Source organism: Camellia sinensis, chromosome 4 (genome assembly GCF_055761805.1).
Source record: "Camellia sinensis isolate YWXY chromosome 4, ASM5576180v1, whole genome shotgun sequence".
NCBI lineage: Eukaryota > Viridiplantae > Streptophyta > Magnoliopsida > Ericales > Theaceae > Camellia > Camellia sinensis.
In genome coordinates this window covers 46,559,529-46,631,617 of record NC_138964.1, presented here as the reverse complement: position 1 = coordinate 46,631,617, position 72,089 = coordinate 46,559,529, and the positions used below count along the sequence as shown (strand labels likewise).

General features: G+C 36.2%; 2 protein-coding genes across 2 annotated transcripts; both read right to left on the bottom strand.

Moving 5' to 3' along the window:
* Positions 1 to 14,680: 14,680 nt before the first annotated feature.
* LOC114291022 (uncharacterized) lies at positions 14,681 to 32,027 on the bottom strand. The gene is made up of 10 exons (XM_028235012.2): positions 31,820 to 32,027; positions 30,321 to 31,317; positions 23,994 to 24,078; positions 23,742 to 23,837; positions 23,458 to 23,610; positions 23,260 to 23,367; positions 22,992 to 23,111; positions 22,614 to 22,739; positions 15,071 to 15,154; positions 14,681 to 14,965 (listed from the first exon to the last, which is right to left on the bottom strand). Exons 2-10 carry the CDS (start codon positions 31,289 to 31,291, stop codon positions 14,840 to 14,842), a joined length of 1,869 nt encoding a protein of 622 aa, XP_028090813.2. The 5' UTR covers positions 31,292 to 31,317; positions 31,820 to 32,027; the 3' UTR covers positions 14,681 to 14,839.
* Positions 32,028 to 38,997: 6,970 nt separating this feature from the next.
* LOC114291024 (uncharacterized) lies at positions 38,998 to 69,242 on the bottom strand. The gene is made up of 3 exons (XM_028235013.2): positions 69,030 to 69,242; positions 68,338 to 68,759; positions 38,998 to 40,110 (listed from the first exon to the last, which is right to left on the bottom strand). Exons 1-3 carry the CDS (start codon positions 69,124 to 69,126, stop codon positions 39,346 to 39,348), a joined length of 1,284 nt encoding a protein of 427 aa, XP_028090814.2. The 5' UTR covers positions 69,127 to 69,242; the 3' UTR covers positions 38,998 to 39,345.
* Between the last annotated feature and the right edge of the window lie 2,847 nt (positions 69,243 to 72,089).

Sequence of the window (72,089 nt, the reverse complement as noted above, 5' to 3'; positions counted from 1 at the left end):
CCGCATCACCGCCATTCCGTATGACGAGGGCGCAATATTAGGCTCTTTTGGATAATCAAGCCGCCCTTCAGCAATCTATGGTTGATTTCTGGACCGACTACCAGGCTTACCGAGATTATTCACAGGCGACATTTGATGCAAACTAACTTCTTTGCATACCGGGATTCGAGTGGGCAGCGATTTGATCAGTTTAATCAGCAGTTCATTTAACATGGCACTAGGGTTCATGATGAGGCGTTCGAGACTTGGACACTGATGCATGCCCTATTTGAGCGGCATTTCCCACCACCACCGCCAGATCCACATCAGTGATTTCTGTATATTTCCTTTATTTTCTTTCCTTATTCATTTTGTTTTGTTTTATTTTCTTTTCCTTTCTCTTTTATACTGTATCGAAAAAAATAAATAAATAAATAAATAAATTTCCAAGAGTGTGTTTGGGTGTCCTTGCCTCGCTGGATGTGAATCCATGCTGTCTGGTAAGATCCTCTCTCTCATTTTACTATCTAATGTCTACTTGCTTACATTGAGGACAATGATATATTCCAGTTGGGGGGTGAGGGTATTTGTAATAACTATTCATGTTTGTACTTGCTGCACTTGATTGCACCACTTCACTTAATGTTTACTTTGTGGTATTTGTAATAACTATTCATGTTTGTACTTGCTACACTTGATTGCACCATTTTACTTAATGTTTACTTTGTGCCAGTATGGTAATGATATGAGCATATGTTAATTGGGGAACATAGTGGGCTTGTATAAAAAAGGGTTTATTGGGTAAATACTCACATGTAATGTTTGCACTAGGATAGTTGTTTGTGTTTGTGGTATTAGTACACTTGTCATGAATATGCCTTAATTCACATGAACACACTATCATAGCAGTGACCTCTTTATTATAATCCCTGGTGTACATCATTGATAATGGTTGAGGTTGCAGAAAAGAATAAATGAGTAGCCAAGATTCTTGTTAAAAAAAAAAAAAAACTGACTTGTTTGGGTCCGTAGCCTCTTTAACTCGAGTTACTAAGCCTGTAGGGGTGTCTCTACACCTAGTGCCCTAAAACTGTCTGGTTTGGGAGTCATTGGCCCAATACTTGCTACATGGGTTAATTAGAAAGCTTAAGGGATCTAGACATTGCACAGTTAAGGAAAAATAAGAATGACTTGTTCGGATTCGTAGCCTTTTCAGCTCGAGTAATTAAGCCCGTAGGGGTGTCTCTACACCTAGTGCCCTAAAACCGTCTGGTTTGGGAGTCATTGGCCCAATGCTTGTTATAAGGGTTGACTAGAAAGCTTAATGGATCAGTACATTGCACAGCCTTTCAGTTAAGGGAAAAAAAAAATTGAGAATCTTAGTTTCAACAGTTTAGTTTTTCTATATATGTTCAGTGTTATTATGAGTTATACTGGGCTATTATAGTGGACAGTTAACTAATATGGAGATTGCACTTTACACCGAGGGTACTAATGATGTGTCTACTAGCATTCACAAGTACATAGGACTTTACTTTTGTATAAACTGAAGTGTGGTTTTGGCTCAATAAATTCCTTCATACTTGTCCACTGTGTCTCTAATGACTCATCGTGTCTTAATATCATACTGTAGTGGCACATAAGTTGATTGTTGTGTGGAGTAATGTGGTTAATTGTTGTTGAGCGGATATGAATATGTTGATGTTTGTGGGTATCACATCTGAAAGCCCTCACGAGACTATACTCGTCCACTTGGGATAACCTTGTGGTTTAAAGGCTTGTTGCATATGCTAAATGTAATCGTGATCCCTACGAAAGTGGCTGAGAGTATTTTACTTTTCTTATTTCTTTTGTTTTGCTTGAGGACTAGCAAAATGTAAGTTGGGGGTGTGATGTTGGCCGAAAGGTACTACATTGAGGCCACTTAAGTTACAGTTGTAGTCTTTCAATTTTTTTTTTTTTTTGGTGGAGATGATGTGTTTTGTGCACTTGTACAGATTTGGTAGGAAATATGAAACTTCAATAAAAAAAAAAGGGCGCGAAAGCAGATTCTCCGTGTGAGAAGTGAAGAATCCGAGCCAGTTAGACTACCGCACGTGCGGCCAAGCTTCACCGCACGTGCGGTCCACCACCGCTCGAGCGGCCCACATGGGCGCACGAGCGGCCCACCTAGGGACGCATGCACGAAATTTTTGGTATGTTTTGCTGCGAATAAAAGAGAGAAAAATAGCCAAACTTAGGGTTCGAAAAATTAATTTAGAATAGAGGGAGGCTAGGGTTTCAAAGAGGTGATATTCTACCAAAGCTCCAAGGACACTTCCATGGGGGTTTCTTCCTCATCTTCTTCCTCTTTCCACTCCTCCATGAGTGGCTAGTCGTCTTTTCTAGGGTTTTAATGAAACCCTAGCCATGTAATAGAATTTTTCATGAGCTTTAATTGTGAATTGATTTAAATGAATGTATGGATGGTTTAGAAGTTTTTAATAATTGTTTCGTTCATCTCCTCAGGCATTTTACTCTCTATGATTGTTTAATGATTTCCATACATTAGTATTCTTTGTGTTTGTATTCAAAGTACGGGACGAGTCATGCTTTGAGAGACGGGTCGTTTTGCTAACATAGTTTAGAGCAAACGACTCGTACCACTCGAGATGATTCGTGCTGGTACGTTGAATGCGACAACTCTCTTGATTAATATTTCAAACTTGTAGTTGTGAAATATTGGGTAGTTCAAACTGGATTGCGATTGATGGCTGATATTAAGTCTCATTCATGTGGTTAGTGGTGAATTCTCTACCCTAGGATTTTTCCTGAAAATTAATATCTCCAACCCTAATTTTAATTGTCAATTTAATTCTTCAATTTTATTTAATTGTTGTTTAGTTATAAAATCAATCTTATCTTTTTAATCAAAATTAATTTAAGAATTTTGCGATTGAATTAATTTAATTTCTCATTTGTCCCTGTGAATCGATACATTTGTAGAAAAATGATGTTATTTGCAGCATGAGTCTCTATTGTGATGATATGAAATTTTCATCTTCCAAGCCCTTAAATGTAGACCATTCATTTTTAATTGCATATACCATGTAATTATGATAAGCAGATCAATCTAATTTTTTATTCCTATAAATTATCTACACATCAATTGAATGGCTCAAATCATTCGAGCGAGACACATGGGGAGTCTCCCTGCTCACATACCACCCTCTACTCTTACCAATAAATAAATAAATAAATAAAATTAGAGTTTTAACTCTCGTAACAAAATAAATTTCTAGTTTTTAATTTTAGCAATTTAAATCCAAATCTTTTTTTTTTTTTTTTTTGAATCTAAACTAATGTAAAAATTTGCTCGCACCTTTGAATAATAATTTGTTATTTTATGATAAAAAAAATTTGTCACGTGATAGAAGGAGAAACCACCGAACACTTCGACACCAAGTCTAATGCTCACATATATAATAGTATAGATGATATTTCTTATTCAAAAAAAGTTTGTTGTTTTTGTTTCCTTAATTCCAAGCCTGAATAATAAGACTTATGTGTTATTAGCTTCCAACCCAAAAAATTTCATCCAATCCTTTATGAATATGAATATGTAAAAGCATGAGGTAGAGCATTCGCAGAGATCATTTGAAAATTAAATATTTTAATTAATTAGGGTATGGTATCGCACCGGCGCTGGGTAGGTATAGTGAAAGAGAGGCTAGTGCAATTTCTTGAACGACTAAAGAAAGAAGCTCAGGATTGTCGGTTTAGATTAATAACTTGAAATGTAGGAATATTAACAGATAAAACTATGAAGTTAGTGGGTAACTTATAATTGAAATAAATTATGACATGATTATAAGAAAACTGTAGGAGATGAGAAAACAAATGAAATGGAATAGGGTTTGAATTCTCTCAAGTTGATCTTTTCAATTTTATTGTGTTTAAGTAGTTAATCCATTTTGAGACTTAGTGATCCAAATTTTTCACTTTTTAATATAAAAAAATCCTATAAAAAAGCGGATTAATGTATAACAAAAAAAATTGAAGTCGTCATTGGCAATTTGGCATATTATCATGGACAAATCAATAGTACAAAAAACAAAAACAACAATATTTGTGAATTAAATAAGAGCTCGTGTTTACTTTTTGAGATTTTTTAAAAAGAAGTTAATTAATGCTTTTGAAAAGTTACTAAAAATTAACTTTTTATCAGTGAACAAATTAAATTGATGTTTAACTTTTCTTTCATATCCCCAAGTCACTTGAGCTCGTATTTAACTGATTAAAACATCATTTAAGATCAACTTGTTACGTAAAAAATCAAATTCAAATATATTTCAAAACTAGTAAAGTTTTGAAGTCGACTTTGAACTACCTACTAATTCAGTTATATATACTATAAAAAATCTTGCCACACAAGTTTGGCTCAATTAAAATCTCCTTCAATTAGGGTATAAATAAATAAAAAATTTAAAAAAAAAAAAAAAAAAAAAAAACCAAACCTTAAACAAATTTTGAAATTCATCAAGTTTGAACATCCTACTACTCAATCTTTCGCTTTATTTTTTTTTCCTTCTTTTTCTCATTTTCCATATTAGCCGGGATCAAATTCATCTACCATAGCTGCTATTTTGCAGAGAGAGAGAGAGAGAGATCAACAAATGAAACAAGTCTGAGAAGTTACTGCAACAAGCAACTAATAATTCACCTCCAAAATCGAAGTAATGAGATCACATGGGAACAGTACATAGATTGTAGCGTAGACACACAGGTTCAAAATAGACTTAAAGATGGCATGCAGAAGTAACTGAAAGGCGGCGAGACCGGCACTCAATACTCTCACTTAAGGAGTGTCTTGACAATGGACTTGACATTGAGCTTCTTGAGGTCGGTATACGACTGTACTGATATGTGATATGAGACGAAGATGATGATCTTGAGTGACTTCTGTTTCGTGTTTCTCTCTGTGGTTCATAGTTTAGTTTATGCAATATCTCATTCTTTCATGGTATCAAAGCCTGAAAGAACAATGATTAAAACCAGATCTACTAATATTCGTCAGAATCCATTATTTTTACTTTCAAATATAACAAACTAAGTTCTAATCAAGCATTCATCAAATATTATTCTGTGGAAGTAAACTGCAATTCTTCGTGCATATGATCTTCTAGGCTTTGTGTGGATCAAATCAATGTTCTGCAAGATTTCTTAAAGACAATCAATGATGGAAGGTTAACAGACATTGAAAATCAAGAAGTTCATTGATGGAACATTACAGATCAGGTGTTGACCACATTGATCAATTCTACACTTGCTATGGTGCTTCGCCAAACTACATCTCCAGGGGTGGAATGCACTTGAGAGTAGGTTCACTTCACTTTCTAGAACACATACATAATTTGAATCTCAAACAGAGCTTCACAATATCAAGAAAGGCACTGATACAATTGATTCATACTCGCAATGTATCAAATCTGTTTGAGGTATTCAGCAATCAGAACTTGAAATGAGCAGCTCTCATTTGAAGATCATGATGTGTTACTTCACTCATAGGAGTTTTCTCACAAGGAAACTTCAGATTATGTCCAATGTGTTAGGATCAAAGACACCCAGAAACTTATCTCACACACACAGAGAACACAATATTTACGTGGTTCGGCCCAATGCCTACATCCACGGACAGAAATGAGAATTATCACTAAAATGGAGCAAAAATACAAATACAGAGGAGGAGATGAAACTCACTCAACGCACAGCTCTCACTCTCTAATTTCTGATCTCTATCACAAACCCTCCCCTCAGCCTCCATTTATACACTAACAGAATAGAGATGGAGGGGCTGGCCAGCACATGGCCAGCTTGTGCCAACTCTCTTGTGTGTTGGCTTCACATGGCCAAAGGTTTCCTAACATGGCCAGCTCTTGTGTTGGCTTTGCACATTGTCAACTCCTTCTTCACATGGAGAATCATCCCTCACATGGGTGATGATATCCCACAAATCACCCCCTCAGCCCATGTGAGGTGATCCACAACAAAACCTGCTGCCAAGGTATCAAGCACCCCCTGATTGGATGCCCTATACCCCCTGCTCGGGATACCCTTGCATTACCGTGCAACTCCTTGCATGATGAACACGGGAGCAACTAGAAAACTTCAGAGTTTGACACATCAACATCCTCAATTTTCCTTGCTCGGAGCTTATTTCTGAACTTTCAGCCTTTGCCCTCTGCACTTCTGAACAACCTCCTGGCGTTTCCACATACGCTTGTTATCTGTGCTGCAATCCCTGATGTTCGGTTCTGTCTCACTTGTACGTCCGTACTGATGTTTGACAGTTAGCCCTTCTGCCAAGACAACTTCCACCGGTCTGTACAAGTTACCACTATGCAACTCCGTGCATAGTGCTTGCACCCCCTTATTGGAGTGCATTGCAAAGTTTACTTTGCGACTCGAGATTGCATCCCTCCCTTCTATGCATCTTTTGAGAGGTTGCAAAATGTCTCCAACACGGAAGCAAAAGAAACTCTCTTTTTCACTGGCATAGTCTCTACAGATTTGGTTTCTTTGCTCTGAACTTTCTTCAAGATTGGCTTCACTGGCTCAGATCTGTGCATCTTTGAACTACCTCCTTGCGTTCCCGTGCACCATTTTCGCCATTCCTGATGAAAGCCTTGCTTAATCATACGCATTGGTTGCGTATGTTCTCTCTTTGTACCCTTCGACTGGCATTTGACAACACTCATCTTTGTCAAAACTTCTCCTTCCAGTCTATACAGTTTGTTGCACAATTTGCCTTGCAACATTTCTCTATCACCTCTGTGTACATGAAGAACCCCGCCACTAGATGAGAAACAATTTCCTTTTAGATCTAGCATACTCAGGGAGATTAGATTCCTCCGTACTCCTGGCACATGTCGGACCTCAGATAAAATTACTTTTCTTCCAGCCTTAGTAAGGAACCGCACTGTCCCTATGCCGACAACTCTGTTCACTGTGTTGTTGGCCATCCGGATAGTGCTACCACTGACTCTTCGATAAGTGGAGAAAAGCTTCTTATCCGCACATATGTGGAACGTACACCCTGAATCCAAAATCCAGTCGGGTGTCTCCAACTCTGACGAGATTGTAAGCATCACCTCTTCATCGTCAGAGGAATGCACTGCAACTGCTGTAGTTGAGGGACCTCCGTGTCCCTTAGCCTTCTCTTTGGCTTGTCTGTCCGCCTTTTTCTCTGGGCAATCTCTTATTACGTGATCCTCTTGATCACAGTAAAAACACCTCCTCGTGTTGTCCTGTCTGGACTGTGAACGCCCTCTGCTTTTACTTCTTCCTCTACCTCTGCTCCTTTCTCTATCTCTGCCTCTACTTTCTGTGACAAGGGCATGGGACTGCTCTCCTTCTATCTCTTTCTTCCTTGCCTCCTCGTTGAATAAGGCGTCTGTGACCATCCCCATGGTCAGCTTCCCTTCGGGTGCAGAATTACTGAGAGAAACCACCAACGTCTCCCAGCTGTCTGGTAAGGAACTGAGTAATAATAATGCTTGCATCTCATCCTCCAACTCCATTTTGATTGATGCAAGCTGGTTCACAAGGCTGTGGAATTCACTGGTGTGTTCAGCAACAGACACACCATTCTTCAGCTTCAGGTTTATAAGCCTTCTCATTATCAAGGCTTTGTTTCGTGCGGTCTTGGACTGGTACATGCCCTCTAATTTCATCCATAGGGCATAGGCGTCTGTCTCTTGGGCAACATGGTGGAACACACTGTGGTCAATCCACTGTCTGATTTGACCGACAGTCTTCCGGTTGGTTTTTATCCAGTCCCCATCCTTGTCTCCATCTGGTTTGACCCCCTTTAGCGCTATAGGGTCAAACAAATCTCTACAATACAGGACGTCCTCCATCCGCGGCTTCCATATCGCATAATTAGAAGCGTTCAACCGAATCATCGGCCCTGAAACTGATGTGGATTCCTCCATCATCCAGAAAGTAATCTCTGTTTGAAAAACAGGCTTTGCTGTGAAGTCCGGACTGCACAAATTAGCCGGAAAAGTACTTCGGATTGCCAAAATAAAAACTGCAAATTTTTGAAAACTTATTTGCAAAATCTGACCGCACGGATGTGTCCGGAATACTCCAAATAGTCGGAAACCACTATTGGATCACCAAAACCGGACTCCAAATGGCTTCGATCAAGCCAAAACAATTTTAACGGTTCAGATCGGCAGAATCTGGTGCGCCTGAGAAGCACCAGATTATTTCTCCAGATCGGCTGGCGTCGGGCTGACGTCAGCGGCTCAGTCAACGGCTCGGTCAGCGGCTGAAGACTCGGCTCGGCTGAAGACTCGGCTGGCCCGCGCGCGTGTTGATGGCGCGTGTATGGCACGCGCTGTTCCCTCAGTCGTCGTCCTCCTTGCGCCGCGCGTTGGGCGCGTGGGTGAGATTGGGACCACGCGCCGGTGGCCTGAACGGCGCGTGTGGGCGCGTGTCGCGACTGGGACTCACGCGCAAACTTCCAGGGGCGCGTGAGGGCGCGTCCGGCCTCCGTTGGGTGTCTGTTTTATATTTCTGGACTCCTCTCGTCGAGCCCTTGCCCCTGGTATGCTCAAAAACTGATTTCGAGCAATACGATTTCTGGGCAGTTTCGAAACAACACTCTGTTTTTCTGAAAAACGTACAACTTAGCTCTGATACCACTTTGTTAGGATCAAAGACACCCAGAAACTTATCTCACACACACAGAGAACACAATATTTACGTGGTTCGGCCCAATGCCTACATCCACGGACAGAAATGAGAATTATCACTAAAATGGAGCAAAAATACAAATATAGAGGAGGAGATGAAACTCACTCAACTCACAGCTCTCACTCTCTAATTTATGATCTCTATCACAAACCCTCCCCTCAGCCTCCATTTATACACTAACAGAATAGAGATTGAGGGGCTGGCCAGCACATGGCCAGCTTGTGCCAACTCTCTTGTGTGTTGGCTTCACATGGCCAAAGGTTTCCTAACATGGCCAGCTCTTGTGTTGGCTTTGCACATTGCCAACTCCTTCTTCACATGGAGAATCATCCCTCACATGGGTGATGATATCCCACACAATGGCTAAGGCTGTCACATCAGTAATTCAAGGCAGATTCTCTCAAAACAATTCATAGAGGTCCTGGCAGATATGCAACTAACAGAGGTTGTTCTGGAACATTCATACCTAATTTTGGTTATCATAATCCAGATCATGGTTCTTCGTAGTCCAATTTCCATCATCATCTTAGGATTTTTCCAGATCAGTTTGTCAAATCTGTGACAAAACTGGCCACACTGCTTTGGACTGCTACCATAGAATGAACTATGCTTATCACAGCAAAACTCCACCCACAGAGCTCACTGCAATAGCTGCCTCTACATCACACTCGCCACAATCTCAGCAGTAGTATTGGATCACTGTCTCTGATACAGGAGCAGCTACAACAAATCACATTACTTCAGATCTTTCAAATCTCTCTCAACCATGAATTCCACATTACTTCAGATTTTTCAAATCTCTCTCTCAACCATGAATTCCAAGGAAATGACTGTGTTGCTGTCAGGGAAATGGACAAGGATAACCTATCTCTCACATTGTTACAAGCTCTTTAAACTAAAAATTCACTCTCTTTCTAGCTTGATAAGGGCCCCTCTCATTTCTTCCAATCTTCTTCCTGTTCATAAACATTGTCAAGATAATAATTGTTCATTTTGCTTTCATGATAATCAATTCACCATTCAGGACAGACTATTGGGAAGAGTCCTCTACAAAGGCCCGGGGATAGGTGTGACCTTATATCCTATCAATGGTTGCATTTCTGCTCCTCAATCCTAGTCCACTCCACCTGCTGTTCATGCTGTTGCAAATGTTGGTGCTCAAATTTAACATCAACTCAGGCATGACAGGAAGGGGCATTCCTAATAATACTACACTTCATTACATGCTCACTAATCCTTTTCTTTCTCATATAAGGCATTCTATGTTATGTAAGAATAATGAATCAATTGTGTGTGATGCCTTAAAGGCAAATGTCTCAGCTTCATTTTAGTCCTTCTCATGCCAGAGCCACTGCTCCTTTAAAATTGATTCATAGTGATGTTTGGGTCCCTACCCCTGTGGTTTCTATAGATGGATATAGGTATTATGTATCATTTGTAGATAACTATACCAGTTTCACCTGGCTGTTTCCATTGAAATATAAATCGAGAAATGCTTTTTATCACCGATTCTATTGCACTGTTTTTTTTCACTTCCCAAGTGTATTGATGTAATAAAAGCCATGTGTATGTGTAGGACCATCATAATTAATAAATAGTCAGGCTTACCATGCGACATAAGAATCCACATTGGAGGTGAAAAGTTTTGGTGAATTATCTTGGTGTGATATAGCAGCCCACGTATAAATCTCAAGTGTTTCCCACCTTTTTGTCATTTTAACGCATATGTGAAAATTTTATTTTCTACTACAATTAAAGTCTTGTGTACTTGATTGTGCCGGTGAGTGTTTGAGTAACGAATTTCATTCATTTAGGTCTCACCATGGCAACTTTCATCAACTTTCTTGTCCACATACGCCACAACAAAATCATGTTGTGGAAACCTATGCAGCATGGACACCTCTCCGGAGGTCACATACTGCTGTCTGACACGTATCAATCGTGCCAAACGAAGTGCCCCATTTTTTTCAGTCAAGCATGCTAGGAACACACTGGAAACACACAATGTCCATTTTTTTCCTTTTTACCAAAGTAACATACCCAAGATTAATGAATTTGGTGAGAATATATATGTGATATAGAATAAATATATAATATTCAAATATATGTAATAATAAAAATAAAATATTATATGTTTTGCACGTGTTCCCCTCCATGTCGTGTCCTGCATGTTTTATGCATTTTTTTGAAAATATGTGTTCGGTTGTCCGTGTCTGTGTCCATGCTTCTTAGATAAGAAAACATACACACATTGTAGAAACAGCTCTGGTCTTTTGCCTTTGCGGCAGCTGTTCAACTTATCAATCTTATGCCCACGCCTGTGCTTTTCACAATGTCTCTCCTTTTTCACTTCACCACCTGATTATTCTTCTCTTAAAATCTTTGGATGCCAATGTTTTGCCCTCTTAAGTCCCTATACCTCAAATAAAATCATAAAACCATCTCTTGTGTTTTCCTGGGGTATCATACAGCTTTTAAAGGTTCTCTCTGCTACGACATTTCTCCTCACAAAGCCTACAGCTACTAAAGGTCATCTCTGATATGACATTTTTTCTCACAAAATGTATACCTCCAGACATGTTATATTTGATGAATCCTTTTTTCCTTAACAGTTCTCTACTTCTCCTGTTTCTGATGAATGGTTGTCTTCTATTCTATTTCTTAATCATTGTGCTGTTTCATCTATTCTTGGTCCAGCTCCTTCCTCTTCTACTTCAACTTCTTCTGAATCAGCTCCCTCTTTACCCATACCTACTTCTTTTCCTACCACTGTGGTCAGTTCTACTCCTACAAGCTCTTCTTCTGCTGTTCATTCCCATTCATCCAATTATCAGTCTATTCCTCTCTATACTCATTGGACCTCTTCTTCCTCTGACTTGCATACTTCCTCTTCTCTGCCACTTATGTCTTTAACGATTCGTATCCATGATTGACCTCCTCTTTTTTCTGCACCTATGCCTAATCCCACAACCGGTAACTGCTATCCTGGCACTTGTGCTTGCTCTACTACCTCTTCACTTCTAACCAACTTAGTCCTATTTCTCCAAAATTTTGTGCCACTTAGTGTCTTCGTAGGCATGAGCTTCTTGGGTCTAGGACGCTAATTCTCACTTCTTTTTTTTTTTACCACAATGCAAATTTCCTATGCTACTTGTCAATGTTTTCTTACATAGGCTTGTAATGATAATCACTACCATTAGCGTATTAGTTTAAGCGTTTCTTTCATGGTAGGATATTCAAATAGCAATGTCATGTTACAGGCTAAATATTCCTCATTATAGAGTCAACTTTGGCAATCTTGAGAATCTGGTCACAAAACATAGTAAAGCTCATAAAAAAAATAACATAGTTAAAGAATGCAGAAACTTAGCAGTCTCCTCTCCCAAGCAAGCAAAGAAGGCCATGATAAGATCGAAGAGAGAGTGACATTATACATAACAAGAGCACAAATTTGTTTTCAAGTGTAATAAGAGTTGCAACTGCAATTAAAGATCACATATGTTGGGAAGATTAAATCACAAATCAAATAATATTCATGATACAATAATGAGATACGAGGCATATAGGGTTGCAATTGGAGAAAACAGATTAAAGTTTTCTAATTATAGGTTATTTTACAATTTTTTTCAAAAGTGTGTGCAAGTGAACTTTATGGCAATCGATGGGGTGAATGACAATTTTCAGGAAAAAAAAAAAGAGAGAAAAAAGGAAAGGAAAAGGAAAAAAATATATTAGTGGGTCAAGACTTAATTTAAGGGATTGTGTTTTTTTCTTGGCCTCCAAGTAAAAGCCTTAAGTCAACTATGTCCTTTATTAAATGAGCTTAAGTGCTTAATCTACCTCCATTCTATTCCATTTCAACCAAGTGATCATAAATTCAATTCAAACCCAATCAAGGGCTTTTAGGTCTTTTCAACCCTGACCAAAATTCACTTCTCTATATAGACGCCAGACATTCTCCCTTATATACACACCTATACAGCCGGCCATAGTGAGGAAGAGGGGGACCAAAAAAAAAAAAAGAAAGAAAGAAAGAATTGCATCCAAGTAAGCCACTGTTTTTCCACAAATATTATATTTTTAAGCGTATTTAGATTAGGTATATATAAAAAATAAAAAATATAAATTACGTAAAATATTTAAAAAATTCACTAAAAATAAAAAAAATACATGAAAAACAAAAAATTCTATTTTCTGAAACCAAATATGGTGAATAAATTTTTTAACAACTTTAAAAAATGTAGTAATTAAAAAAGTCACTAAAAATCGCCAACCCCAAACGGCCACTAAATTTGTAGAAAAAGGGTGTTATTTACGCCTCGCATGAGTCTCTGTTGTGATGATATGAAATTTTCATCTTCTAAGCCCTTATATGTAGACCATTCATTTTTAATTGCATATATCATGTAATTATGATAATCAGATCAATTTTTTATTTCTATAAATTATCTACACATCAGATGAATCGCTCAAATCACTAGTGTGAGACACATGGGGAGTCTCACTGCTCACATACCACCCTCTACTCTTACCAATAAATAAATAACTAAATAAATAAATAAAACTAGAGTTTTAACTCTTGTAACAAAATAAATTTCGAGTTTTTAACTTTAGCAATTTAAGCCCAAATCTTTTTTATTTTTTTAATCTAAACTAATGTAAAAATTTGCTCACACCTTTGAATAATAATTTGTTATTTTATAATAAAAAAATTTATCACATGACAGAAGGAGAAGCTACCAAACACTTAGACACCAAGTCCAATGCTCACATATATAAATAATAGTATAGATGATATTTCTTATTCAAAAAAATTTGTTGATTTTGTTTCCCTCTTAATTCCAAGCCCGAATAATAAGACTTATGTATTAGTAGCTTCCAACACATAAAAAATTTCATCCAATCCTTTATGAATATGAATATGTAAAAGCATGAGCTAGAGCATTCCCAGAGATCATTTGAAAATTAAATATTTTAATTAATTAGGGCATGGTATCGCACCGGCGCTGGGTAGGTATAGTGAAAGAGAGGCTAGTGCAATTTCTTGAACGACTAAAGAAAGGAGCTCATGATTGTAGGTTTAGATTGATAACTTGAAATGTAGGAATATTAACAGATAAAACTATGAAGTTAGTGGGTAACTTATAATTGAAATAAATTATGACATGATTATAAGAAAACTATAGGAGATGAGAAAACAAATGAAATCGAATAAGGTTTGAATCATTTCAATTTTAGTGTGTTTAAGTAGTTAATCCATTTTGAGACTTAGTGATCCAAATTTTTCACTTTCTAATATAAAAAAATCCGATAAAAAGCAAATTAACGTATAACAAAAAAAATTGAAGTCGTCATTGGCATATTATCATGGACAAATCAATAGTACAAAAAACAAAAACAAAAATATTTGTGAATTAAATAAGGGTTCGTATTTACTTTTTTGAGATTTTTTAAATTTTTTTTAATTAATGCATTTGAAAAGTTACTAAAAAATAACTTTTTTATCAGTGAACAATGTTGAACTTTTCTTTCATTATCCCCAAGTCACTTGAGCTGGTGTTTAACTAATTAAAACATCATTTAAGATCAACTTGTAACGTAAAAAATCAAATTCGAATCTATTTCAAAACTAGTCCAGTTTTGAAGTCGACTTTGAACTACCTACTAATTTAATTATATAGACTATAAAAAATCTTGCCACACAAGTTTGGCTCAATTAAAATCTCCTTTAATTAGGGTAAAATAAATAAATAAATAAATAAATAAATAATAAATAAAAACTTAAACAAATTTTGAAATTCATCAAGTTTGAACATCCTACTACTCAATCTTTCGCTTTATTTTTTTTCCCCTTCTTTTTCTCATTTTCCATATTAGCCTGGTTCAAATTCATCTACCATAGCTGCTATTTTGCAGAGAGAGAGAGAGAGAGATCAACAAATGAAACAAGTCTGAGAAGTTACTGCAACAAGCAACTAATAATTCACCTCCAAAATCAAAGTAATGAGATCACATGGGAACAGTACATAGATTGTAGCGCAGACACACAGGTTCAAAATAGACTTAAAGATGGCATGCAGAAGTAACTGAAAGGTGGCGAGACCGGCACTCAATACTCTCACTTAAGGAGTGTCTTGACAATGGACTTGACATTGAGCTTCTTGAGGTCGGTATACGACTGTCCACACCCAACAAACATGACAGGCGCTCCTGATATGTAAACCATCGACAGTGCCGCTCCAACCTACATATTATATCATTATCAACCCGATTCAAGTAATGCATTTAATTTCAGCCATTGTAAATCAAACAATTCAAACATCTTGCAGTAGATATATATAATTTTTACCTTATCATCAATGGTGTCGAACTTAGTGAGCAATATTCCATCAATCAATCTGGGATTTAGAGAGGCTGAGAGGTCTGCTAATTTCTGCCAAAAAAAAAAAACAAACAAACAAACAAACAAACAAAACCCACAAAATGTTGCTCAATGAACTGCAAGAAATTATAATATGAAAACGACTATGATTGTGACTCATTCCGAGTATTGTTGTGGTAGTTATAACTACTAGTGACAGCTGGCATAAGTTAGTTGGAGATTGTTATGTTCTAGATTCAGCTCAACACATTTTGTATATGCATCCATGGACTTATACTGATATGTGATATGAGAAGAAGAAGATGATCTTGAGTGACTTCTGTATTCGTGTTTCTCTCTGTGGTTCATAGTTTAGTTTATGCAATATCTCATTCTTTCATGGTATCAAAGCTTGAAAGAGCAATGACTAAAACCAGATCTACCAATATTCGTCAGAATCCATTATTTTTACTTTCAAATATAACAAACCAAGTTCCAATCAAGCATTCATCAAATATTATTCTGTGGAAGTAACTGCAATTCTTCGTGCATATGATCTTCTAGGCTTTTTTTTGTCTCTCCTCTCTCTTTCTTTCACATCCTACACATCAATCAATCATTTTTTTCTCTCACATTCATCTATTCAACTACAAAAAAAAAAAAAAAAATTATATCATCCAAAACTCCAAAACTATTTTAAAACATACAAAAAAAAATTTAAAAGTTCAGAAACTCTTTTTAGAAAACTATTTTTCAAAATTGTTTCACAAATACAAACCAAATATGGCCACTCTTTCTAAACCAATCCCTCTTTCTAAATTTTCTTCTCTTTTTTTGTTCACCTTCCTCCTGCATTTCTCATGGCTGCAAGAAGCTCTCCCCCTCTATTTTTTTCACCTTTGCAGATCAGGCGTTGACCACATTGATCAATTCTACACTTGCTATGGTGCTTCGCCAAACTACATCTCCAGGGGTTTGGAATGCACTTGAGAGTAGGTTCACTTCATTTTCTAGAATACATACATATTTTGAATCTCAAACAGAGCTTCACAATATCAAGAAAAGCACTGATACAATTGATTCATACTCGCAATGTATCAAATCTGTTTGAGATATTCAGCAATCAGAACTCGAAATGAGCAGCTCTCATTTGAAGATCATGATGTGTTACTTCACTCATAGGAGTTTTCTCACAAGGAAACTTCAGATTATGTCCAATGGCTAAGGCCGTCACTTCCAGTAATTCAAGGCAGATTCTCCCAAAACAATTCATAGAGGTCCTGGCAGATGTGCAACTAACAGAGGTTGTTCTGGAACATTCATACCTAATTTTGGTTATCATAATCCAGATCATGGTTCTTCTTAGTCCAATTTCCATCATCATCTTAGGATTTTTCCAGACCAGTTTGTCAAATCTGTGACAAAACTGGCCACACTACTTTGGACCTTAGTTGCACGAAGCGGGAGCGGGGGCGGGAGCGGGAGCGGGGAAGCGTGAGCTGATAGAAGTTTCTTAGGTTGGGAGCGCCTCGGGAAGCGGTAATAAATATATATATATATTTTTTTAGTAGTTATTTCTAAAATATATTTATTATATAAAGGTGAGTTAAATAGTTATTTTTAAATATATTTATTATTTTTATCTTAGGTATTATTTTTATAGATAATATTTTTAATTTATTTATATATATTTTTTAATTTTTAATTGATATATATTATAAATAAAAATCAGTAAAATAATAAAATATGTTAAAAAACAGTAAAATAATAAAATAATGATTTATTTTATAAATCTTATTATATTTTTTTATTATATTTGATTTAATTAGATTTATTATATTATTATATAACAAATTATATTATTTATATAACAAATTATATTATTTATTATATTATTATATTATTATTATATAACAAATTATATTATTTATTATATTTATTATATATTAGAAACGAGAGGGGGGAAGACAGAAACACAACTCGACAAGAAAGAGAGAGAGAGAGAGAGAGAGAGAGAGAGAAGAAGAAGAAGAAGAAGCAGATCGAAGGCGATGGCCATGGCAATCGAAGGCGAGAGCGAAGAGGAGTAGATCGCGAGCAGATCGCGAGGCGAGAGCACTACATACTGGAGTCAAAGGTTTGTCTTCTCACTCTCTTCCTTCACACTCTCTCTCCTCTGTCTCTCTCTCCTAGGGTTTTTGTTCTTCACCAACGATCCCATCTTGGCCAAGATCGCGTTTCTCTCTCGATGGAAACGCGATTCCTACACGTTTCTTTCTAAAAGAAAAATATAAAAGAAAAATATAAAGAAATTGAGTGGGTGACCCAGTGGATGTCTGTGAGGAGAGAGGGAGAGAGAGATTGAGTGGGTGCCCATGTGCGTTGCAGAGATAACCACTCATACTGCAACAAGATTCCACAAGTTGGGCAGAATTCCATCTGCCTAAGCTTGAAGCACAGACCCATCCTATAACATGACTGCTGTTGCTTGCTGTTACAAGCCGAAACCAAACGAAGCTCCATAAGCTTCTCCTCTTTTTTTTTTTTTTTTTTTTTTTTTTTTGTTTTCTTTCCCACCCAAAATCATTAGAAACTCCATGGCCTGAAGTGATGGTGTCTGCTCTACGTGCGCTGGGATGATGGTTTCTGGATCAGATAGCATGATAGAGAAAATCACACATTTGCCTATTTTGGATGAAAGCAATCCAAAACATGAAGCCGCAGTAAAGTTGCAGAAAGTATACAAAAGCTTTCGAACAAGAAGAAAGCTAGCAGATTGTGCAGTTCTCATTGAGCAGAGCTGGTGGAAGCTGTTAGATTTTGCAGAACTGAAGCGAAGTTGCATATCGTTCTTTGACATGGAGAAACATGAGACTGCTGTTTCTCGTTGGTCAAGAGCAAGAACCAGAGCTGCCAAGGCATGTGTGGTGTGTGTTCCAGAGAGAGGAGAGAGAGAGAATGCCCCGTGTCTGCCTTTCTCCCTGAATTTCAATACAGAGAGAGAGAGTTGAAGATGCAGCGGAGCGAAGGTATGTGTAGAAAAAATTTAGCAGACTAGGTGGAGGTCCGGCGGGCAGCTAAGGTGAGGTTGCCGCCCGCCGGGGAAGCGAAAATATCAGGTTCTAAACCTGCTCTGATACCATGTTAAAACTCTTGTATTATTGATTGATGTAAGTTGTTTTGATGTATTCTATTACAAATTAGAGTAGCTCATTATATAGGAGAGGGTTTGGGTAGTAGGTGAGGAGTAGGTGAGGGTAAATTGGTGGTAGGTGTAGTAGGTGTGGTAGTAGGTGGTGGTAGGTGTAGGTAAATTCTAACAAAAACTCCACCTACAGAGCTCACTGCAATAGCTGCCTCTACATCACACACGCCACAATCTCAGCAGAAGTATTGGATAACTGTCTCTGATACAGGAGCAGCTACAACTAATCACATTACTTCAGATCTTTCAAATCTCTCTCAACCATGAATTCCATATTACTTCAGATCTTTCAAATCTCTCTCTCAACCATGAATTCCAAGGAAATGACTGTGTTGCTGTCAGGGAAATGGACAAGGATTACCTATCTCTCACATTGTTACAAGCTCTTTAAACTAAAAATTCACTCTCTTTCAAGCTTGATAATGTTAGTAGGGTCCCTCTCATTTCTTCTAATCTTCTTCCTGTTCATAAACATTGTCAAGATAATAATTGTTCATTTTGCTTTCATGATAATCAATTCACCATTCAGGACAGACTATTGGGAAGAGTCCTCTACAAAGGCCCGGGATAGGTGTGACCTTATATCCTATCAATGGTTGCATTCTGCTCCTCAATCCTAGTCCACTCCACCAGCTGTTCATGCTGCTGCAAATGTTGGGGCTCAAATTTAACATCAACTCTGGCATGACAGGAAGGGGCATTCCTAATAATACCACACTTCATTACATGCTCACTAATCCTTTTCTTTCTCATATAAGGCATTCTATGTTATGTAAGAATAACGAATCAACTGTGTGTGATGCCTTAAAGGCAAATGTCTGAGCTTCATTTTAGTCCTTCTCATGCCAGAGCCACTGCTCCTTTAAAATTGATTCATAGTGATGTTTGGGTCCCTACCCCTGTGGTTTCTGTAGATGGGTATAGATATTATGTACCATTTGTAGATAACTATACCAGTTTCACCTGGTTGTTTCCATTGAAATATAAATCGAGAAATGCTTTTATCACCGATTCTATTGCAATGATTTTTTTTCACTTCCCAAGTGTATTGATGTAATAAAAGCCATCTGTATCTGTAGGACCATCATAATTAATAAATAGTCAGGCTTACCATGCTACAGAAGAATCCACATTGGAGGTGAAAAGTTTTGGTGAATTATCTTGGTGTGATATAGCAGCCCTCGTATAAATCTAAAGTGTTTCCCACCTTTTTGTCATTTTAACGCATATGTGAAAATTTTATTTTCTACTACAATTAAAGTCTTGTGTATTTGATTGTGGGGGTGAGTGTTTGAGTAAGGAATTTCATTCATTTAGGTCTCACCATGGCAACTTTCATCAACTTTCTTGTCCACACACCACAACAAAATCATGTTGTGGAAAGCTATACAGCATGGACACCTCTCTGGAGGGTCACATACTACTGTCTGACACGTATCAAACATGCCAAAGGAAGTGTCCCATTTTTTTCAGTCAAGCACGCTAGGTACACACTAGGAACACACAATGTCCAGTTTTTTCTTTTTTGCCAAAGTAACATACCCAAGATTAATGAATTTGATGAGAATAAATATTTGATATAGAATAAATATATAATATTCAAATATATGGCATAATAAAAATAAAATATTATATGTTTTGCATGTGTTCTCCTACATGTCAGGTCTTGCATTTTTTATGCATTTTTTTGAAAATATGTGTGCGGTTGTCCGTGTCCATGCTTCTTAGATGGTAAGGAAACACACACACATTGTAGAGACAGCTCTAGTCTTTTGCCTTTGCGGCAGCTGTTCAACTTATCAATCTTATGCCCACACCTGTGCTTTTCACAATGTCTCTCCTTTTTAACTTCACCACCTGATTATTCTTCTCTTAAAATCTTTGGATGCCAATGTTTTTCCCTCTTAAGTCCCTATACCTCAAATAAAATCATAAAACCATCTCTTGTGTTTTCCTGGGATATCATACAGCTTTTAAAGGTTCTCTCTGCTATGACATTTCTCCTCACAAAGCCTACAGCTACTAAAGGTCATCTCTGATATGACATTTTTTTCTCACAAAATGTATACCTCCAGACATGTTATATTTGATGAATCCTTTTTTCCTTAACAGTTCTCTACATCTCCTGTTTCTGATGAATGGTTGTCTTCTATTCTATTTCTTAATCTTTGTGCTGTTTCATCTATTCTTGGTCCAGCTCCTTCCTCTTCTACTTCAACTTCTTCTGAATCAGCTCCCTCTTTACCCATACCTACTTCTTTTCCTCCCACTGTGGTCAATTCTGCTCTTCCCACAAGCTCTTCCCCTGCTGTTCAGTCCCATTCTTCCAATGATCAGTCTATTCCTCTCTATACTCAGTGGACCTCTTCTTCCTCTGACTTCCGTACTTCCTCTTCTCTGCCACTTATGTTTTTAACCATTCCTATCCATGATCGACCACATATTTTTTTCTGCACCTATGCCTGATCCCACAGCACCAGTAACTGCCATCCTGACACTAGTGCTTGCTCTACTACCTCTTCATTTCTACCACAGCCAATTTCCTCCAATGTTCATCACATGCAAACAAGGTCCAAATATGGGATTATCAAGAAGAAAACATGCTTTCATACTCCATTATCTTCTGCATCTATTTCTTAGCCTACTATCTATTCAGTTGCTTCTAAAATTGAGCAATGGTGTATGCCATGTCTGAGGAATTCTCAGCCCTTCAACAGCAAGGGCTTGGACATTAGTTTCTCATCCCCGTCAAAAGAATATTGTTAGTCATAAATGGGTGTACAGGCAAGTATAATCCAGATGGCAGTGTTGCAAGATATAAGGCTAGGCTAGTGGCCAAAGGGTTTCATCAAACAGCAGGAATTCATTATGAAGAGACTTTAGCCCTGTTGTAAAACCAACAACTGGGAGATTGGTTCTATCCCTGGCAGCTCAAGTGGATGCAAGCACTGCCGTCTTGCATGGATTTCCCCAAGCGCTTTTTTATGGTTCAAGCTCCTGGCTTCATTGATCCTATTCACCCTGGCTATGTGTGTAAATTGCACATTTCTATATGGGGGCTAAAACAAACCCCAAGAGCTTGGCTTGAAAGATTCTCTACTCATATTTTTTCTTTGGGATTTAAAGAATCACAGGCTGATTAATCTCTTTTTACTTGTAGAAGAGGAAATTCCTTCTTGGTTCTTCTTTTATGCGTGGATGATATAAAGGTAATGCTCCTGCCTGTATGGACTTCATTGTTCAGCAGCTCGCAACTTTTTAGCTTAAAAGACCATTGTTCATACACTGCTGGTGGTATAACCAAGCCAAATATGCTATAGACCTGCTTCTTAAACATCAAATGCTGGATTGCAATCCTTGCAAGACACCATGTGCACCTAATACCAGGTTAACTGCCACTGAGGGAACATTAATCACTGATGCAACTACTCATCTCAGCATTGTCAGAGCTTTGCAATACCTCACTTTACTAGATCGGATATCTCTTTTGCTGTCAATACACTTTCCCAATTTATGCATGCACCATCAGATACTCACTTTGCTGCTTTTAAAAGGATCCTTAGGTATCCCAAACGTACCCTTCATCAAGGCATTCTTTTTCAGTCTGGTCCTCTCTTTCCGTGTTTCTGGCTTTTGTATATTTCTTGGAGGCAATCCCATTACCTGGAGTGCCAATAAACAAGTTACTGTGGCAAGATCATCTGCTGAAGCTGAGTATAGGTCATGAGCTGATACCACTGCTGAGATATCTTGGGTTTGGATGCTTCTTCAGGATCTTTCTGTGTTCCTTCTCCTCTAACTAAATGGTGTGACACTGTTTTTGTGTTAGCTTTGGCCTCGAACCCAGTTTTTCATGACAAGCCAAACACATAAATATAGACTACCACTTCGTTCGTGAACTTGCCATTCACAAGGATTTACAAGTTCAATTTGTCACCTCTGAAGACCAAATCGCTGATATTCTCACCAAAGACCTTTGTTCTCAAAGGTTTCTGTCTCAAGAACAACCTAATGTGCTTGCTTATCTATGTCCATTCGTTTGAGGGGGCATATTAAGCACTAACTATAGTGACTAATTCAAAGTATTGTTGAGGTAGTCATAACTGTCTAGTGATAGCTGGCGTGAGTTAGTTAAAGGTTGTTATGTTCTAGATTCAGATCAACACATTTTGTATATATATCCATGGACTTGTACTGACATGTGATATGAGAAGAAGAAGATGATCTTTAGTCACTTCCGTATTTGTGTTTCTCTCTTTGGTTCATAGTTTAGTTTCTGCAAATCACATTCTTTCAGAGGGAGAAGCCTGAGCATAGAGACTGAACCTGATTGAACTTCAACAACTGATCCACAGCATCATTCCCAACCAGTGCCTCCCCAACAAACAGGACAAGATCCGGACTGTTGAGGTTGATGAGTTTTGACAGAGCTCTCATTAATGGTTCATTATCCTGTAAAATATAATAGAAATTTAAAAATTCAATGGCAGTAGGATGACATATAATAGACATTCATAGGCCATGTTAAAAATAATAAAAAAAATAAAAAGTTCAGATATATCAATAATTGCAACAATCTTTGTGTAGACAACCTCAGCACAACATGTTTAATGGTAAACTCAGGTTCTATAAATCCATTCACTTTGAGAGTGATGTATTTGACCAATAAAAATAAGCTCTGAGGCATAATATTAAGATGCATACCTGCATTCGACCAGCTGTATCAACAAGAACCACATCTGAACCATTTCGAGTGGCCTCTTGAATTGCTTCCTTCGCTACAATTGCAGGATCTTTTTCATAGCCCTTCTCAAAAATGGGAATCTGACAAGGGCAAATAGTTACAAGTCAACTACCACAATCAAGCTCGTGCCAATTATACTTTTCAGGAGTATCCCCTTGGTTAACATCTCTAATCCAATAAAGAGGCCCAAGATCTATAATGACAGAGAACTGTGCATCAAAACAATACCTGGAGTCTACGTGCATGAGTTCGCAATTGTTCAACAGCTCCAGAACGAAATGTATCACATGCAGCCATCATGACATTGACCTTATGCTGCAGAAGCCAGTAAGCAACCTGCAGAAGCACATTTGAGCAGAGTCTTAGCAATAAAATTAGATTATCAAACACAAAATCCACAAATACACTGATAGAGTTAAGTTTAACCTTAGCAAGATTGGTAGATTTTCCAACTCCATTAACTCCAACAAAAACCACGACATATGGTTTTCTTTGCTCCTTGGCAGCATGCACATCCCTCAAAATGTCAATCGAACGTCTAGGAGTTAAAATGCGGACAAGGGCCTCTTCCATTGCTGCCTGCAGGCATCAATTTTCAATCATTAATACTAACCTTTCACAGCTAAAACCGTAAAAGAAAAAAACACTGAAGAATGAATTGTCTGACGGAAGGAATATATATATATATATAATTTAACAAGTCCACACACCTGTACTGTTGAAGATATCCTCGTAAAGGAAGCAAGCTTTTTACCTTCCAACCTTGCTGCCACAGATTCACAAAGTTTTTCAGCTATCTCCTCAGCCTGAAAGTGCCACAACATAAAAATCCCTATGAGCAGACTATGTAGAATGGAGAATAATATACAAGACAGACTCAAGAAGGAAGCAGCAAAAAGAGTTGAAAAGAACCAAGAAGATGAACAACAGTATGAAGAGGAATTAGAGAGCAGGAAGCATACCACATTCTTGGTCATAAGCTTGTCCTTGAGAGCTTTCAAAGCTGGTTCTAGGTCTGCCTTCTCCAAATTAGCTTTCCCAGCAATACTGAACATAGAACAGTGAAAAAATTGATTTATTTAGAAATGATCTTCCCCCCTTTTCTTCTTTTATGGAGGGTGGAGCATGAAAAGGGGAAAAAATAAGGGTTGGGGGGACTGTTCTTTCACTATATATTGATGAAACCAAGATCATTCTATACCCAGATACATTAATCCCAAGTCCCATCATTATCTCAAATACAGCAAAACATGATACCAAAAAGTACTGTAACATGGTTACACTTGGGAGAAAAAGCCGCCAGAAATACAAAATTCACAGTGAAGACCAAACAATTCAAGCAACTTTAAAAAGGACAAGTCTCAGCAACACTTTCACTATTGTGAGATTCTGAATCTTAGAAACCTAACAACACAATCACGATCTTATAACTTTGTGCCCAAAAGCTCATCCACACTATGTGTGTGCAGATCACAAGTCATAATGCAAAGAATGACAACACCCATAGCACAACTCTTAGAACTCGTGCTCAAAATCACCACACTAAAAGTATCAAAATAACAATAGCATAGAATGAAGAAAAGTACACTAATCTTCAGTAGATTACTTTATGATACCATCTATAAAAATCCAGCAGCTTTTCCCACTACAGAAATGTGAGGAAAACAAAGTTCCCAAATGACTTCTTTTACTTTTCTTCGTTCTGTTCTTTTTTCAAATTTTTTTCAAGTCCAAACTGTGACTTCTTAGCATCACAAGTAACAACATTTGACGTTTTCAGCAATAACTTTTTCAGATATATCATCTTAAAGTGACAAGTAAATTTTCTTCAACAATTCTAAATATAAGAGGTGCTGGAAATTTGTGTTAATGTATATAATAAGATAGTGGCATGTATATAATATGATAGTGGTGTTGGTGGCATGTATAGAATATGATAGTGGTAGATAGTGGCAATATATAATATGTAAGTGGCATATAATGGGTTATAATGATGTTTGTAATATCTCCTATATAAGGAGTGTCATTTGGTCTTGTAAGATAAGAAGTTTTGAATATAACAGAAATATATTCCTTCTTCCTCATATTTTCGGAGTTCTTCTTCCACATATTTTCTAAGTTGGTATCAGAGCAACAAAAAACACAGCAGCCCTAAAACCGTCATAGCCATGTCGGAAGTCACGTCCGAAACCACTTCAACCCCTGCCGCTGTCATTCCGGTGAAAACGTCCAACTCTCACTCTGTCCAAATCACCACCATCCGCCTAAATGGTGATAATTTTCTCCGCTGGTCACAATCTGTCCGGATGTATATCCGTGGACAAGGAAAGATCGGTTACATCACTGGTGACAAGAAGGCTCCTGCTGTTAATGATCCGCTGTTCGACAGTTGGGACGCTGAAAACTCCATGGTTATGACATGGTTGGTCAATTCCATGGAGGAGGATATAAGCTCTAATTACATGTGCTATACTACTGCACAAGAATTGTGGGATAATGTTAGTCAGATGTATTCTGACCTAGGAAATCAATCTCAAGTTTTCGAATTAACTTTGAAGTTGGGAGAGATTCGTCAAGGAGATGATTCCGTCACCAAATATTTCAATTCGTTGAAAAGGTTGTGGCAGGATCTTGACATCTTCAACACATACGAATGGAAATCGGTTGACGACTGCAACCACCACAAGAAAACTGTGGAAGACAGCCGTATTTACAAATTTCTTGCCGGCCTCAACATTGAGTTCGATGAAGTGCGAGGAAGAATTATTGGCAGACCTCCTCTCCCATCCATTGGCGAAGTATTTGCCGAAGTCAGAAGGGAAGAGAGCCGAAGGAGCGTCATGCTTAAGAAAAAAGGCACTGGTGAATCAATTGAAATTTCTGCTTTAATTAGCGATGCTGCGGCCAACAAGGCTGCAAATTACCAGCGCAGGTTTGATGATAAGCCACGGGTCTGGTGTGATTTTTGCAACAAGCCTCGCCATACACGCGAAACGTGTTGAAAGATCCATGGCAAACCTGTCAACTGGAAAAGCAGCAAACAAGGAGAGAAGAATCGTGGCTTTCCTACCGCTAATGAAACCGATTCAGGTCCCTTCAACAAAGAGCAGATTGATCAACTCTTAAAGCTGATAAAATCCAACTCCTCATCCGGTACTCCTAGTGTTTTGTTGGCACAAACAGGTAGAAATCCTAAAGCCTTCTCTTGCCTAAACTTCTCTCCGTGGATCATAGATTCCGGTGCCTCCGATCACATGACTAGTTTTTTCCATTTATTTAGTACCTATTTCCCTTGTTCTGGTCATGACAAAATCAGAATAGCCGATGGTAGTTTTTCACCTATTGCGGGAAAAGGATTTATTAAACTAACTGAGAAAATTAATCTCAATGCTGTTCTTCACGTCCCCAACTTAGCCTGTAACCTTTTGTCTGTCAGTAAACTATCTAAGGATTCTAATTGTCGTGTTACATTTTTTGAATCCCATTGTGAATTTCAGGACCAGAACTCGGAGATGATGATTGGGCGTGCTAGGATGCTTGAAAGTCTTTACTACTTTGATGAAGTACCTGTTAGTAATAAAAAAGCTCAGAGCTTTAATAGTACTAGTTCAATCTCTGTTCGAGAAAAAATAATGCTATGGCACTACAGGCTAGGACATCCTAGTTTTCTTTATCTGAAACATTTATTTCCAGAATTATTTAAAGGGATTGATTGTTCTTCTTTTCATTGTGAAAGTTGCATTTTTGCAAAATTTCATCGCTCTACTTATTTGCCAAAACCTTACCAGGCTTCCAAACCTTTTTATTTGATTCATAGTGATGTTTGGGGCCCTTCTAAAATCACTACTCTTTCTGGTAACAGATGGTTTGTTACATTTATTGATGACCATACCCGCTTATGTTGGATTTATTTGATGAATAAAAAATCTGACGTGAAAAATTTATTCACAAATTTTTACAATATGATTGAAAACCAATTTCAAACCAAAATTGGTATTTTACATTCTGATAATGGAACAGAATATTTCAATGAGCAGTTGGGTGAGTTTTTGGAAAAAAATGGGATTTTTCATCAATCTACATGTCGGGATACCCCTCAACAAAATGGCATTGCAGAACGAAAAAATAAACATCTACTTGAAGTAGCACGTGCTATAATGTTTTACATGCATGTTCCTAAATATTTATGGGGTGAAGCAATTTTAACAGCCTCTTATTTGATAAACAGGATACCTACAAAGGTGTTAACATACAAAACACTTTTTGATTGTCTCAAAACTTTTTTTCCTGACACGAGGTTGTTTTCTGATTTACCCGCCAAAGTTTTTGGATGTACTGCCTATGTTCATGTTCCCAGTCAATTTCGTTCAAAACTTGACCCCCGTGCTATAAAATGTGTTTTTTTGGATTATTCCTCAAACAAAAAGGGGTATAAGTGTTTCGATCCTCAAACCAAGAAATTTCATGTGAGTATGGATGTGTCATTTGTGGAAAGAAAATCCTATTTCCCCAACACTTCTCTTTAGGGGGAGACAAGTGGAGTAGAAGACCGTTTTTGGGATATTTCTATCCCGCTCCCCAATGTCATTTATCCTACACAAACACCACATCTGTCTGATAATGATCACTTAGAAGAACCAAGTTCTATGGTGCCTAGTCAAGAAGATTCTTATTTAGGGGGAGAAGTACTACAAAATGATCTAAATCCTGAGCTTCAGGTTTATACTAGGAAGCGATTTCATCTGAGGAATAATGACCCGAATGTCCATCCTAATGACCCGAATGTCCACCCGAGTTCTGGCATCGAAATTTTAGGTAATCCTATTCCTTCTATTTCCGACCTTGATGTTCCTATAGCAATTAGGAAAGGTGTCCGAAATTGCATTAAACATCCTATTGCAAATTACCTCTCTTATCAAAGACTGTCTAAAACCCATAGAGCTTTCACATCTAGGATTTCACACTTGTTTGTTCCAAGGAATATACAGGAAGCATTGGATGATCCGCATTGGAAATTAGCAGTCATGGAGGAGATGAATGCTTTAAGGAGAAGTGGTACTTGGGAGATAGTTGATCTACCCAAAGATAAGAAAACAGTTGGGTGTAAATGGGTGTTTACGATAAAATGTAACGCAGATGGAAGCGTTGAGAGATACAAGGCGAGACTGGTGGCTAAAGGCTTCACTCAAACTTATGGGATCGACTATCAGGAGACGTTTGCTCCTGTTGCTAAAATAAATTCCATCCGAGTACTGTTATCTCTTGCAGTAAATTCAGATTGGCCTCTACATCAACTTGACATTAAAAATGCATTTCTCAATGGTGATCTTGAAGAGGAGGTGTTCATGAGCCTACCGCCGGGATTTGAGCAGAGCCTTGGAAGCGACAGAGTATGCAGATTGAACAAGTCATTATACGGACTCAAACAATCACCAAGAGTGTGGTTTGAACGCTTTGGGAAGGCAGTTATCAGTTGTGGCTTCTCGCAAAGTCAAGCAGATCACACAATATTTTATAAACATTCAAAAAATAGTAAAATTGTAATTTTGATTGTTTATGTTGATGACATCATTTTAACTGGTAATGATGAAGCAGAGTTAGCAGCCCTCAAAGAGAAACTCGCAAAAGAATTTCACATTAAGGATCTGGGAGCCCTCAAGTATTTCCTCGGAATGGAATTTGCAAGATCCAAGGAACGTATATTCGTTAATCAGAGAAAATATGTTCTTGATCTCCTTGGAGAAACAGGTATGCTTGGTTGTAAGATGGTGGAGACTCCGATCGAGCCTAACTTGAAGTTACAAGCTGCTAAGGCTGAAGAAGTCAAAGAGAGGGAACAATATCAGCGACTTGTAGGGAAATTGATTTACTTGTCTCATACGCGGCCTGATATTGCCTTTGCAGTCAGCATGGTAAGTCAATTCATGCACTCACCAGGGGCAGAGCACTTTGAGGCCGTTTATAAGATCTTAAGATATTTGAAAGGAACTCCAGGGAGAGGCTTACTGTTCAAGAAACATGGACATCTTCAAGTTGAAGTATACACAGATGCAGACTGGGCAGGAAGTGTTACAGACAGGAGATCAACATCCAGATACTGCTCCTTTGTAGGTGGGAACCTAGTTACATGGCGGAGTAAAAAACAGAATATGGTAGCTAGAAGTAGTGCAGAAGCAGAGTTCAGAGCTGTTGCCCATGGAATCTGTGAAGTAATGTGGATTAAAAGAATTCTTGAAGAATTAAAGCTTTCTCACCCGACACCTATGAAGGTCTATTGTGACAACAAAGCAACTATATCTATAGTTCATAATCCAGTTCTACATGATCGCACAAAACATATAGAAGTGGATAAACATTTCATCAAGGAGAAAATCAATGCTGGCATAATCTGTATGACCTACCTTCCAACAGGTGAACAATTAGCTGATGTGCTAACGAAGGGACTACACAAGAAGCAATTTGATAAGCTGACTAGCAAGCTGGCTATGGAAGATATCTTCAAACCAGCTTGAGGGGGAGTGCTGGAAATTTGTGTTAATGTATATAATAAGATAGTGGCATGTATATAATATGATAGTGGTGTTGGTGGCATGTATAGAATATGATAGTGGTAGATAGTGGCAATATATAATATGTAAGTGGCATATAATGAGTTATAATGATGTTTGTAATATCTCCTATATAAGGAGTGTCATTTCGTCTGGTAAGATAAGAAGTTTTGAATATAACAGAAATATATTCCTTCTTCCTCATATTTTCGGAGTTCTTCTTCCTCATATTTTCTAAGTAGAGGTTACCACATCATCTCACAACCTCAACACACAACCAGAATTTGACAGGAAAAAAAACACTATAATATCAATGAAAAAGCATCACTTAATAAGGGAAGGGATTGAAAGAGAGACATGCTCTCACTAAGTCGTGCACGCTACATTTAGAACATCAAAATTCCAATAACACAACCTTCTTCTTTTTCTTCTTCAATTATATTATTATATATTATATGAATATAAAATGAATGAAATCTAAATTTTGGATTTTAACAGTTTGATTGGTTTAACCATAGAAACCAATCCAACAGAAATCCTATTACCGATATCCAATAGATGATTTGCATGTCCGTAATAAAACGAATTGGAAAAAGAGAAGTCCTCTTGGTTTTTTGTTTTTTTTTTTTGTTTTTTGTTTTTTGTTTTTTGTTTTTTTTTTAAAAAAAAATTATGATACAAATCAACTAAATTTATCAAGCATTGAATAAAAATGACGATGAATGGGGCAAAATAATGTACCTCTGGAACATGGAAGAAAACCACCCTTTCTTTTTTGTATCAGTCTTACTATCATTCCCTTCCTCCTCCTCTTCCTCACTTTCGCTGTCACTACTAACAATCTCATCTTTGTCCATCATACTCTCACCTACATCTGCTGCCACAACTGCTATATTCTCATCCCCATTCTCACTCACCGGATCTGTAAAATCCAATTTTGACTCTGGAGGTTTTTCATCCCAAACTCTATTCTTTTTTGTTATCTTTTTTTTTGGTTCTTCTTTGGAAATCTTGTTAACAACAGTATCAGTTTTCTTCCCACCTTTGGCTCTTAGCTTCTGTAGCTTATTTACATCGAAAGCCCCATTGTTGGAACCCCCATTCGCTTTGCCATTAGCAACATATGTTGTGGGCAACTCATCAGCTGCAACATGATTCCCATTAGAATGTCCATTTTTTTTTGGGCGACCTTTTAAATTTTCACCATCCCCACCATCAGATTCACCACTGCTCTTTTTTTTATTGTCTCCTTGAAACCCAGACTTCTGAACCTGCCCCTGCTTTTTACCGATGTTATTGTTTGTAGGCTGACTCACTAGCTTCGATTTCTTCATTTCTTCGGCCCGAGCCTCAGCCTCCTTCCTAAGCTGCCGAAATACATCATCAAAATCATTATAAACTGTTCGCTTTGGATCATAAATTGCCGAGAATTCTTGCTTCACCATAGCAAGAAGATCATCCACGTACAAAAGATGGAGGATCCGTTGATAAACAGCAACAAATACAAGGCCCAGTTCATTGTGGAATGTCCATTTCAGGGTATATGCAGCACCAGGAGCATCGTAATTGTATGATGCAGCACCAGAACGTTCCTCCAAAAGGCAGGACCGGATCAAGGTGTCGATGGGCGATCCTTTAAGAGCATTCCCAAGCTCTTTACATGTCCAGAGGATTAATCCTCCTCTAGTAAATATCAGTAATTGCTCTAACATCTTTCGAATCTATGCTATTATCAACCCTGCAATCAAATCCTGGAGAAATTCAATTACCAAATACTAGAAATGAACAAAAAACGAAAATTTCAAGAAAATCAAATTGTACAATAAAATCACCGACGACCTGTTTGTTTGCTATGAAAATCAAGCAAAATTTAATTCCCAAATATTAGATATGAACAAAAAACGAAAAATTCAATAAGTAAAATCAAATTCTAGAATAAAATCGCAACGACCAGTTCGTTTGCTCTGAAAATCAAGCAAAACAAAGGAAAAGTGGATAGAAATTCAAAAATGATCACAAACCAAAAAAAAAAAATTGAATTATGATCTCTGCTGATGATCCCAACAAACAAACACAAATTAGACGATGAACAGGAAACCGCAGCACAAAATTGAAAATTGTAACAGTTGAATTCCCAAATTAATCTATACAATTATGTAACTGTGTACTTCACAGATCTACAGATACATATATACATATATGTATGTATATATAAACGGAGAGAGAGAAAGAGAACGAACCAGAGGGAAATCGCGTATCTCAGAAAGAGTCTGTTTCGATTAGACAACGTTCGGGGTGAGATCAAGGGTTGAAGAATCAATACGGAATTGCAATTTTCTGGGTTTAAATATCAATTTAGGGAAATTAAAGTAGTGGGGTTGGTTATCAAGTTTTCTCACTCTTACGTTGTTGTTTATTTTATTTTATTTTTTTAAAGTTATGTGTAATAAGGAAAATGTTTGAGGGTCACAATTTTTGTGGTTATAATGATTTAAAATTGTTAAAATAACATCGTTTTGGCTTGTTTTGACAATTTTAAGCTATTATAATCACAAAAATTATGACCCTCTAGCATTATTTTATGACCCTCTAGCATTGTTGGTGTAATAATTGGTATATGTGGCATAGGCTGTATTTGACAAATATGTTAAAAGTTAATTTTTTTATATTTTTTTAAAATATATATATATATAAATAGAAAAGTAATGTGATTTTAAAAAATTAAAATGTTAAAAAAATTGTTTTTAATTTTTTTTGTCAAAAAAGGCCATTGGTTTATTTGGCTTTGAATATTTTTAATTTGTATAATAGATGAAGTCTATATTTTTAAAATTGCATTACTATATCAAGTGTTGGTACATAATTAGTATAATAATTGGTTTTTTATTTATTTATTTATTAAAATGCCACATTAATATATTTTTTTACTAAAATTCTTTTTAAAATTTAATATTGCAAAAAGTATACTTAATCTAAATTACTCATAAATAAACCCTAATAGAATTATACATACTAAAAATATTTTACCAATTAACTTTATTATATTTTTTTTCATATTTTTTAAAATAAAATATTAAAATTATTTCTTATTTTTATGTGTATCTTATTTATAATATTAATTATATTGAATTTTTTAAATATATTAGAATCAATTTTAATTTTATAATAACTATTTCTAATATCAAGTTATAATTTAATATCATATAAATGGATGTTTCTTTCTTTCTTTTTTTGTTATAATTTAATATAATTTAAAATTATTATATATATAATTTATATTTTTATAATACGATAGTGCTAAAATTATTAAAATATGCACAAATAATTTATTTAAAATTATTACATGTGTTGATTTAAATAAGACTTTTATAAAATAATAATTCTAAGATTATCAAAATAATTAAAAAAAATAATGTTTACCTTTAACTTTTTTCTCTCTCCAATTTATCGCTTCTCCTTTTCTTTTTTTTTCCTTTTATTAAAATTTCATATCAATATATCCTTACCAAAATACTTTCTAAAATTTAGATGCCGTTTGATAACACTTACATTTTCAATTTTCTGTTTATATTTATAAAAATTTTAAAAATTTAAATAAAAACTTGTTTGGTAAAATTTTTAATTTATAAATAAGTGGTCTCAGTTTATAAATTTGGCCAAAAAATGAAAACACAAAAAATGTGTTTTCATTTTGAGTTTTCAAATTTTTTTTTTTTTTTTACCACTCAACACTAGCCACCACCCGCTACCATTTTCCACCACCGTCTTCCGCCACCACCACCTGCCACCACTACTCACCATCTACTTGCCACCACCACCCACCGGCCACCCACTCGCCACCACCACCCACCTCTCGCCGCCACCACCACCACCCACCACTCACCACCCGCCACTACCATCCACCACCCGCCACCTACTTGCCACCACCACTCACCACTCATCCGCCACCACTATCAACCACCTGCCACCACCAGCCATCCACCACCACCAGCCGCCTGCCACCCACCTGCCACCACCAGCCACCTGCCACCCACCTACCACCACCAGCCACCTACCACCCACCACCACCACCACCACTATCACCCATTACCCACCCGCCACCCACCTGCCACCATCACCCACCACCCACTACCACCACCACCACCCACTCGCTACCACCTACCACCCGCCACCGTCACCCACCCATCCACCACCACCACCAACCGCCACCACCCGCCATTTGCCACCCACCTGCCACCACCACCCACCACTCGCCACCGTCACCCACCCACCCACCCACCACTACCCGCCATCCGCCACCCACTTGCAACCACCACCCACCCACCACCCGCCACCTACTCGCCACCACCACAACCCACCCGCTACCACCCACCACCACTAGCCATCCGCTACCCACCTGCTACCACCACCCACCACCCGCCACCACCACCAACACCACTCATTCGCTAGCATCCATCACCCGCCACCATCACCCACCCACCCACCACCACCACCAACTACCCACCACCCACCGTCGCCACTTTCCACCACCGTCTTCCGCCATCACTTGCCATCACTTGTCATTTCTCACTCTTTTTTATATTTTAAATTTTTTTTAAACATTTTGTCAATTACGAAACGCGCTTGTAGTTTATATTTTTCAAAAAATAAACCAAAATCAATTTATAAAATTTTTGTAAATATGAACTGAAAATGTAAACATTACCAAACACAATATTTGAAAGACTTCTACTTAATTTAAATTACACATAAACAAAATTTAATAGAATTATATATACCAAAAATATTTTACCAATTAATCTTATTCTACTTTTTGCACTCTTTTTGAAAATTAAATATTAAAAATATTTATTTTTATGAGATTTATTATGTATATATTTATATAAGTTATATTTTTATGACACAATAGAACTAAAATTATTAAAATACACATCAATAATTTATTTAAAATTAATATATGTGTTAATTTAAGTACCGTTTTTATGCAAAGATACAACTAAAATTATTAAAATAAATAACTAGAATCATTATTTAAATTTTGAATTATTACTTTTTTTTTTCCAATTTAACAATTATTTTAAAAATCTTATTTATTCAAAACTAACCAAATATATTCAAAAATATATAACCTATTAGTTTGGTTTGGTTTATTTTATATATTCAAAAATATAAATAAATAATTTAAGTAAACTTTATTAAAAAAAAAAATTTTAACCAAATATGTTTAACCCCGTGTATTACACGGGTTAACTACTAGTTCTATACTATATCTATATATAACCCGAACACCTATATCTACACTATATATATATATATAATAAATTACAAATATATTCCTGTATTCGAGAAAAATTGAATTTATTTTTCAAAAAATTGAGTTTTTTTGTTTTTAGTTTTTTTTTTTTGTTTGTAGTGATTTTTTTTAATATTTTACTCAAATTTTTTATTTTTTAAATACACATAATCTAAATACATTTAAAAAGTATAATATTTGTACAAAAAAAATAATAAATTCATCAAATATAAATATATAAAAAAAAATACGAAAATTCAATACATTTTCGTATTTTGTTGTATTCAATGAATTTTTTTACTTTGTAAGCATATTAAGATTAAATGGATCTAAAAATTAAAAAAAATGATTAAAATATTTAAAAAATATTAAAAATATGAAAATACGAATTAAAAATTCAGAAAACTATTTTTGGAAATTTAAAACTGAATGTGGTGATTCTGAAAGAATGGTTAAACAACACAATTGAAAAGTCCCAAATCAAAACTTTTGATTTGGTTTTTCAAAAATTGTTTTAAGATGAGTTTTCGTTAATTTTTATTGAATTTTTTTAATATTTTAACCAATTATTCGTCTTTTTATATACACATAATCAAGATACATCTAAAAACTAAAATAAATTGGCTAAAATATTAAACAAATCACTAAAAATATATGAAAATTCAAACAAAAATCTGTATGCATTTTTGTTCGAGTTTTTATTTATTTTTAGTGAATTGTTTTCATATTTTAGATAAAAAAAAAAATTACTTTTTAGATAAGATGTTGTAGATTATGTAAAAATATAGTTGTAATTGAATAAGACTTAGAAAAAAAAAATGTGTTATTTTTATCTCTTATATGTTAGAAGTTATTATTAATTTTTTTATATAGAAAATGTGTATTTATTATTCTTCGAATATTATAAAAAGTTAGAGGATTCAAGTATTTAATTTTACATATTTCCACTCATGTCTTTGTGATCTAGTGGACATGAATACTTTGAAACTTGGGAGGCATTATATTATAGCCATGTGTCATGAGCTGACAATTCTTCTACTTGCAACTTTTAGAGCATCTCCAACCCACTAGGCATATGATGCTTGTTAGTCAAAATGCCTAATGTGACTCACTTTTTTCAACTCCAATGCACTAGGCATATGCTTAGGCATTTTGGCTCAGCTCACATTCACTAGCTACATGTAGCTAGCCTTCAAGGCTAGGCAAAATGTATTTAATCATTAAGATTATTTCCCTCCATCTTTGTTGCTGACGTGGCATTCTATAAAGTTAATAGTATTTGGATGAATAGCTAAAATAAAGAGCATGGTTGGGGTAGAAACATGAAATCGTTGACAGGCAAAATAAAATGTATACTTTATAGTAATATTTAGATAGGTAAAATGCCTACTACCATTGGAGATGCTCTTACAAGTGGTGTGGTACCTCGACGTGGCGTGTTGGCCCCAAGTAGTCCAATGCGCACCCAGCACCCTTGCGCGCCCGCCCATCCATGCTTCCACACTAGTGGGATAATATTGAGAATTATTTCATTATTTCATTATGACTCGTTAAATATGTGGGATGTTTCTTTGTGTCAATCAGAAAAAGGCTTAAGATAATATTATAAACTTGTCTCCCTAACCTGTGATGAGGTTACGAGTGAGCAACATTTGGACAACCAATGGACGGGCCTCTGACATACTTGAGTGTTGTCTTTGGTCTCCATATGGGTTTGGGAACACCATGGATAATGTCATTGAGGGGCATAAGTGTCGACATTGAGCACTACTTCCTAGTGGGAGGTTCAAATACACACCTGCTATGCCGCTTGTTGTAATATATCGTGGTGTCATCTTGGATCGAATAGAATGCACTATCGAGGCATGCCATCAATAAGACCTTATGTACCTACTTGTGAACATAGGCTTGGGTTCAACTGTGAACACATGGGTCATGTAGCCTAGCTAGCGGTTTGGTAGCAACGTTGTCACTCATGGAAACAATTGAATATTATGAAGCATTGTCATCATACGAGACACTTTATACAGAGCTTGTACGAAGGCAGAATGCTAATTGAGGGCTAGTGATATACATTGTCATGCTCATGCTCATGCTACATGCTAATGTAATGCCTCGGGTGCGTAATGACCCCTGGTGAATGGTTTAGCATGTCAATGCGTGTATGAGAATTTTAGTTATGGCAGCACCGGCGACCTCAGTTGCCTGTGGCTATTCGAGACAGGTGCAACAAGAGATCCTATTCAAGAGAGGGAAAACTTGTCAGCTAGATTGAGGGTTCTAGATTTGTGCACAATTGAACAACATTGTGTTGGGTTAGTTTTGAGTCACGCTGACACGGGATGCCTTGATTGAGTTGGACCTCAGTTGGGCGAGCGCCTTGCTCAAGGGCGAGTTTGGTGCCGTGAAGTGACACGAGCCATGCGAGATGCACTTGTGGGTGTTTAGCCTACTTGTGGCATGGAAGCTAGAGCTTCCTTGTGGAGTTGTTCTTGCTAGACATAGCATTTGAGCTTGCATTTGACACGAGGGGTCAAGATTCAACACTCAATAGTTAAGGAGAGTTTAGGTGGGCTTGACACTTCGTGGAGTTCAAGCGTTTCACTAGTAGAAATGTTCCGCTACGCCTCTAGAAAAAGCCATCCCGTGACACCATGCCATGCCTTGGTTTAGTTTTGTACTACCTTTATATTCAATTATCAATGCAAATTGTCTAGCTCTTTTTTTTTTGTTTTTTTTTATAATCGAGTGTTCAAGTCATTTTATTCACATATTAACTATTGTGATATAACTCCATAACTCTTCAAAACATGTAATGTATAAAATTAGTATTTCCATTATGGTATTGCACTATGGTTGAAACACAAATTGATGGTAGAAACCACTTATGACCTACCACATTTTTCGCTTCTTGCCAGTGAAGAAAGAATGTTTTAAGTAGGGATATTCAGCGAATATTCCGATCGGCCCAAACCGTTCGAACCGAATTGATCCGTCACATTTTGGACGAATGTGTGATGATGAGCAGACGGTTGTAGATTAATTTTTAGTTTTGGACGGATGGCGGATTTGAGATTCTTTTGGCCGCAACCAAATTACCAAACCACGAGCACCCCTAATAATTTGCAAACTTTTGTATTTTCAATATGTTTAAATATTCTATTTATATTTTCAATTGAAAAAGAGTTTAAATATTCTATTGTGATTTTAAATTTTTTTTTAATTTGAAAATTCTTTTATCAAATAACAAGTGTTAATATTTGATATTTTTGTGTGAAAAATATAAAGTTTAATTTTGTCATTTTTTAAAAATCAAATTAAATAATTTTTGAATCAAAAAATAAAAAAGAAATAATTTTAATAACATATGATTTTCTTATATTTATTTATTATTAGTATTTGCCACTTTGGCCAAATTACCAAACTGCGAGCACCCCTAATAATTTGCAAACTTTTGTATTTTCAATATGTTTAAATATTCTATTTATATTTTCAATTGAAAAAGAGTTTAAATATTCTATTGTGATTTTAAATTTTTTTTTAATTTGAAAATTCTTTTATCAAATAACAAGTGTTAATATTTGATATTTTTGTGTGAAAAATATAAAGTTTAATTTTGTCATTTTTTAAAAATCAAATTAAATAATTTTTGAATCAAAAAATAAAAAAGAAATAATTTTAATAACATATGATTTTCTTATATTTATTTATTATTAGTATTTGCCACTTTACTTGATAACCTTATGATTATGTTGGATTGGATTGTCTTCTAAAAAAAAATGTTGACAAATTATTATATTATATTTAAAATTTGTAAAAGTTTAAACCGTCAAATCAATTCGCATCCATCCGTTAATCCGCATCCGCTAATCCAGCGGACAGATGCAGATTGATTTTTTTCAATCCGCTAATCCGATGGACGAATGACAGATTGAAAATTCCTCAACCGCAACCAAACTGCAAGCACCCCTTGTTCCAAGTACTAACCACACCTCCAATGTTAATAAAAAAATTAAATGCAACAGTGATACTATCTTACATTCCGACCAATAAAAACACACAAATAAGATTAGTTACGTTCTGACCAATAAAAAAACACAAATAAGATTAGTAGGAGACGAGATATGTCCACTCAAATTCCATTTCTGGTCTTGTATTAGCAAATGACACTAGATAGGATAACATCACCATTGTACTAAATATTTGATCCTCATCCAATGTGGTCCATGGTGGCTTTCCAAACTTAAATTATCAAAGCAGGTTAAATCATTTTAACCACCACCCAGTCTAAATTTTGAAAATCTGCAGTTCTCAGCCTTACTAAAAAACATAGAAGTTTCAAATAAATCCATAATCCAAATAAAATGCCACATTATGGATAAAGATACACAAAGTAAAATTACACAACTCCAAATCTAAATTTGGGATGGAAAAACCAACTTGATGCAGTGTTTCTTTTTACAAACTCCTCAATCAATTGGTGCCATTACCAGCCACATCCTCTGCTGTCTGATGATTTTCCACCACCTCTCCGTCTGCATCTCCGTCAACATTGTCTGTTGTTTCTTCCTTTTCATCTTTAACAACCACTTCTGGGCATTTTTCCTTCTGTGGAGCCTCTCCCACTTGAGTAGTCAGTGCCGATCCACTTTTTTGATTAAGTTCCTGAAGCCGTGCCATGTGCTTCTTTCCCTTCTTATGAATTCCCAAAACTTTCATAGAGGAAGCTCCAACCTGACACATTTCACACCAGAACTTAAACCTCTTCTCCTTGCAATCTCCAGTTTTCTTCGTTTTATGTGCCAAGTTCCAATTTTTGTTCTTCGAATCGTTCTTTGAATCATTGGTAACCTTCACTACCTGCAATGCTAAATCATTGTTTTGCTTCACATCTTCTGCATTTGATTTCTGTAATAATATCTCCTGCTCTGAGTTCTGATTATCAATGGTCTCTGCAAGCTTAATGGGCTTTACAGTTCTCTTTGGGAAAAGCCCAATTGCATTGTTTTTGCCTGTCCTCTGTGCGCTCAGTCCTGCCTCCATGGCCTTGTGCTTCTTCCCCTGAAGGTGTTCGTCTAAACCCCGCTCGCTGGTAGCCCTAACTTGACAGAGTGCACAACTCCACTCCTCTTTGAGTTTCTTCTTTAAACCAACTGGGGGAAGCTCACTAGCACCCACCACTGCGGGTGGTGTCACGGTTTTGCGCTTTGCTCCAGAAAGATTCCCCTTAGGGTTAGCCTGCAACAGAAAAATGACCATAACCAGGCACTCATGTAGTAATAATTCACGTGATGAAATCATCATTAGTCTTCGAAGCAAATCTTTGCTTTCACCAAAATGGAGTAAATAACTTTCACTAGTTTTAGTTCACGTAAAATCATTCCAATAGCAAAGTCTTAGAATTTTTTTGTATGTAAGGATTTCTGATAAGTGAATACTCACTAACAAGGTCCTTTTAGAACCTTTAAAGGGTAAATCCATAAATATGATAATTATAAGAAATTTAATCAGCAATCACTAATTAAAAACACAAATAAGTTGAAAATGTAACAATACCTAAGAAACAGTATCAAGTAAATAAAAGTTCCAGTCCATCACTAATTAAAAACAAGCAATTTCAAGCCAAAGATTTCCTAAACAGCAGGAGCTGCGAATTGACCACGATAACCCAAAAAGTTCATTTAAGGGGGACCTGTTAGCCTTTATATATTCACCCAAAAATGTTAGCCTTTATAAGAAAATCTATATGCAAAAATTTTGAAAAATTACAGTGAATTTAATTTTTTTTTTTTTTTTTTTTTAAATGTCTACAGAATCAGGATGAGATCTCAAGAATGAGTTGACACATTGCATATCATCTTTTAAATAGAGAAGTGAAAACAAAAACAACCAAACTAGATTACACGCACTGATGGTGTTAAAATGCCACTGCAAAGAAAGAAATTTTCAAAAAGGACTCGAGCTTCAAATTGAGAATCATAAAATCCAAAACAAAATCAAAGAAATTCTGTCAAAAAGGATGCATACGTAGGATTCCAAATAGATTTCGTTATGATCAAGTTAAATGGCAACATTCAACTTGTAAATCATAAGATTTCAACAACTATGATCTTAAAAACATACTTCTAAGAACCTAATGTTTTGCAACAAGAATCTTATGAATCATAACTGAAAATATTTGAATCATATTTACAAAATCTTTTTCTATAAGAAATCCTTTGATTTCTTTCTAATTTACCACTCACAATTTCAATCATAAATACTATCAGCTCAAATTTACACTAGCTGTATATGCTTTTAGTGCAACAATAGAGGTTCTAGCCTAGTCAATTATTTTCATTTGTTTTTCTTAATCTAAATAAAACATTTTGAAAAGTAATTTGTTTTTGAGATTTAACCATGAGCATTAAAATCATATCAAATTTAAAACCCTAACCATCTAACAAATGAAAAAAAATCAAACACCAAGCCCAGGGATTCCCTTAAAGTTCAGTTAAGAATTTCCCAATAGAGGTAGAGCAATAAGGAAAATTATCTTCACATTGTGTTTCAGCCTCTCCACAAAAAAATAGTGGGGCTAAGGCTGTCTACCTACTACCTCCCAGACCCAACTGTAAGCGGGAATTTTGTGCCCTACGTAATACCTTTATTGTGTATCATGTTCTCGATAAAGACTTCAGGTTTATGATGAGTCTCAGCCTCTTTATCAAAGAAGTGGTGCACTCAAAATTAAAAAAACTATGAATCTTACAAATTTTGTTTTATTTTATTTTTAGATTGGATGAATCTTACAAATTTGGAAATTGATTTCATGAAATTCTTGGCAACAAAATTCACATGGAGCTGCACACAGCCACCAGACAATAAAAAAGGCACGGCCATCATGACTAACATGTGAAACGTGTCATGACACTAACCATGTATCCGTACGGATCACACCCACTGCACAGGTAGCCCACTCCCGTTAAACCCACAAATGAAAAATCAGAACCTAAGGATCAGCAAAGCCATTAACTGAGATTATTTTGTGCCAAGATCACTAACATAACAATCCAGAAGCTTGTCACGAACCATTAAAGGTTTGGTGATCTAGACAAATAATCTCCCAAATCAATGACTATGATGCCTCTTCATGGCTGACTTTTAACTTGCTGGTCCACGGGTAGAGGGGCCACCCCATATATGGGTAGATGATTTTGATAATTTGTAACTTATCAACAAGATCAACTTGCTGGTCCACAGGTAGAGGGGCCACCCCATATAGAAGAAGCAACTTTGCCAAAACATTTACCTTTTGCCTTCACATGCCTGGATTCTTGCTAACTGTTTGTCTGATTTTGATACTCAAAACACTAAGAAGTGTGTTTGGTTTCAGTTTTCTAAATTCAATTTTTTTTAAATTGAGTTTTTTGTTTTTCATGTTTTTAGTTTTTAGTAAATATTTTTTAAATCTTTAAGCAATTTTTTTACTTTTTTAAATGCACCTTACTTAAATGTATTTAAATAGTAAGATATTTGTGAAAAAATATTTTTAAAAATTAATAAATACACAAAAATACGAAAAATGTACTAAATTTTCTTTTTTTTTTTGTTTGTTTGTATTTTTTGGTATTTAGTGTATTTTTTAAAGATTTTTTTTACAAATATTATACTTTTTAAGTGTATTTATGTTAGATGTGTCTCAAAATTTTAAAAAAAAAATTAATTAAAATATTAACAAAATCATAACCAAACAAGACTTTCTAAAAACTGTTATTTGAAAATCAAAACCAAACAAGATTTTTTTTTTTTTTTTTTTCACCAGAAAAAACAAAAATAGTATCCTAAAGATGACGTTTGCATTAAAAAATCTCACTTTTATCATCTTTAACAATTCAGGCTTTAAAGACAACGAAATGGATGATAAAAATAAGAAAGAACCATCAAGCTCTATTGAGCTAATAAGCTCTCACATCATAAGCCAAATTTGAGGTGTTTCACTTGGTGACAAAAGCAAGCTTTCTACAGAAACACCAAAGAGGCCTAGAAGACCACAAATTCATATTAAGATTTTATTTTCCAAGAATGCAAACTCAGATCTTACCAGGAAATCTTGATTGTGAACCTTGAAGCATATAATGGTCAGAAAATACGAATCTAATCTTAACCAGGCAAAATTAATAAATACATATATTAAGCGAAAGGTCTACAAACTCAAATCTCTTCTTTTTCTAAACCCTTTGGAAGCTTTATTCCAAATTTCTAGGAAGAACTATTGGTTTTCATAGTTAAATTTGGTTCCATGAATATAGAAGTGTTTATCAAAGGGTTTTGAGGAAGAAACCAGGAAATAATGAACAAAGCTTCAAAAAGAAATTTTTTATTCAATGTCTACCAGTGGAACCAATGGTCACCCCTCCCAAACACACATTAATGTGTACTTATTGGGCGTTGTTAATGTCTACCAGTGGAAAATAGAGCACTAAAGCAGCCTGTTCGATGGTGAAACCATTGCTGCATATGAGACAGTAGGCCTCATGCAAAAATAACAAAAGGAAAAAGCTTTCTACTATTTTTATTCTACTATTTTATGGAGTTATGGAGTTAAGAGAAGTTAGGCAACAAAGAGATGGTGGAAATTTACATTACTCCATTTGTTTGCTTGAATACCAATTTATAGAATACATCTTGTAAATACAAACAAAAACCAAAAAGTTATCTTAATCTAAAAAGTCTATCCTAGAGTTATTACATATCTAATTTGTTGAAATTTACAACACCAATACATTAAAAAACTCAGCAACTTTGTACAAAAATATACAAGCCTAGGCATAGGCTTACACAAAGTTTCCACAAAAATAAATACAAAGACAAAAAAGTCCTTGGGAACATAAATGAAAAACTACAATTATTTGCCATATTCTGACAAACTACCAATTATATACACTGTCGACTCTCCCCATGGTTTAGAGAGATAGACTGCTGATATAAATAAGATTTGGTTGATCTTATTTGTCGTGTAACGTTGGCTGAAAGGATTTGTCTGACCACTTTCTGCCTAATCATGCAAGTTGCTCCACTTGTTTTGCATAAGGTTAGAGTCGATCATGAGACAACTGCATGTGACAGTGGGATCCACTATGCTTCCATACTATTTATGAGATTGTGATATTATTCATCAGTCTCTGATGGAGGAGAATCAAGATCCTGGCTGTATTGCTCATTCCGAAATTGTTCTACATCATCCGCGGTCATGACTAGTTCCAACGGAAGATCCAAATTATTTCTCTTTTTGAGATTTAATAACATGTCAAGAGCCTCATTAATTTGTGTAGGAGACCTTTGATATGTTATGGAAAAAAGAGTTACAAATAGTATTCTACCATCTGTGACCATAAATGACAGCTTTGCTATGCCATGGATATTAGAAGCTGCCTGTGAAATAGTTATTAGACTGTCTATCTAATATTCTGTTAAAGGAAGTTTTTGAATATTTTTCAATCTCCCTCCGGTGCTCTTCATCCAAATAGTCGTCTTCAAATTCGAAATCTTCAATTTCTTTGAGATACCAAACTTGATATGATTGGAAAAAATGTTCTCATTCTCGCCAACCAATTGTGCTAGAGATCCAAAAAATAAAATATTTACTCTATCAGAAACCTTTTACTACCCATGAGAGCGTTGCTTTTATAATCATTGGATATTCTATCCACTGGATTAGATCTAAAATTTTGAAAATAACTTGATTAGTTATTCCCCAATCTATATCTTCAAAAAACCATGTCATGATTTGCCATGATGGTTATTTTGGGAATTCCATCTTTAAAATTTAATTTATCATAGGATCGTCCTAAAATTTGTCTAATCTTATCACGATGATCCTCGACTTGATTTTTTATTAAAAGAAAATTTTCTTTTCGAAGCAAAGTCCTTGCTTTTTCAAAAAGAGAAATTCTTTTTATTTGTTCAAAAACTGGATCAAAAAACTCATCTGATATGAGATCTAATAGCTGAAGAAAATTGTTTATTTTTTTCGAAATTAAAATCTTCATTCTAATTCATTTTTTACGGATATTGAAACAAATGTTTTGTCAATCTTTTAACTTATCTGTTTGTTTAGTTAATTTGTTGGCCAGAACTCCCATGTGTCTTCGAAATTTCACTTTGTTGTCTATAATATGAGTTTTCCAAACTCCATTGAGTTTTATGTAAATTTCTCTGGATATACTAGGGTTGAAAAAATCTTTTATTTTAGATGTCTGAATATTAGTTGGAACTGGATTAGTTCTCATTTGACAAAAATTATTTTGATAAACAGGCATAGCTGTTGTACTGTAAAAAGCTTTTTTAGCTTTGGTCATGCTATCATAGGATTTATGGCTAGCTCCTGAAAATCCACAAACTTGCTTATTGCAATCATTCCATTCTGTGTAAATTCCAGGTTATCTTCCTGCAATCACAACATAAACTTTTTCTTGTCTAGGGATTGCTTTCTTAGCAATTGTCACCCAATCTCCTTGTGCGGGTTGTTTACCCTTGTTCATTTCTGAGGTCATATGCAAAAATTAAATTTACTTGTTTAGTAATTTAATTTTCTGAAAACAATTCCTACTAAGAAAATCTGCAAGAAAATTGTTAGTACCTTTAAGGTGTTCTACCTCAAAAGTATATTCTAAAATCTTATTATACCAGGCTAATCTTCTTCCTTGTTCAATAAGTTTTTTATTGATCAAGAAATCTCTTACTACTTTATTATCAGTCCACAATAAAATTTTCTGAGCCTAAATAAAAATGGCAACTTTTTATTGCAAGTAATTTTTTTTTAAAAACAATATACTTCTATTTATTTGGTTTAAATGTTCCAGAATTATATCCATAAATTAGTTCTTTTTGTAATTTTATGGGTATTGAATTTTTCCTTGGTCTAATCCCATTTTCTAATAAAGGTATAATTTTATCATGCCATAATTTACTTGGTATTACTTTAAGAAATCATGCCCAGCATGCTTCTTAGGCATCGAGTTCTAGAATTAATTTATCACCTTTCTTAGGAGGATAAACATCTGGTGAAATTTCAACATTTTCTTTAATTTGTTTAATTAAATCAACATCTTCTGCTGTCCATTCAAAAAGAACATTTTTCCTTAATTTAGTTAACCAAAGAATTTCTATTTTTGAAAGATTTCTGATAAAATTTCGTCCATAATTTAAAATACCTAATAAACTCCGTAATTGTGTTATATTTTCAAGAGTATCAGGAAAATCTCGTACGAAATATGTTCCTGTAATTTTAAACCTTTATGACCTAAAATTATTTTCAAAAATTCAATTGATTCTTTTTCTAGTTCAATCTTTTTTTGTGACAAAATAATTCCATGTTTTTGGAATTTTTCACAAAGTAATTTTAAATGTTTCTTATACTCCTCCCGGGTTTTGGAGAAGATAAGGATATCATCAATATAAACTACACAACAGTCCTTTAAGATCTTTAAAGATTGTATCCATCCGCCGTTGAAATACCTGAGGTGCTATATTTAAACCAAAAGGTATAACATTCCAGTGGTAATGTCCTTTAGGTATACTGAAAGCTGTCAATTTTTTTGACTCTTCAGTCAATTGAATTTGCCAAAATCCACTCTTACAATCAAATTTGCTAAAGATTTTTGATCATTTGGTTAAGTTAATCAAAACATCCTTGCTTAGAATAAAATATCTATCAAACGCTAAATTTTCATTTAGCCATTTATAGTTGACTACCATTCGGGCTTTTCCTCTTTTAATTTAAGCATGGCTTCTTACCATAAAAGTTGGACTAGAGTGAGGGCTTCTAATTTCTTCAATTAACTTCTTATCTAGAAGGTCCTAAAGTTGAATATCAAATTCATCTATCTTGTCTAGTATAGAACATTGGTCTTACTCTAATGATAACATTAAGATCTTTCAATTTCAAGCTACAATAACGTGGACTACGTTGTCATAGTTTTAATGGTTTTTTACTAAAATTTTATTCTAAAATTTTATAAATCCAATGTGATTCATCAATAGTTTTAATGATGTGAGTTAAATCACCATGCAAAACAGGCGCAAACTCTTTATCACAAATATATTTATATTTTTTAACAATGGAATATGAATTAAGACATTATTTATGCTTAATGAAATGGTTTTTTTCCTGTATTTGCATTGGAAGGTATTTATATATAAAATTATTTCTAAGAAGGAAATCACCATGCATATAAGGAAAACAGAGAATTTTTGGTATAATCAACTTGCTATCATTTAACCAAATAGCTATATATTTAGCCTTGAATTGTATGGAAGTATGGTTTCCATCAATTCCTATAACCAAAATTGGATGTTTCATTAATGTCCATTTTTCTTTCGGTATGACATTCCATTTACATGGGTTGATTATAGCTCCTGTATCTATGAGAGCACTGAGGCTATAAGATTTATAACCTGCAAAATTAAATGTTCCCAACACATAGCGTGGAAAAATAGGGATCTAAACATTTGTTGAGGCAATAGATTCTTGATTAAAATTATTACTCGATTCACCTATGCTTAATTTTGAAAATACTTTGTTAGGAAAATCTTTTTCAAATACAGAAGTTGATCTTTTAATTTTTGGAACTATATTTTGAATATATAAATTTTTTTTCCTGATGCTTGCGTTTGTATTTTTGCAGGATTTTTTGTTTTAGACGATTATCCTTGTCCCACTAGGTCATGGATTAACTATTGTCGAAGGACTTCTAAATCGCTCCAATTCATTAGACACTGTTGGATTTCCGTGTCAAATGGTCTATTTCAACGATTTTATTATTGTTTGATCCTGTTTTTGTTTCAAGAAATTTGATCAATTCGTGAATTGTTTTCCAACAAATAGCCAAATCATGGGAATTAGATTTCACTCCTAATCCTTGTGTTTTAATTCTTATTTTGATTGTGTCCTCAAGAATATGATCATTTATGGAAATAAAGAAATTTGATCTAACATTAAACCAAACTACTCCATTAGCGAAATTAGATTGAATTCCTCCAATGATTGCTTTCATTGGGTCGGAAAATCTTTTATCAAAAATTACAGCCAAAATAGGAGTATCTATCCCTTGTCAGAATAAGGCTGTTATGGTTACCTGTATTAATCAAATATGAATATATTGAATCTCAGGATATTTCTTTTTTCCACCTTGCAACCTTTTTCTTATCAAAAAAAGGAATATCAATGTTTCCGTGTTCTGACCATTTTGCCTGAGTGTTGCCACTGTATTGTGCAAACACTCTTGCTGAAAAGAAGTTGAATTTTGAAAGTTCGTAAATTTCTGACACAACAACTTCTTGTATTTCTTCAGATTTTGCTAATTCTTCTTCGGTAAAAGTTTTTTCTTCACCGATTACATCTCCAAGTTGAATTGCTTGTAATTCTTCTTGAGATATACTATCTGCTTCTTGAGATATTTCTTGACTATCTATATTAGTCATCATGAAGATTAGTTCTTCATCTTAACTTTCTTCATCACTAGAAATTTCGCCCAAGATTTCTTCTTCATCTTACACTTTTTTTCCCCCCTTTTTGGGCATTCAGGTGAAAAGTGACCCTCTTCGCTACAAATGTAACATTTACAAGTTTTCTTTTTTAAAACATTTATTGGTTTCTTTTTTCGAATATACTTTTTCTTTTTTGAAAAAGTTCTGTTCTTTTTCCAAGATTTTCATTTATATTTTCTGTGTTTTTCTGAAAAATCTTTTTTGCTTGGGAAATGTATTGCAACCAATTTTTCAATTTTCTTTCAAAATTTTATCACAACATTTTTGACCATATTGTGAGTTAGAAATTTGATTTTTTATGTGTTTTTTCGCCTTTGCTTCTAGACACCGATATGCTATTAGTCTTAAAACATAATAAATGCGAAAACAAAGATTATCATATTCTTCTTTCTCCATTTTTTAGCCTTGAATTGTATAGAAGTATGGTTTCCATCAATTTCAGTAACCAAAACTGGATGTTTCATTAATGTCCATTTTTTTTTTTGGTATGGCATTCCATTTACATGAGCTGATTGTAGCTCCTGTATCTATGAGAACACTAAGGCTATACGGTTTATAACCTGCAAAATTAAATATTCCCAACACGTGTATCTTCTTTTTCCTTGGCTAGGAGAACAAAATATTAGATAGACAGTCTAATAACTATTTCACAGGTAGCTTCTAATATCCATGGCTTAGCAAAGTTGCCATTCATGGTCACAGATGGTAGAATACTATTGGTAACTCATTTTACCATAACATATCAGAGGTCTCCTACATAAATTAATGAGACTCTTTCTCAAAAAGAGAAATAATTTGGATCTTCCGTTAGAACTAGCCATGACAGCAGATGATGTAGAACAATTTTGGAATGAGCAATACAGCCAGGAACCTGATTCCCCTCCACCAGAGACTGATGAAAAATATCACAATCTCATAAATAGGATGGAAGCATAGTGGACCCCACTATCACATGCAGTTGTCTCATGATCGACTCTAACCTTATCCACAACACGTGGAGTAACTTGCATTATTAAGCAGAAAGTGGTCAGACAAATCCTTTTCGCCGATGCTACACGACAAATAAGATCAATCAAATCTTATCTATATCAATCTATCTCTCTGAACCACGGGAAGGATCGACAGTGTATATAATTGGTAGTTTGTTAGAATATGGCAAATAATTGTAGTTTTTCATTTATGTTTCCAAAGACTTTTTTGTCTTTGTATTTATTTTTGTGAAACCTTTGTGTAAGCCTATGCCTAGGCTTGTAGATTTTTGTACAAAGTTGCAAAGTTTTTGGACGTATTGGTGTTGTAAATTTTAACAAATTAGATATGCAATACTCTAGGATAGATTTTTTGGATTAGGATAACTTTTTGATTTTTGTTTGTTTCTACAAAATGTATTATATAAATTGGCATTCAAGCCAGGCCTTAATGGTTGTTGGCTGCTACCTAGGAAGCACCGACACATCTGCCAAGCCCACGTATCAATGTCCAACACGTATTGGACACTGACACGTGTCTGACACGTGTCCCACACTCGGTCTATCATGTCCCTAATTTATTTTTATTTTATTTTTTTTCCTCCTCATCTCAGACACGCCTTGGACACGTTTGAGATCCTAGCTGAGAGAGAGAGAAGAAGAAGAAGAAGAAAAAGAAGAAGAAGAAATACCCGAAGATCTGTTCAAATGACATGTTTGAGACCCATCGAGCACTATTCGAAATCACAGTTGCTATCCATTTGCGACGAAGAGGAACAAATTTTTGAAGATTTATTCGAAGGAAGACGAACAAGATTAGACCCATCGCAATATTTGAAGGAAGATCTGTTCGAAGGAAGACATGTTTGAGACCCATCGCACTATTCGAAGATTTGTTCGACGGCAGACGAACAAGCTTTCCATCTACGATCAAGAGGAAGCTTCCTACTACTACAGCAAATTTTTATTCTCTCCTTTATAGTCGTTTTGTATTCCGAGAAAATAAAAAAATATATAACTTTCCACCTACCAGACTAACAAAAGGTTCCACCTAGAAGTCAAATGATCAAATAGTCAAACAGTTGGGCTTCCACATACCAGTCAAATGGTTAAAATAACTATTTGAATGTGTATTTTTGCTGAATGTGTGACAAGATTCATTTTTTGGTGTTTTAATTTGCACTTGTGTTGCAACTGAATGTTAAAATTTTTAGTTAGTGTTAATTTTTTTTTCTTTTATAAAATTAAATAAAATATTTATATATATGAGGTATATTATATGAATAAATAAATATATTTTTATCGTGTCCTTAGCGTGTCATGTGCGGTATTTTTTGAAAATTAATATGTCGGTGTCGTGTCACGTGTCCGTATATGTGCAACATAGGCTGCTACCAACTCCCATGCACGAAGTTCATCAGAAAACAAAATGTCCAGATAAAGGTTCAACTCCTCCATGGTTCTGGAAACAAATGATGAATTTTTTTTTTTCAAGAATGACAATTAACTTAACAACTTGAAAATCATAACACTAATTTGCAAAAGAGGCTAAAACAAGTACTCCAGTGGATTAAGACCTCATTCAAGATAGAGAACTCAAGGTTCCTCCTGATACGAACATTTCAACCATACTTGGCTTTATTCCCTAATATGTAGTCTCACTAATACAAGTTTAATACAAGTTTAACCAACTGTAATAGTGTACGTGTGAATATGAATTTTATATTTGCTTTATATTTCTGTTATTCTCGATCTTTCTTAAGAATAGTTTAGCCTTTCTCTTGTAATTAGGGTATTAGGGTTTTGATTAGTTTAATATATATATTGTATTTAGTTCCTTTGATTATTTACTTCAATATAGAAAATATTACATTTGTTACTTAGTTGCACAAAGCGGGATCGGGGAATCGTAGACATTCCAAGAATCGTTGTTAGGGAGCATTTGTATATGTATTAAATAATATAATATAGAAAAATATATTGTAAGATTATATAATTTTTTTTTCTCTAATGATGATGAAAATATATGTTACAAATTTTTTTAAAGAGAGTACAATAAAAAATCATATGTTAAAAAATTATAATTATATACTTTTATTAGATTTGTTTCATTTATTATAAAATATTTATTCTAAAATATTTATATTATTTTTTTATCTATTTATTTTAAAATATTTTTGTTAAAAATTATTTGTTTTATTTATTTTCTTACAAAAAAAAAAAAAAAGAAGAAGAGAGGGGCAGAGGGGAAGGAGAAGAATCCGAAGCCCAACTCTCATGTTTATGATGCAAATCATCTGGTAACCCAAACACTAAATAAAACAGCTCACAAGCCCAAACAAATGTTTGCATGGGTCTAAAAAAAATTCCCAAGCCCAATAAAAATTCCCACCTAACTCTCATGTTTATAATTCCCAACCCCTAGCAGGTGCTGCTTCTTTGCAGCCTAGTCTCTCTCTCTCTCTCTCTCTCTCACCTTTTGTGTCACCATCATTCCCATCCAGTCAGATCCGCGATTCTATCTCAATGGAGACGCGATTCTATCACAAATCTTCCTACGAATCGCTGAATCGCGATTCTAGACGAGAATCGTCTCCCCTTCCGACGATTCCTACTACTAAGGTTTGCTATCATGGTATCAAAGCTAGGTTACAGAAGCAGACTTAGCATGTAGCCTTCTATCGTTTGTCGTCTTCTCTTTTTTCATACGTCCTTCGCAGGTGTTCTCTTCTCACATACGACCTGCGAATCCTTTTGGCACATCTGTTCTAGGCATCGCAGCTTTTTTCTCCAGCCATTGCAACCTTTAGGCGAGTGGTTCCAGCCCTTCGCAACTTGCAGCTCTTACGCAAGTCCTCTTCAGCCACTTTTGACTTATCTGGATCAGTCAGGTTGCTGTGGGTATCAGTCGTATCTCCTGCTTTTGGATTCTCTACTTTTGGATTTTCTCTGGAGCCATAACCTCTGTTTCTGCCTTCTCTCTGGTTTCATTATCTGGTTGTTTTGCATTGTTGGGTACTTTGTTTTGCTAAATATTAGTGCAAATATTTTTCTTTGGGCTGATTGATATAGCATATTGTTTGGGTTGATTGCTGTTGTCAATACTGTTCTTCTTCAACTATTTTGCAAATATGTCTGATGATAAGTTCCACGATTCAATTAACATTAAGTTGGATGGGTCCAACTATTCATATTGGTCACATGTTGTGAAGAAATTTGTAGTAGGCAAGGGCATGTGGGGCTATGTTAGTGGTGTTACAAGCCGACCTGATGAAACTAAAGAAACTGAGGGCACAGTTGCCAAATGAGATAAAGAGAATGCTCAGATTCTCACTTGGTTTCACAACGCAGAAAGTTTGGGATTATTTGAAGACTATGTGTTGGAATCTAATTTTGCCAAGCAATATGAGCTTGAGATGTCTATTTGCACTGCCACACAGAGAGATAAGTCAGTTCAAGAATTCTATAATCTGATGGCATCGTATTGGGATCAGTTGGCCCTCATGGAACCTTCGGAGCTCCAAGCACTTGACAGCTATATGAGACATTTAGAAAAACAACGGCTTGTCTAGTTTCTTATGGCTCTTCGGGATTAGTTTGAGCCTCTTTGAGGGGCTATTTTGCATCATTCTCCTTTGCCTTCTGTTGATGGAGCTGATCGAGAGCTTATTGCAGAAGAATCACGGTTTAAGGTCTCACATGTTCCCTCCCCTTCTCAGTCTGTCTTTTCTTCACCTCTCTTGCCGACTCCTGCTGCCTCTCATTTGATTCAAGTTACTAGGAAACCTCAGCCTAGGGTTTACGTGGATGAGTGCAGTTTTTGCCATCAGAAGGGTCACTGAAAGCATGCTTGTCCTAAGCTTTTGCAGCCCAAAGGTCGTCACCCCCCTCATGCATCATCCTTATCTCATCAACAACCATCTCGTCATGCCACTCCAACGACCCATGCTACTCTCGTGTCTGATCCTATGCAGTCTATGTTTGAGCAGTTCGTTCCGAATCTCTCATCTCAGGCCTTTGCTATGACTACCACTCAATCAGGTTTGCCTAATTCATCATCCTTAGGTAGTGTACCCACTTCGTGGATTTTTTATTCTGGTTATTCGCACCCTATGAAGCACAAACACCTTCCTAAGGCCTATGTATTAGTGTCGGGCATGTGTCGGTCACGGACATGGACACACGGTGGACATGTGTCCGACACACTCCCTAAGGTGTCCCCTTTTTTTTGAATTTTTTGCAGCCAAACACGTTTTGGACACGCTTGGACCCTGCGGGGTACAAAATGTAATTTCTGAAACTTCTAAATGGAGCCAAACTGTAAAAAACAAAAACTGAAAAAAAAAAGAGAAGAGAAAATTGAATCGAAGAAGGGGAAGAGAGAACATGAACCAATTGAAGCCTAGATCGAGGTATGTCCTTTGTTTTTCTTTGCTTCGTTTTCCTTCTTCTTTCTTGGTTCACAGGTTGTCTCTCTATCTGTGTGTCTTGAGGCTCTCTCTCTCTCTCTCGCTTTTTCGCAGGTCTTCTCTCTTTATCTCTCTCTGATTTCATCTATCCCCCTCTGTTTTCAGTGTATGTTTTGTATATATATATATATATATTATTCTCTTATGAGAGTTTAAAAATAATTTTTTTTTTAATTTCTTTTTCTTCTTTCTCTGATTAGAGATCAAAAATATATATAGTTGTTTTATAACAAAAATCTTACTTTTTTTTATATATATCTGAGCCCCTCTTTTTTTTTCATCTTTCCATTTTTTTTTTCTATTTTTTTAATTACCTTTCAATGAATTTTTTTTAAAAATTTTTAGACATAATAAAAAAATAAAATTATATATATTGAATGTGTCCTCAGCATGTCGTGTCTCCCGTTTTTTAAAAATTTGCACTTCACCGTATTCGTGTCGTGTCATGTCCTATGTCTGTGTCCATATCCATGTATGTGCATCATTGTTCGCACCATATGACTCCTATTGCATCTCTTCTTAGTAATTGTATATCTCCGTCTTCTCCTATCAATATTGCCACAACTAATGGTTCTTCTATGAGTGTTCAATCTATTGGTTTCATTTCCTCTCCCCATTTATCTATTTCTCATGTCTTTTATGTGCCTCATCTCTCTGTCGAACTAATCTCTATTAGTCAATTATCTGATTCCGGTTTTAATGTTTTTCTCTTCTTCTCATTGTGTTGTGCAGGATCGAGTATCCAAGAGGCAAATTGAGATCGGACGTAGAGTTGGCGAACTATATGTTTTGGAAAGCTTGCATGTTCCTCTGTATGTGTCTTCTACGACTTTATCTTCCTTTTGTTTAAACAATAAATCCTCTTTATTCTATATTTTGCATTCTAGGTTAAGTCATTTGTTGAGTGATCGTTTGAAGTTGTTAGTTAATTTTGGATATTTAGGCACAATTTCCCTAGTTTTGATATTTTTGAGTGTAGAGGTTGTAAATTGGCTCAAATGTCAGCTCTTCCTTTTAATAAAAGTAGTTCTATTTCTTCTTCTCTTTTTCACTTGGTTCACACTGATGTTTGGGGACCTTCCCCTATCAGTATAAAAGGGAGTTCCACATATTATGTCTTTTGTTGATGATTACAGTAGGTTTACATGGATATATTTGATGACATGCAAATCTGATTTGTGCAAAACATATTCCATCTCCCACTCCATGATTCACACTCAATTTTCTACCACCATTAAAATTCTTTGTTTTGATTTGGGGGGTTGAGTATTATTTGTCTAAGTTTACAGAGTTTCTAGCTGCTAATAGTACTATTCATCAGTCCTCGTGTTTTGACACTGCAGCGCAAATGGTTGCGCTAAACGCAAGCATCGCCATCTCCTTGATATAGGTCGCTCTCTGTTGCTTTTGTCTTCTATTTCCTATGTGTTTTGGGGAGAAATTGTGCTCACTGCTGCATATCTTCTCAATCGGATGCCTACTCTCTTCTCAAGTTTATCTCTGTATGAGTGTCTTCTTGGTACTATTCCCAATTACTCCCTTCTTCGTGTTTTCTGTTGTGCATGTTTTGTTCTCCTTCCCAAACAGGATCACTCTAAGCTAAGTTCCTGTGGCGCCCTATGCGTGTTTTTAGACTATGGCATTAATCAAAAAAGTTATCGGTGTTATGATCCTGTCACCAAAAAGCTACATGTGTCTAGACATGTCAACTTTTTAGAAAAACTACCCTACTACAATATCCCTTCCCCACCTGTCCCCATTACCAACGATGAATTGGTTCATATTGTTCCATTTCCTTCTGATGTTCTTCCTGATGAGTTTGCTTCTGATCTTGAGGTCTCTACTTTGTCTCCTACTAGCCCTCTTGATCCCTCCCCAACTCCTATTGCCCCTGCTCCTCTTCTTGTTTACAAGAGTTGCAAAGCACTTCCAAGCCCCCATGCTACTAGTTCTACCGCCCCTCCCATTGGCTCTATGGATCTCGCTTCTCCTACACATCGCTTTCCCAAGCGAGACCGACATCCTCCAAACAGACTTGGTTTTGGTAATACATGTTTCTTCTCTTCTTATCAGTCTTTTCTTTCTTGTCTTCATACTTCGTTTGAGCCCAGGTCCTATGAGGAAGCCTGTCATGATCTGAATTGGATTATTGCCATGAATGACAAGTTAACAATGGATTTCGTTCCGTTACCTATTGACAAGAATATTTGGGATGTAAATGGGTCTACAAGGTCAAAACTCTTTCTGATGGTTCTTTAGAATAGTGCAAAGCTCGTTTAGTTGCTTAGGAATTTTCTCAAGAATATAGGATTGATTACAATGAGACTTTCGCTCCCGTTGCTAAGATAACTATTGTTTGCGCTCTTATCTCTATTGCTGCTACGCATTAATGGCCTTTGTTTCAATTAGATGTTAAGAATGTTTTTCTTAATGGCCATCTTGCTAAAGAAGTGCATATGCGTGCTCCACCGGGCCTTTTTCCCCCTCCCGATGTAGTTTGTCGTCTTCATTATGCTCTCTATGGTCTCAAGCAGTCTCCTCGTGCTTGGTATGAGTGCGCTTTCACTCCATTACCCTTGAGCTTGGATTTCGTCCCAGTCTTCATGATTGTGTTCTATCTGTTCGTCGTACTTCTGCTAGCCTTGTTCTCCTTCTCTTATATGCGGATGATATGATCATCACTGGCTCTAATTGTAGCACTATTCAGGAGGTTAAGCATCTGTTGTTTCAACAGTTTGAGATGAAGGATTTGGGGTCTCTTCAGTATTTTTTTGGTATTGAGGTTGCTACTTCTCCTACTGGGTATCTTTTGTCTCAAACTAAGTATGCCCGTGATATCCTTTCTCGTGCCAATCTCACTGATGACAAAACGGTCGACACTCCTATTGAGTTGAATGCCAAATTTTTTGCATCTGATGGAGTTTCTCTTGAGGATCCCACTATGTATTGTGAGTTGCTTGGATGTCTTGTTTATCTCACTATTATTAGTCCTGGCATTTCTTATGTTGTGCACATACTAAGTCAGTTTGTTTCTGCTCCTCGGTCCACACATTGGGCTGCCTTGCTCCATACTCTTCACTACCTTTGTGGTACCTTGTTGCAGTGTCTCTTGTTGTCTTCCTCTTCAAACTTGGCTCTTCGTGCCCATGCTGATGCTAATGGTGACATCTCTAATTGCAAATCTACTTCTAGCCTTTGTGTCTTTCTAGGTGATTCTCTTATCTCTTGGAAAAGTAAGAAATAATCAGTTGTTCCTCGCTCCACTGCTAAGGTTGAATACCGTGCCATGGCTCATGCTACTTTTGAGATAGTTTGGCTTCATTGGCTTCTTTCCAATATAGGTGTTTCTATCTCTTCCTTGACTCCGTTGTGTTGTGATAATCAGAGTGCTATACAGATTACCCATAATTCTGTTTTCCATGAGCGAACTAAGCATATCGAGACAGATTGTCACTTTGTTCGACAACATCTTCAGGCTGGCACTATTACTCTCCCTTTGGTTCCCTCCTCCCTTTAGTTGGCTGATTTTTTTTACGAAGACTCGATTACTCGTTTTCGTTTTCTTCTTGACAAACTTTCAATGCTTTCTGCACTCGCATCCTCAGTTTGAGGGGGGGTTGTGAATATGTATTTTATACTTGCTTTATATTTCTGTTATTCTCTATCTTTCTCAAGGGTAGTTTAGTCTTTCTCTTGTAATTAGGGGATTAGGGTTTTGATTAGTTTAGTATGTATATTGTATTTAGTTCCTTTAATTATTTCAATACATAAAATATTACGTTTGTTATCAGTATGAGCTTGAAAAACAAATTACAAATAAAAAATAACAAAAAAAGAAATCCAGGAAGTTAGAAAAATAAGGAATGAGTTAAAAACTCAGTGAAAAAATCTGGCCTAATCACAAATTTCGTATGAGATTGGAGATAATAGGCAAGAGGCAACCAATGGATAACAAACTTTGAGCTTAATACCTATTAAAAAATACCTATGTTGCACGGACAAAGACACGTGACACTACACCGACACGCTGACGCAATAATTTTCAAAACATGTCGAACATGACATGCTAAGGACACGTTAAAAATATATTTATTTATTTATATAATATACCTCCTATATATAAATATTTTATTTAATTTTATAAAAAAATAATAATTTAACACTAATTAAAAATTTAAACATGCAGTTGCAACACACAAATGCAAATCAAAATACCCAAAAATGAATCGTATCACAGATTCAGCAAAAATACACATTCAAATAGTTATTTTAACCATTTGATTGGTAGGTGGAAGCCAGCTGTTTGACCATTTGATCATTTGACGTATAGGTGGAACCTTTTATTAATCTAGTAGGTGAAAAGTTGTATACTTTTTTATTTTCTAGGAATACAAAACGACTAAAAAGGAGAGAGAGAACAAAAATTTGTTGCAGCAGCAGGAAGCTTCTCTTGATCGCAAATGGAAAGCTTGTTCGTCTTCACTCGAACTGATCTTCAAATAGTGCGATAGCTCTCAAACATGTCTTCCTTCGAATAGATCTTTCTTCGAATAATGCAATGGGTCTCAAACTTGTTCATCTTCCTTCAAACAGATCTTCAAAAATTTGTTCCTCCCAATTGCAGATGGATAGTAGCTGCGACTTCGAATAGTGCTCGATAGGTCTCAAACATGTCACCTGAATAGATCTTCGGGTATTTCTTCTTCTTCTTCTTCTTCTTCTTCTTCTCTCTCTCTCTCTCTCTCTCTCTCTCTCTCTCTCTCTCTCTCTCTATGTGTGGCTAGGATCTCGAACGTGTCCAAGACGTGTTTGAGATGAGGAGAAAAAAAACGAAACACGGTAGACTGAGTGTCAGACACGTGTCCACTATGTGTCCGACACGTATCGATGCCGAACACTGATATGTGGGCTTGGCAAACGTGTCAGTGCTTCCTAGAAAAAGACATTGTGCCAAAGACTAGATACATTCTCAAGAAATTACCAGAGCAATTTGGAACAACAGCTATTCTGTAAAAACATATTTCCTAATACCAAGCTTCCATTAAGTTCATTGCAGAACCTCGTGGACTCCACAAAACTCTTAATTGAAACTACTTGTCCTCTAACTTTCACGCATTCGGAGGATCGAAGAGAGCCTAAATGCTATGGTCTTGTGCCCTCTTTGCAACTTTTTGGGTTTTATGAATGGAAAGAAATGCAAGGTTGTTTGAAGATAAGTTCCGGTGAGGTGGATTGTTTGTGGGATAATGTTTGCCACTTAACTTCTCTTTGGGTTTCAGGGATTTCTCTTTTTAAGGGGGTCCCACTTTTTTCGTTAGCTAGAGATTGGTTAGCGGTGTGCAATATGTAAGCTTTTTCTTGAGATTATCTTGTTAGAGTTTAGTTTTTTGTATTCTCATTGTCCTTTTGTAAGAGGATGCCTCATCTCGTTTCCTTTTTTTTATCAATAAAGTCCTTTGTTGTTGATCAAAAAAAAAAAAAAATTTACTTGTCGTCATCTATGTGAATCCTTTTTCACTAGCTTACCTAGGAGAAACAGAGCAGTGTCCTCTATTAAAGCCGTCTCCAAAACCCCTTTAGAAAATCCTCCGGGCAACTTTCCATTCCATCAGCCACTTTAATAGGCAACTTAATCAAGGGCAGAAAACAAAAGATCATTGGATCTGAAGTTCCTCATCCCCGTCCATGAGGCGAATGTCTTCTCTACTTTCAATTCACCGTGTCCCCACTATAAGATATCATAACACCTCAAAAAAATGTTCCACCCAAGGGGAATGACAGATATTTGAAGGGTTTCTCTAGAACCTAAACAATAACCAAGAATCTGAGCTATGTTGCACCATAGGGTATGAGAGATATATTAAGAATTTCAGACATGTCCAATGACCAAGAATCTGCATTTGCATTGGGTGCGTTAAGGAGGTGGATCAAAAGTTTGTCAATTAGTGGATCCTTCTTACTGTTAGCATCTCCAACAGATTAGTTTTTCACATGTTATGTCAGAGGTTAAGCATTATGCTAGCAGTGGCTAATACTTCAGCAAGTGAAAGTGGCCCCCACATCCCTCTTGCCTTCAATTAAACCACCATTTTCTTTTTATTTGCTTATGGGGCCAATTTTAGTGGATGGTTCCAGCCAGTCACCTTGGAGATTTCATGTAAAATATTAATGGAAAGTAGCAAGTTTGTCAAGTAAGGAGTGTATTTTTACGATGTGGATATCTTAGCGCACACATTGTTAAAATCTCCAATGGAGATGCTCTTAAAGATCTCAAGATGCCTCCAATGGAGAAATTAAAAAATGGTATGTTAAGATGTTCACATGGCCAAAATTCACTCAAGTGGAGCCCACTTTACCTTACTAAAGTGCTAGCCACTAAACATGCACATGACTGCTCTAATGGGGCTAACTAAAATCACACTGGTGGATATCTTAGCGCACGCATTTTTAAAATCTCCAACAGAGATGCTCTCAAGACACTTTAAGAGCATCTCCAATGGAGATATTAAAAAATGGTATGCTAAGATCACATGGACAAAAATTCACAAAAGTAGAGTCCACTTTACTTTACTAAAGTGCTAGCCACTTAACATGCACATGAATGCTCTAATGGGGCTAACTAAAACAACACACTAAGCTCCACAAGCAAACATGAAGAAGATGGTAATTTAATTGAAAGTGAAAGGGTAAGGGGCCAACTTTTGTTCACTAGCTTGCTAGCTACAGGTAACATATATTTTAATATCCAACATACTTAACAAGCTCACCAACCATGTGCATTGGAGCTCACAAGAGTGCAAAACATCCGCAAACTAACAAAATTATGAGGCTAACTTCTCTCTAACATCTCCATTGGAGATGCAATGTGCTAAAGAAGAGAGCCCTACCCATTCAACATTAATTCGAACATATTCCTCATCACAGAAAGTGAATGAAACACCAACCCAAAAAGTGAATGGATGGAACACTTGCAAATAACTTATTCTTTTTGTTTTTTTTGGTTCAACAACAAAGCACTTTATTGACAAATCAAACAAAAGAAAGTGAGGATAAGGCATCCTCTTACAAAGGAAAAGGGAAAACCACAAAACTAAAGCCTAGCAAAAAAGTCTTAAAGCAAACATTTACATATCACACATTGCCAACCAATCTTTAGCTAACAAAAAACGTGGGACCCCCTTAAAAAGAGGATTCCCTGAAACCCAAAAAGAAGTTAAATGGCACACACTATCCCATAAACAATCTATCTCTCGGGACTTATCTTCAAACACCCTCGCATTTCTTTCGAGCCATAGAACCCAAAAAATTGCAAAGACCGCACTAAACCATAACAATTTGCTCTCTTTGATCCTCTGAAAGCGCAAAAGTCAACTTGAAACATATGCGCACTCCTTTGCAGGGCTACCCACATAACATCCCCCAACAAAACCAATTTGCGCCATAGAGTCAAAGCAATTGGGCAATGCAAAAATAAATGATCCACAGATTTCCTATTCTTACAACACATAACGCACCACTGAGGATTTAGAAATCGATTAGGTCTCCGTTTCTGCAAAGTATCATTTGTCAAAATGCCTCTATGAACGAAAGCCCACATAAACACCTTCACCTTAAGAGGAGCACAAGCCTTCCAAATTCTTTTGCAAAAAGGAAATTGAAAAACATGAGGACTATCGATGAGTTTATCAAAAAAGGACTCACAAGAAAATATTCCAGATGAATGAAGAGCCCAAACCCTCTTGTCCTCCAAAAAAAGAACTAAAGAGAAATTATCAATTCTGGACAACAAAGATGCCAACTATGCAGCCTCTCTATCATTAAGATTTTTAGAAAAATCAAAATTCCAAGAAATTGGAGCCAAAAGTGAACAAGCTATGGAAGCAATAGACGAGTTATGAGATTGAGTCACTCTATGGAGATGTGGAAAATCAGAGCAAAGGAAGATTGGCCCATGCAAACATCCTCCCAAAAACGAACACGTGCCCCATTGCCCACCCTTACAAAAAGGTGATGAGTCCAACAAGTGTAGATATGCGAAATTGATTTCCAAGAAGCACGACAGTTATTCCTCAGAACCACCCGTGAGTCCCTACCATTGTCTTGAGTCCCATACTTACTTCTAATAACCAAATGCCCAGAGTGAATCACTCTCAACTAGAAATCTCCATAACCATTTACCAAGAAGGGCCATGTTTCTAGCCAAAATGTTACCAATAGCCAAACCCCCTTTTTCCTTAGGCAACAAAACTAAATCCCAACTCACCAGATGATCCCTTTTCCCCTCATCCTTGCCCTCTCAAAGAAAATCTCTCATCAACTTTTCTAATGCCTTTGCCACCTTAACCGGTATCTTGAACAAAGATAAAAAATAAATAGGTATACCACTCAAAACCAACTTAACCAAAGTGTATCTGCCCCCGCGTGACAATAAAGCCTTACTCTACCCTTCCAACCTCGTACCAATCTTCTCTACAACTGGATTCCAAAAAACTTCACTTCTAGGATTACCTCCCAATGGAAGACCTAAATACTTAAACGGAAATGCCTCTATACCACATCCTAAAAGAACCGCCCTATGCCGAAGCAAGTCTTGCTGCATATTAATGCCCACTACACTACTTTTCTCCAAATTAACCTTAAGCCCCGAGATTACCCCGAAAAGTCTCAAAATCGAATAAAGATTAAGTATCTAACTTTCATTCCCTATTGAGAAAAATATAGTATCATCCGCATACTGTAAATGTGTGACACTATCTCTATCTCCCCCCCCCCCCCAAAAAAAACCACCAATCCCGCAAAAAGACCTACTTCTCTAACTCTATCAACCATCCTGCCCAGTACATCTGCTACCAAAATAAAAAGGAAAGGAGATAGTGGATCCCCTTGTCGTAATCCTCACGAAGCCTTGAAACATTCCCCTAGTTTACCATTAACTAAAACAGACATATTGCACGTCGACAAACATTCTCTAATCCAAGATCTCCACCGCCCACCATACCCTTTCTTGTCCACTACAAAATCCAAAAATTGCCAATCCACGTGATCATATGCCTTCTTAAAATCCACCTTAAAAAGAATTCCTTCCTTTCCTAAACTTTTATATTCCTCCACTACTTCATTCGGCACTAGAACTACATCTAAGATTTGTCTTCCTTTCACAAAAGCCCCCTGCGCCATCGACACAGTCTCCCCCAATGAAATTCTTAATCTCTTTGATAAAACATTCCCTAAAATCTTATAAAGTGATGTGACCAAACTAATAGGCCTGAAATCTCCAATTCTTACCGCATTCGCTTTCTTGGGAATTAAAACAAATGAATGTGGCATTTGAGCTCAAATTAACAACCCCCGATTCATGAAATTCCGAAAACCTCCCAGCAGTCCTGAAAGACAGCCATGGTAAAACCGTCTAGACCTAGAGCTTTGTCTCTCTCACAATCAAAAACTGCCTCCCGAATTTCCGTTTCATCAAATGGTCTTTCAAGCCATGCTGTAACTATTTGATCAATAGGTCCCCATTCAAGACCTTCAATCCCTGGTCTGTCATCTCCTCCTTCGAGTAAAGCTTGGAATAAAATTCATCAATTCCATTGACAATCTGATTCTCCCATTCCACCACTACCCTGGGCTTACTTCTAATCTCTTGATGAACTTCTTCTTTCTTCTTCCAACTGCCACCCTATGAAATTTTTTTGAATTCACATCCCCTTCCTTCAACCATTTAACCTTTGCTTTTTGAGACCAAAAAATTTGCTCCCTAAAAACCAACTCTTCCAATTTCAATCTCAACTGAGATCGCTCTCTCCTAAAGGATTCAGCCAAACTCCCTTGCACCTCCAATACATCTAACACTTCGATTCTGCTCGACACCTCCTTCTTTGAAAACTCCAAATTCCCAAAAACCTCCCTATTCCAACACTTCACATTCTCCTTGACCATCTTCAACTTTTTCATAAACTTAAAACCCTCCCATCCATAACAACTAGCGTTGGCCCACCATTCCTCAAACTTTCTTTTAAAAGACGGATGCTCCAACCACATGTTTTCAAATCTAAAAGGCATTGGGCCCCACTTTGCTGGACAACTTTCAATCATAATAGGACAATGATCTGACGTTAATCTCAGTAATGATTCCTGCCTTAAATTGGGGAAAATACCTTCCCACCCCAAGGAGAACAAAAATCTATCCAATTTACAACACACCCAAATTCTCTTGCAAATTAGACCATGTAAATCTAGTATTGCACAAAGGAGGATCCATCAACTCACAATCTTTGATAAACAAATCAAGGTCCCTCATGCCCCTAGTGGTTCGAATTCCATGGAGTTTTTCTAAGCTTTTCCTAACCACATTAAAATCTCCCCCTAAACACCAATTAGGGAAACACAACCCAGATAACCTATATAGCTCATCCCACAAATCCTTTCTCTTGGATGATCTATTAGGACCATACACCCCTGTCAACCACCACTCTGTATTATCAAGATTTCCAAATCTAACTGATAGTGAACACTCCCCCATTATAGTTTCACATTGAGAAACAACTCTCTCATCCCATACCACAAAAATGCCCCCCGATCTACCCACTGAAGGCAAACAAGCCCAACTCCTATGCCTAACACCCCAAAGACTCTTCATGAACCTCCTATCACACATTTCTACTTTAGATTCCTAAAAAACAACTATGTCTGATTGATTACTCCTTAGAAAATCCTTAATAACACCCCTCTTTCTCCGAGAACCTAACCCCCTCACATTCCAGCTAATAATATTTGTTGGGAAACATGTACACCCGTAGTTACCTCCCGGCGCCTCTCATAATTAACCGAACTTGCTAAATTCCTGAGTTCCCTTACCCCTTTTTTGGTGCTCTCTCCTACCTTTCTACTAGCTTTCTCCCTTGTAAACCTAACATTCTTACTAAATGATCCAAAAGTCCCCTTGATTTTAACTAATGACAAGCCCATAACTTGAAGTAACTGCATAAAAGAAGGCACCACCTCCTCCTCAATTGGGCAAATCTCATACTTAATTCCTTCAACCAACTCTCCGTTTCTTCAACCCCGTTACGAAAAACCTGGCCCCCCTTGTCAACATGATTACCTGAGATCCCTCCCTAATTGTCATACACATGACCTTGAGTACTATTAGCTTGTAAAGACTCAGACACAATAGTATACTCATTCACAATGGCCCTTGAGATATCGGTGATAACCCCTTGTTCATTAATATTCCCTGATGAGATCTAAATAACAGGTCAAATCAACCTAGAAGAATGAACCGAAGAATCCCCAACCCTAGCCCCTTCCCCAGAAATAGAAATAGAAGAAACTGGAATGGTTTGTACCCCCTTGAGTGAAGATGAAAATGTTAAAACTTGGGTAAATGAAGGATTGACCTGATTCAGAGAGTCAGAAACCTGCTCGATATCCTCACCATCAGTAGTACAATCAGCATTGAAAAGATTATTGAGAGCCCAATCCTGATTAGCTTGCTCATCCTCCATACTGCCCCCTTTAGTTTGTGAATCTGAACTCTCAGATGACTCATACTCTTCCAGAGCTTGCAATACCTCCTGTGTGTCAAAACGACCCCCTTCCAAGTCCTGAACCATTTTTTCCGAAGCGAAATTAATCTCCAGCAAGCCCTCAGCCACAGCCTTTAATCTTTGGAGATCCCTACATGATCTATCCACAATATCGTTCAGCCCTAGTTGTGCTTCGTCTATGCTAAGGTTCACGAATGATCGACTGGTTTGGATGCTTCAAAAAAGGAGGGTCTACATCTATCCTTAGTTGCTGAAAGTCCTTGAGACCCATCGACACTGGCTGACTCGGAAGCTTTAACCCGTGAGGCCAAAATAATTGGGCTAACATTCCAACCTAAACCCAAACCCGAAACCACCTTCGGGTTGGAATCAAAAGCCCTAATTCCTTCCACAATACCTGAGCCCCTTTCCTTAAAACAAGAAAACATATTGGGGCCCTCATTAGTATCTGGGCCACATTCCTTAAAACTTTGAAAATCAATTGAGCCACCCTGATCCTGTACTCCAAAATAAAGTTGTTTATTGGAAATAACCAAATCATGGGCCGAGCCCACTGTTTGGCCAGGCCCAAAGTTAATCAAACACTGTAACTAATTGCCCCTTTCGTCTCTTACGCTTCTTCCATTGCCGTCATCCACCTCACACAATCCACCAGCCTGACTTCTCACCTCCATTCTGCCGCGTGTCTTAGCTGTCACTTGAGACCCCTCACCTCCCCTTCCTCCGATACTGGAATCGTCTGAAACTGGTTGAAAACTCCATTGCCGGTGAACCTCCCGTCTTCCACTGGGCTTTGTTAATGCCTTTAATCGTGCAATGGCATAAACTCCTTCCAGTTGAACGTCAATAGTCACCAGTAAGAACCCATTACCAAGACCTTTGACTTTCAATCTTGCCTCAAAGAGATTTCCTAAAGACCTGGTTCTACTATCCACCTCTAACAGACCTCCACACTTCGTCCTAACCCATTCAAAAACCGTGTTAGTCCAGAAACTAAAAGGTAAATCACAAGCAGAGACCCATCCTCCATTTGAAGCAATGACATTAGCCCTACTGTGCTTTTCATCTGACCAGCTCTCCAAACTCACCGCAATGCTCCTACGAAAGAAACACAGTCCTTGGCCACCATAGTAATCCGCCTCCTCAATGCTTTTCGCAACAAACAGAGCTCTGTTTAATTGAAAAGGCCTCAGAGAATTATTAGATTTAAAAAATCGACATAGCTCCTCAATCTGTGCCCATTCATCGAAGAAATCAGTTCTGGTCAGACGACCACCTTTCGCATCTCCATAACAGAACTACTGCCTCCCAAGGGATCTATTTTAGAGCTGAGCACAGCTGCATACGAAGCTTTGTCCCTGTTTTCTACTGAACAGACCTGTTCACTCTTGTGATGCCTGTGCGAGTCCTTGATGAATCATGGTCACTTGGATACTTCCTTTCCCCATCGGCCTTAACCCTAGAATCACCATGAATAATTCTTTCAAACATGTTGGCCACAGCCAGCCACCCTTGACCATCAACTCCTGCCGGAAGAATAATGTTACTTCTTCGTACCCCGGCCACCCATTTAGACAACTCGACAAAGACACCACCCTTGTTGCTATATTTCTGAAGACAGAATACTGCTGAACTGCTGCTATACTTGCTGAAAAATGGTAGATCCTTGCACTATCTCCAAACTTGTCGCAAACCCTGCATTGCCCAAAAAACTCCCCCCAAATCTATCTTGATAGAATAACTTCTGAGTCGATTTCTCTCAATGATCTCCACTAAACTACCTCTGGATTCCCTATCAACCTGAATGATGATAAGCTTCTGTTCGATACGTAACTCTGAAGCTTCCCCACGATACTTCTGCATTTTCTCTTTGTAGAACTCTAATCCCTAAGCCTATTTGTGGTAATACCTGCAAATAACTTATTCATCAAGTGAAATTGAAAAAACAAAAAAACAAGTACAAAGGCTCTGTTTGTTTTCGGAGATGGTGGGATTATATTAATAGTGTGGTGGGGCCCACAGACATGATGTTTGTTTTGAAAAACTATCATGGAATTATCAATCTCATGGAATTATCAGTCTCATGGGGGACTTGGGTTTGCTAATCCAATCCCATGGGAGCGGAGGTGAACCCCTACATTTTACAAAAAAATAAAATCACATTTTATGTAATGAGGATTTTGACACAATTTCAAGGATCTTATCCCAACCATTAATACCACGACACTAATGCATAAACAAACACAATTTATCTTATATCAGTGATCTAATACCAACATACTGATAATCCCCTCACTCAATCTCGCCGTACTAATAATTTCATCCAACCTAATCTGGCAAACAAAAAACAAAAGAGCTTCTTCACCAAGTATCTGCACCGTTATTCATAGAAACTTGGTCCAATTCAAGGAAGCCACATGCATGTCTATATAGCAATTAAATGATCTAGTACGTGAAATTGTACTAAAAAATTATATTAGAGCACATAGACCACAGGTTTTTTTACCCTTCTTTTTGTCAACCATAATACAGAGATTTAACAGAAACACAGAAGGAAAAAGAAAACAATTAAAGGTAATTACAGATGTAGTGAGACAATGCAAAAATACATACTCTTCCCCAAGTCACAGACCTCAGATATAACTCAACCCCTATCAGAAATGCTTTAAGAAAGAAAATTCATACTTCATGACCTTGACATAGAAATTATACCCCAAAACCATCTAAACTCATGAACAGAACAGCTCTAGAAATGAAAACAAGAACACCAGTAAGAAAATTTCCGCTTTAGAAATCAATGAGGTTGCAGTCACCAAGGGAGAAGTTCTTAGGACCCCATATATAGAAATTTCATCAAAGAAAACAAAAAACTAATATAACAATCACACACACAGAATTTATTAACGAAAATATTAAATACCGACCACGAAAACGACTCTCTGTGCTAACCTCTGAAGGAGGCATGATCTCAGAAATCTTAGGCTCTGCATTGCGCGTAAAACGCATCATCTCGAAACCCCCAACGCTGTGGTGAGCCTGGTAGCCCAGCCTTTCCTCAAGCGACAATGCGAGTCTCTCCTCGAGAAATCTACCCTCAGATTGATGCAAAAGCGACAGTCTCGGCTCAAACCGCATTGCCGACTGAGCCGAGAAAGTCGAGAAACCCTCTCCTCTGCGTAACGCCATTTCTCTCGCCAATGCCATCTCCCTCCTCAATTCCGCTTCCAGCATACGCTTCCGAACAATCTCGGTCGCAATGATCTCTTCCCTGATTCGTTCTTTCTCGAGCTCTCGCTGAATCGCTTCGCGCACATTGCTAGGGTTTCGAATGAAGTCGGAGGAATGTCCGAAATCAGGGAACGAGTAGCCCGCTGAAAGCACAATTACCAGTGAAAAAACACCAAAAGAAACAATAAATCGAAGAAATCAAACTGAATTTCAAGAATCACATTCTGTTTGATGGCAGAGAAAATGCAAGAAAACAAAATAGGAAAAAAAAAAAAAAAAAAGCCTTCGACCTTTTTGTTCCATAAACAAAAATCGATAAATGTATGAATTCATGAGTATTTGTAGACGAAAGAGATGAATTTTCTCCTCTGATTTTGTCAGAGAAGTTAAGTATAGAGGAATTGTGTACGGACCTCGGAGTGCTTGTTGGGTGAAGTAACCGATGGTTGAAGAAGGAGGGACATGCGTCGTCGAAGCTTGCCCATCTTTGGCTCGAAACTTGAATTCCATGGCGATACAGAGAGAGAGAGAGAGAGAATGTGAGGGTTTAGGAGTGGAGTGGAGTGGAGTGGAATGGCGACAGATGCAGAGGGGCGTGCGTAACACAAGGCAAGAACGAGGGCAGACCGGTAGATGAACTGTGCAATTCACGAGTTTTTTACCCAACGTTTTTTTTTTTTTGTTTTTCAAAAAAATTTACATTTCACAACTATTTTAGTTGAGTTTTAAAATTTTTATGAATTTTTATAAAATGATGTACATGTAAATAGAGAGAAAATTTGACTTTTATATAATAATTTTTTTTGTTTTTTTTTTTTTTTTGAATATTTTAGGTTGTTGTCAAACTTTAGTTTAAATATAAATAAAAGGATAAATTATATACTAAAATTTACTTAAAATATGAGTTTGTCTTCTCTAATTTGAAAATATTTCATTATCAAACTTTTTTATTTAACAGAATTAATTGAAAAAATAAAATTTATAACTGATCTCTTATGTAATAATAAAATTATTTAAATTATTAATTTAAGTAAATTTATGACATAATTAAAAAATTACTAATTGACTTAATAATTTATTAATAAAATATGTCATTTGTAATAAAATTAAAAATTTCAAAGACTGAGATATAATTTTCAAAATCATATGAGATAAATCATATTTTAAGCAAATCAAAAAGGGATGTATCTGTAATTTACCCTAAATAAAATATATGGATAATGCTATCGTGTATACCCTAAAAAAGTATGTATGATATTCACTCTTATGACGTTAGTCTATCTATAAAAGGAGATCATATGAAAAATGTAATCAATTGTTTCATTTCTTTGCACTACTGATCATCTGTCGGGAGTTTCAAGTTTAATACTGATATTTTAGCAACATAATGTCATGTATTTTTTTATTAGAAAATATTTGAATATAAAAACGTGTAACATTATCATAAAAATGCATAACTTATTTTTAAATTATAAATTGTCGTAACTCTACCAAAAAATTATATAATATTTACTACAAAAATGCATAATAGGGTGCATATAGTGCCAATTTTATTGACAGACTAACTTGATATAGGGGCCATTTGGGAACATACTAAAAAAGTCAAAAGCCAGCTTTTAACTCATTTTGGGTCATATCACTCTTGACATTTTTTACACAAAAAAAGTCAACTTTTAATCATCTTTCCCAAACACCCTATAATCCAATCCCTTGTTTAGGGTGGACTTTTTTTCAAATTCAAACTGGAAATACTTTTAAGATCAAACACAATCAAATAAAAATGTTACGATTATGAAATTGATTTAATTTTTTTCATGATATAAACTAACGGTGTACAAAATAAACAATTCAAATTATTAAAATATGATTCATAATAAGTTATATAGACTCCTCAAATTCTCTTAAGTTTAAATTTAAACTTGAGATAACCTTAAATTGATACATGCTAACAAAATATAGTTATTACGAGTTTGGCTATTAAACTGGGTTAGCTCTAATGATTTGGTATTTTATTGTTTCACTATTTAATTTATTTTGAAAAGGTTTATTTTTAAAACATAATATTAAGATTAGAATCAATTTTAGAAACAAGATTTGAATAATTTTGCGATAAGCTAAAATTAACCTAAAATTTATGTTTTGAAAACATAAATTTCACTACAAGAAAGGGGTTTTATAACACAGAAGCATTTGCGACGGTATCAATTACCGACACAAAAAGTGATTTTTTGCGACGGCACCACTTGCCGTCGCCAATAAATGGGTTTTTAGCAACAACACCCCTTCTTGTCACAAAAAAACCACTTTTTTGTAACGGTAACAACTGTCGTCGCAAATAATGCGAATTTTTTGTGACGGTAACCCATGCTGTCACAAATAAAGTTGTTTTTTGCGATCACATGAACTGCAGTCACAAATAAGAGTTTTTTGGGATGGTAATAGGTGTCATCGCAAAAAAAAAAAAAAAAAAATAAAATTGAAAAAGCGATACTGTTTTGACGAGACGACATTAGAATGCCGTTGCAAAAAACTGAAATTTTTGTAGTGTTTCACCCATTTTTTCATCTTCCTATCTCTCTGTCTCTCTTTATCTCTTTGTCTCTCTTTCGCCCATCTCTCTTCTCTCTCTTTCTCTCTTTCACTCATTATCTTTGCATTTCTATCTATGTCTTTCTCTCTCTCTCTTTCCCTCCCTCACTCTCTCTCTCTCTCTCTCTCTCCCACACTATGCTCGCGTTGCTCACTCTCTCCCTTATCTCTTCTCGATTTACCGATCTCCCTCTCAATTTATCGATTTCTTTTTTTCTCTCTCTCTCTCTCTCTTCTTTCAATCGCTCATCTCTCATTTCTCTTAATCACTTATCGAAAGAGAAAAAAGTCAAAAATGAAATGGGCCTCTCTTTCTCTGTCACTCGCTCATCTCTCTTCTCTTCTTTCTCTCTCTCTCTCTCTCTCTCTCTCTCTCTCTCTCTCTCTCTCACTTATCACTCTTCTTTCGGCCCTCTTATCTCTCTCCGCTCTCTATCTCTCTTGCTCATCTTTCTTCTCTCTCTCTCTCTCTCTCTATTTCTATGTCTCTCTCTCTCTATCTCTTGTTCATCTCTTTTTGGTGTCTTTCTCTCTCTCTCTCTCTCTCTCTCTCTTTCTCTCTCTCTCTCTCTGTGTCAATCTCTCGCTCATCTTGTTTGTCACGACCCAAACCCGGTACCTGGAGGTTCGGCTTCGCGATAAGATAATAACTAAAGTCATAACAAATTAATAGTGCAAGAGAGTAAAATAAAAGGATTCCCAAATCTTCATTTGAGTATAACAAAAATATGTACATTGGAATTTCTATTCGATTGCAATACCAGGGCTATATTATGACTACAAAGTGCCTTGTGCCTACCCCATGCACTGGTTTTGATATGTCACCTAAAAGTGGTTAACAGTTATAAGCACATGGCAGAGTGAGAAATATTATACCGTGAGCA

What these genes read in the sequence shown, in the direction of transcription:
- LOC114291022 (XM_028235012.2), bottom strand. Translation starts at nt 31,291, where the DNA reads ATGTTAGAGCAATTACTGATATTTACTAGAGGAGGATTAATCCTCTGG. An exon ending in AGCTTATGACCAAGAATGTG is followed by an intron (nt 23,838 to 23,993) that starts GTATGCTTCCTG and finishes TGGCACTTTCAG; the next exon opens with GCTGAGGAGATAGCTGAAAA. An exon ending in AATCTACCAATCTTGCTAAG is followed by an intron (nt 23,368 to 23,457) that starts GTTAAACTTAAC and finishes GTGCTTCTGCAG; the next exon opens with GTTGCTTACTGGCTTCTGCA.
- LOC114291024 (XM_028235013.2), bottom strand. Translation starts at nt 69,126, where the DNA reads ATGGAATTCAAGTTTCGAGCCAAAGATGGGCAAGCTTCGACGACGCAT. An exon ending in CACCCAACAAGCACTCCGAG is followed by an intron (nt 68,760 to 69,029) that starts GTCCGTACACAA and finishes TTGTGCTTTCAG; the next exon opens with CGGGCTACTCGTTCCCTGAT. An exon ending in AGATCATGCCTCCTTCAGAG is followed by an intron (nt 40,111 to 68,337) that starts GTTAGCACAGAG and finishes TTTCTGTTGCAG; the next exon opens with GCTAACCCTAAGGGGAATCT.